General features: G+C 34.4%; 4 protein-coding genes across 6 annotated transcripts; 2 read left to right on the forward strand and 2 right to left on the reverse strand.

Moving 5' to 3' along the window:
* Positions 1 to 2,013: 2,013 nt before the first annotated feature.
* On the reverse strand, positions 2,014 to 3,725 carry LOC142639539 (uncharacterized). Its single transcript, XM_075813700.1, has 5 exons — positions 3,684 to 3,725; positions 3,349 to 3,573; positions 2,801 to 2,893; positions 2,599 to 2,700; positions 2,014 to 2,289 (listed from the first exon to the last, which is right to left on the reverse strand). Exons 1-5 carry the CDS (start codon positions 3,723 to 3,725, stop codon positions 2,014 to 2,016), a joined length of 738 nt encoding a protein of 245 aa, XP_075669815.1.
* A 953-nt stretch (positions 3,726 to 4,678) lies between these two features.
* Positions 4,679 to 8,055, reverse strand: LOC142639540 (uncharacterized). The gene is made up of 3 exons (XM_075813701.1): positions 6,086 to 8,055; positions 5,834 to 6,005; positions 4,679 to 5,431 (listed from the first exon to the last, which is right to left on the reverse strand). The coding sequence occupies exons 1-3, from the start codon at positions 8,053 to 8,055 to the stop codon at positions 4,679 to 4,681; spliced, it is 2,895 nt and encodes a 964-aa protein (XP_075669816.1).
* Positions 8,056 to 22,337: 14,282 nt separating this feature from the next.
* On the forward strand, positions 22,338 to 22,982 carry LOC142639542 (uncharacterized). Its single transcript, XM_075813702.1, has 2 exons — positions 22,338 to 22,469; positions 22,584 to 22,982. Exons 1-2 carry the CDS (start codon positions 22,338 to 22,340, stop codon positions 22,980 to 22,982), a joined length of 531 nt encoding a protein of 176 aa, XP_075669817.1.
* Positions 22,983 to 42,334: 19,352 nt separating this feature from the next.
* Positions 42,335 to 58,527, forward strand: LOC142638285 (double-strand break repair protein MRE11). 3 transcript variants are annotated; one of them, XM_075812310.1, is made up of 23 exons: positions 42,335 to 42,590; positions 42,961 to 43,038; positions 44,336 to 44,471; positions 44,984 to 45,141; positions 45,684 to 45,774; positions 46,986 to 47,105; positions 47,188 to 47,256; positions 47,346 to 47,437; positions 47,606 to 47,708; positions 47,813 to 47,920; positions 48,021 to 48,083; positions 48,151 to 48,222; positions 48,348 to 48,425; positions 49,535 to 49,597; positions 49,694 to 49,754; positions 53,122 to 53,204; positions 53,519 to 53,632; positions 54,086 to 54,163; positions 54,855 to 54,926; positions 55,083 to 55,327; positions 57,066 to 57,183; positions 57,335 to 57,529; positions 58,172 to 58,527. In XM_075812310.1, exons 2-23 carry the CDS (start codon positions 43,022 to 43,024, stop codon positions 58,202 to 58,204), a joined length of 2,169 nt encoding a protein of 722 aa, XP_075668425.1. In that variant the 5' UTR covers positions 42,335 to 42,590; positions 42,961 to 43,021; the 3' UTR covers positions 58,205 to 58,527. The 3 variants fall into 3 exon arrangements, with proteins under 3 accessions (XP_075668425.1, XP_075668426.1, XP_075668427.1); XM_075812311.1 differs by having other exon boundaries at positions 42,335 to 42,482; XM_075812312.1 differs by lacking the exons at positions 42,335 to 42,590; positions 42,961 to 43,038; positions 44,336 to 44,471 and having other exon boundaries at positions 45,121 to 45,141; positions 45,684 to 45,788.
* Positions 58,528 to 60,948: the final 2,421 nt, after the last annotated feature.

The raw sequence follows: 60,948 nt of genomic DNA on the forward strand, positions 1-60,948 counted from the left end.
TACTAAGAGGGATTACTTTTCCAAACAAAAAATAGGGTTCATAATAAGGTTGATATGGACTTGATAATGTGCTTGTGTTGGATTTCAAGCTCAAAAGCTTGATATTCACTACAAAAAAAACTGGCCTATTGTGGCGGGCCAAAACCGCTGCTAAAGCCCCAAAAACCGCCGTTATAGGTACATTTGACCTTTAGCGGTGGGGGATATTGCCGTGGTTCTACTCGCCAGCCTTGCGGCGCCACAATATCTCTATTGCGGCAATACAAAAAACCGTCGCTGTAGATATGCCTTTTAGCGGCAGTTTTGGTCTATTGCGATGGGCATAAAACCGCCGCCATATAACGTTCAAATTCGTGTCAAATGACTTTTAGCAGCGGGCCATTGTGTCCACCTTTAGCGGCGGGCACAAAGTGCCGCTATAAGCTGGCAAGTAAAACGGAGTAATTGCACTTTTACCGGCAAGTGGAATCGCTGCTATTTGATTGTACCTTTAGCGCCGGGCGAAAACGCCGCTATATGTTTGTACCTTTAGCGGCGTTTCTACCCATTGCTATAGGTTCAAACATATAGCGGTGGGCTATAGGGTTTCATTTAACACATTAAATGTGAACCTATTGCGGCGCTTTTTGACCGCCGCTATAGGTTCTTTTTTTCCAGTGGGCTTTGAAACCACTGTTTACATTGAATATATTGTTGTTCAACTTGTTACAAAGAACCTGTTTTGCATCAAATATATTGTTCAGACCTGTTACAAAGAACCTATAATAGTTTTAGCTCTATAACACAATACCACAAATGTAATTAATTAACAACACCACAAATGTCTCCAAACTAACGTAATATTAGCATAGAAATATATTATCAAATACATAACGTTGTCTATAACCACCATCATAAAATTAACAAAAAAAGATGTGGTCTTTTGAGTAAAACAACCGTTCAAATTAAGCTAATACTATAATCAAAGTTCTAAAGTATTTAAAAAATATCCTTCAACACTTGCAAAAAATGCGGTTGTTCTTCCATAGTTCTTTTTTCACAAAAAAGTCCTCGAATACCAAGCCAAAACTTATAAGTTGCTTGGTTGATAGGATGCGGCTGACGATTTTGGCAAAGCTGGAGAATGTTCGGCCGAAGGAACATCCTACATACAAAGTATGCTAACTCAATAAGTGCATATAAATGGAATAGAATGACAAGAAAATATTACCAAGGCAAAAAATGTCTCTATTACATCCTAAACTTATGTATATATATGATATGGCATTGAGAAAAAAAAAATGTTGTGACTATGTGTGGATCCATAAACCGTTTCTACCTGCAACCAACTCACAACAAGGTTCCGAGCAAATGTTTGGGCTCTCACTAAATTGTCCATGTAATAGTTTTAGAAATTGCTTCTATATATTTAGGCTCAGGGGAGGGTAAAGGGTAGATTTAACTAGTGACCTCTGCCATAAGGCATGATGTCCTCTGCATATATTTGTTGCCTAATTTGGATAAAATAATGTGTTTGGACCTACATTAAGCTAAGTTCAAAGTTTTAATATAATGGTTACACAGTACATGAGATGAATGAATACACAGACAATGATGGAGCCTGGAATTTATTTTTGGGACCAAATTAAAACTATGATGATTATCATTGTAGGAAATTTTGCCCTCCAAATTTCCTTCCAACCATAGTTGGTTTTCTCAAGAGAAAATATTTGTATTCTTCATACAAAGTATGGTTACTCAATAAGTGCGTATAAATGGAATAGAATGACAAGAAAATGTTATCCTGCCAGTCAATATTGCATTTTCAATAGGTGTTGCTTAATTTTTTTTTTTTATATTTATCTTGCAACTAAACTTTCAAGTTCAATTTTGTATTCTTTATAATAAAAAATGCATTTTTATTCTTTCTAAAATAAAAATGTCTTCAAAACATTAACTAAGTCTTTGTTAATATACCTGATTGCATTGAGGAGAAATTTGTTGCATTTGTTGAAGCATGCGAGCCATTCTTTTCTACATTTCTTCAAATTGACTAAGTCTTTGCTTCATTTCATCAAAACCCGCTAGTTTCTCCTCCATAGTAGCCAAGGAAGCCTTCAGTTGTGCAACTTCATTGTCCCTTGCTTGACTTGAGTGTATTTCAATGTTCGTGAGAGCACTCTTGCTACTTCGACCACTTAGGCTTGGACCAAATCCCACCCCACGAATACGACCTTTACGCTCCTTACCCATCACTTTGGCAAACACATCATCTATTGACCATGCAATACTACCACTCGTGTTAGATGACTACAATTGATTAGAAGACATCTCCAACAATTCCTTCATTTTGTCCTGATATGTGGGTTTGAACAAAACAAAAAAAAAAGTTAGAAATCATATTGTTAAAATGACCCCACAACATACATACATACATACATACATACATACATACATATATATATATATATATATATATATATATATATATATATATATATAGGATGGGACTTGGGATTTCAAAAAAGTTACACAAGTGGTAGTATTGTTTCTATATACAATATTGTTTCTTAAATTCCTATTTTGTTTACCCCCATCTACAATGGAGAAATTACTCACCATTTTTGCTTTCACTATAGGATTAATTGCAGTTCCATCTTTACGAGTATGTAGTATTTGATATAATATTGCACGCTCTACAGGTTGCCCATCCGTTTTTGCCTACATTATGAACAACATATATATGTAATGATGATACAAAGTTCTACATAAACTTTGGAAGAAGTCGAAATCATTTAAAAAGTGTTATAATACTTATTACCTTTTTTGCAGCATGCACAGCATAGCTACAAGAGCCAACAGTATGTAAGTCATCCTGTTTAGAACGACGGTCCTTATTCTTCTCTGACTCTATCTACATTCAACAAAATTACATGTTTATATACAGTATGCTTTGAGGATCTAAAGCCACCTTTAGCTAAAGCCAAACCTATGAAATATCATTTGGTATCTATTGGAAACCAAAGTAAAAGAATGGGAGGAACTACATGATGATAAAGAGTAACAATTTGATAATAAAAGCTTCACTTGCAGCAATATAGTGGACATCAAAACATTAAACACCACACACTTGCCTTTGTTTTTGAACATTGAGACAAACTAGCATTTACCACCTCCAAGACTTCTACCAAATTAAACAAATATGAAATATGAAACACAACTTCTCATATATATCAGTTTCACAAAAAGCCCACATAAAACTAACAAATCTTATCTGAAAGCAATCCAATATTTATTCTCTTAATTTCTCAATAATCATTCTCCTTTTGGTATGATCCATGATGGAAAAGAGAGAGAAAACAAACATACCATTGCATTATCAGTATACCAATGATCGACAAATATATCCCAATCTTGTGGTATGCATCCCTTGGGTGGGTTGTTCTTTACCCGTGTTTTGTTTCTTGAATGAGGTATATAATGTTGTTTCTTCATCCTAGACTTATGATCCCTCCAAGTCTTCCCAATTTTTTGCAAGGTAAATGTTTTCAGAGCCACATATGCAATAGGATTAATAGGGACACTGTATTTACGCTACAATCAAATAGTTGAGTTATCAAATTACAAATGTGTTCATGCTAAAATACTTATGTAAAACTTAGTACAAAATGTCATAATTGCAATTATTATAACTTCTTTAATACCTCTACAACACGCCAACACTCTTCTTTAAGTTCTTCAGGCATTTCCTTCCAATTAAGATATCTAATTGGGCACATGTGGAGTTTCTGCGCAACTGTACCCAAGAAACCAGTGAAATTCCTCGCCCCATCATCAACTGGCTGATGCAAACTATTTAGTGGCAACTCAATTTCTTCGTCATCAGGAAAATCCCAAACATCCAAGTACTTGCTTGGCCCGCGAGTGTCACGTACAGCTGGTTGCACATCTAAATTTTGAAGGAGACTATATGAACCAATGTTAAACAACAAAGCATGAAAAGCTAAGGATGAATCTAAATATTCTATTAAACAAGTGGTCATTACTTTGCTTATGACCAATTAAAAACTTTGGTTCAATTAAAAAATTGAACCATGCAAAAGCCCATTTGTTTCATAAAATTTAATATAAAGGTTCACAACTTACATGCCCATACCTTGCGTATGAATGGTAAACTATTGAGTAAAAGGTTCATATCTTTTATAGAAGCTTCGTGCGTTTCTTGGTCCCCCACTTCATCCACATCTTGTGAAGAAGCTCTTTCCAATGTTAAACTCTTAGAACGAGTGCGTAGATTTGCCTTTCGCCTTCCCATTTCAAGTGTCAAAGTCTGAAATAAACAAGTATATAAGCACAATGACAATTAATGGTACAAGTAAAACTTCTCATAGAGCAAATCTATATAAGACTACCCTTAAACAACACAAATACAATATTTTCAATGAGAGCCCCAAATATCACTATTATTTTAGCAGCATATAGTAGTATACATGTTAGAAGACATTAATAGGCATCCAATTGACCATAATATCTTGAACCTTTCAAATTGCTAACACAAGACCACAAATTTCAGCTTCTAACAATCAGATTAGAGAACATAAAAAGGAAACTAAAGCAAACAATTACACCATCAAAATACCCAAAATAAGATAAGGTTTCATAGACTTATACCCAATAGTATTAACTAGACTCATCACCACTACTCATCATCACTAGACCCATCATCATTGGACTCATCACCATTAGACTCATAAATATCATCACTAAGCTCTTCATCATCGATAAAGTCTTGTTCAGGAAATTCATCCTCACTAATCAACGATGTATCATAAATGGTTCCTTCTTCATCAACTCGAGCCCAAGCATGGTTGTCATTTGCATCATCACATGCATCATCAATAGTTACATTATAAAGGACATTCTCCATATATGTATCCACTTCTTCATCATCATCTATAGCTTTAATACCAATATCAAACACCTCCCTAGGTTTTGTTTGGACCACCACCACCCAATCTTTATGTCTCACATCCTCCACGTAAAACACTTGCGAAACTTGAGATGCTAATACATAAGGTTCGTCAATCAATCGATCGTCCTTGTGTATCAATCTTGAAAAATTGACAAGGAGAAAGCCAAAGTCATCTTTTTTGCATCCTCTCCCACGAATAACATTAGCCCATTGACATTTGAATAATATATATCGATACTTGTTAGAGTAGTTCAACTCAATAATATCGATTAGTACACTATAATAAGTAGCATCACCTTCCGTAACAACACAAACTCCACTATTTTGAGTTTTTCTAATTGTCTCAAAATCTTTAGTGCGAAACTTCAAACCATTTATGACATAACGTTTGAACCATTTTGCTTCATTATCTGGATATCGAGCAAACCATCTAACTTTATCAGAGAGTTCCTTTCTCTTAGAGACATCCATTGACATCACCTATTATAGAGGAAGACTTTTATTATAAGTATGATATCTAAAGTGTTACAACCGAAAATACAACAAAAAAAAAAATATATATATATATATATATATATATATATATATATATATATATATGCTTTACTTACATATTCCCTAAACCAAGGGCAGAATTTCTCTATGTGCTACTTTTGAATAACATCATCGGTCACATGAAAAGGAAAACCGGCCTTGATCTCCGCTATGTGTACATTGTGTAGACAAACGTGTTAGTGTTAATCTAGAGTATTGTATCGGAATGCCGTTAAAGAATACATAAGGACATATCACTTACTCGCGAAATGGAGTGATTTCTTCACAATTGAATAGCACATAATGATGTGCTTAGATCCATGAATTTGAATCTAGTGTAATGCTCACTACTGCACCCATGGATTCCTCAACATTCCTTACAGGCCGATTGAATGCAATTTCAATAGATTTAAAATAGCGTGAGCAAAATGTTAAGCATTTCTCTGCTATATACCCTTCTGCAATGGAGCCTTCTGGATAAGTTTTATTATGCACATAAGATTTAAGTCTTGACAAGTACCTATTGGAAAACCAAAGATCAACAGCGAAAAATTAGTAAGTTAAACAAAACCAAATAGACCAAGTTAATATATGTGTTACCTCTCTATGGGATACATCCAACGGTAATGAACTGGGCCAACAACTTTGGCTTCGCTAGCCAAATGCATGACTAGATGTACCATCACTGTAAAGAAAGAGGGAGGGAATGTCCTTTCCAACTCACACAATGTCACTGCAATTCTCTTTTCAAGAGCCTTAAGTTCCTCCACATTTAGTACTTTCAAACATATATCCCTAAAGAAACAAGATAATTCAATTAAACTCCTACTCACTTCAGGGGACAAAGATCCATGTATTGCTATTGGAAAAAGCTGCTGCATTAAGATGTAATTATCATGGCTCTTCATCCCACTAATCTTGCGTTCTTCGAGTTTAACACAACGTGAGATGTTTGAAGAATATCCATCTGGTACTCTTACATCTTTCAAAACTTGCAGAAAACCATCATTTTCACTAGCATTCATATGGTAGCAATCATGTGGCATACGTGTCTGATCATTCCCAACCTTTTCCAAGTGAAGTCTACTTCTTATACCCATATCCTTTAAGTCTTGGCATGCCTTTAAGTTATCCTTCGTCTTGCCATCCAAATTCAACAATGTGCCAAATATATTATCCACTACATTCTTTTCAATGTGCATCACGTTAAGATTGTAACGCAACACATGGTCCCCCCAATAAGGCAAGGTGAAAAATATATTTCTCTTCTTCCACACAGTTAAGGCATCCTCCCCTCTTTTTCTTTTATTGGTCAAATTAACTTTTTTCTTCCCAAACACATGTTCGGCTACAACATCCATTTGTAACATGATTTCCCCTCCAAGTATTGTAATAGGACCTGGTCTCATATCATCACGCCCATCAAATAATTTTTTTTGCTTACGGAATTTATGATCTCTATCCAAGAATCGCTTGTGTCCAATGTAACTAAATTTCCTTCCATATCTTAACCAACGAGATTGACTATCATAGTTACAAGAGGGACATGGAAGTCGCCCTTTGGTACTCCAACCTAAGATATCACCATATGCAGGAAAATCATTTATGGTCCACAATAATGCAACATGCATTTGGAATGATTTTTTGGGAGACACATCAAACGTTTCTACTCCAACATCCCATAACTCCTTCAGTTCCTCTACTAGAGGTTGTAAGTACACATCTATATCGTTCTCGGGTGAGGTTGGACCAGGAATCAATAAGGATAGCATGAAATAAGGCCTTTTCATGCACATCCATGGAGGGAGATTGTATGGGATCAAAATGACAGGCCATGTACTATGAGTAGTACTCATATTTCCATATGGATTGAATCCATCAGCTACTAATCCAAGCCTTACATTACAAGGCTCAGATGAGAACTCTATGTACTTAGAGTCAAATAATTTCCAAGCTTCAGAATCAGCAGGATGCCTCATTAACCCGTCATTCACACGACCATTGGCATGCCACTTCATATGATTGGCTGTTTCAGGAGACATAAATAGTCGCTTCAATCTTGGCTTTAAGGGGAACCACCGTAGGATCTTTGCAGCTTTCTTTTTTCTTCTCTTAGAGGAAGCATTAGTACTTTGTTGACCTTTAGACTCATTACTTTCCCATCCTAAAAGGTTATAGTTTGGACAAGCTTCAAGGTTCGAATTGTCCTTCCAATATAAAATACAATCTTTAGGACAAGCATGAATCTTCTCATAGCTCAAGCCCAGATCCTTAATAATTTTCTTAGCCTCATAACAATCTTTTGGCAACTTAGCATTTGAATGAAGAAAATCAAGCAAAAATTGCAACAACATGGTAAATGATTTGTTGGTCCAATCATTAAGACACTTCATGTGGTACAAATGCACAATGACTGACAATTTGCTAAAATGCTTACAACCTTCATAATAAGGTTGATTAGCATCTTCAAGCAATTTCATAAACTGAAGTGCATCTTCATTAGGACCTTCTCCAGGGCCTTCTATGGGTTGGTGCACACTAGGGACTTCTTCTGTTGGCCTAGATGCCATATCTTGTATGGGGAACATGTCATGCAACATGTCACGAAGATCAGCATACTCTATCGGGTTTTCTTGGGGATGACTATTAGGAGTTTCAGTAGAAGTCTTTGCAAACGATGATTCCCCATTAAAAATCCAGGGGCCATAACCCCTACAAATCCCTTTTGACACTAAGTGAGTCTTTACAACATCTATAGGCAACAAATTTGTATGCACGCATTATTTACACAGACATGAAATCATTCCATCCGAGTTTGCATGGTTAGATGCAAAATTCAGAAATTGTTAGACTCCATCTAAATATTCTCACGACCTTCTATTGGTAAGTTTCATCCAACTCTTATCCATTCCTATAACGTGATTTACAAGAAATACCTATAATGTGATTTCATGAAAACACAAACCAAGAATTAACACACATTCCATTTACACAATTTCACCTTAATTTAAGAAACAAATCATCTTTAATCATTCACTTTTAGCTATGTTCCTAATCAAACAATGAATTTAAATGCAAAGAGAAGTTATCAATACATTTGGTAATTATAACATCATTACTAGCAATATTCTTTAGGAATGGACATCTCTTTAAATATGCAATTCCATTTTAGCGTTCCATATGCGTGAAAAAGATAGAGAGAAACTCTTAAAATGAATTAATCAAATAAGAACAACTCAACAACAATCATCCAATATTACACAAAACAGTCAGCACTCCCAATATTAACTAAAACCACCTTATTACTCTATGCAAGCCACCTACTTGCCCCAATTCAACAACTCGCCACAAACAAAGATAGAGAGAGAGAGAGAGAGAGAGAGAGAGAGAAGGAAAAATTCTAGTTTTGTATCTCATACAAAATACATAGCGGAAGCAACAAATAAGGATCTATTTCATTCAAGATTGATAACATGCACTATGTAAATTTCAGAATTTAAGAACAAGATGGCATACCTTGGTGTGGAGAAATTCAAAACAAAGATTAGAAGTACTTGAGAACACTTTTAATCTTCACTTCAATTCCACTTTAAGCCCAAGATGTGTAGTTTCTCAATCAGATTTCAAGGGAGAATGAAGTGTGTCTCACACTCTCTCACACACCGTTTCTTTTTTTTCACTAATAAAAATTCTGTATGTTTCTCCCTTTATAACTAACTGATTATCTAATTGAGCTGGCCTATTGGGCCTATCCAATTGGGTTTTAGTGTGTGGCTTGGAGTAGGACCAAAAGGGACCAATAAGACACTAGCTCCAATGGGCCTTGGGCTTTTCCGTCAACTCTTAACAAGTCCAAAGTTACCATTAATTATATTTAATACCACTATATAAATATAATTGCATTCTAGGCCTTATTAATAAATTATATCCCAAGACTTTATTATACATGTAATCCCTTCATAAAATATTTATAGTAACACAGAGTCATAAATATAGACTGCCAGTTTGTAAATTACTACATCTTATCCTTGAGTACCCGGTTTAATCCTTTAAAGTTATTCATTATATTTATGAAATCCAATTTCATAAATATATACTTTAGTAATTTCTTACTAAAGTGGTTAGGCCTAACTCTCTAAATAACTGAACCCATTAAACTTATCTCAAGGGAATATTTTATATCTCCATCAAGAGACTATGAATTCCATCTTGAGAATATATGTTCCATCAACACTAAATGTGGCTGCCCAACATACTGAGGTTTCGACCGTCACTTTAGATCTCATTCCTAATATATTAAAGCACCCTACACCTCATGATCAGATCTATTATTCTCTCAATTTGCACCAAAATGATAAATAAAAAATAAAAAATAAGAACTTGGTATGAAATTACAGCATAATCTCATTGAATGAAATTACTAATAATCTCATTAATAGCATCCAAAAGATAATAAAAAAAAAATGCATATTAGGAATTTCACAAGATCCTTAGCAATATTAAAACATAAAAGTTTGGTTTATTCTTGACAATTTTGTTTACAGAAAATTAATTTGATACAATCTCATTTTAACATTTAAAATTAGTAATTTTACGTCAAACAATCATTTTGATGAAGTTTTGTTTGCTGATGGCACCAAAAATACATACCCATCTGCCAAATACACACCCCTACATTGAAAAGAGGGGAGAGAACACCATTTGGGCTTGGCTTAGAGAGAGAGTTTTAATTTTTCAGATAGAGAGGGGGAGATGTTTTAGAATAGGGTGGGTGCATGTGTGAGATTGGTTAGAGAAATAGGAGTATGGGTCAAGTTTGCTGGACCCAATGAGGAAACCCGGTTCTTTAGACCTTGAGGTCCAACTCAAAATCCCTTAGGCTTAATCCATTACACTAGGCACTAGCCCTCATTTAAATCCTAGTCCAAACACTCTTCACACCCCAAAAATTACTCAAAAGCCATTAGATTTTGTAGCCTAAGCCCAATCTGAATCAAAACCCTCAATCACATAAGCAACACAAGTGAGGCCCAATATAAATTTACTAACCAGTCACCTAAAAATCAGATTCAGACCTTCACTTCCACCGGCCCAATCTGAAATACAACCAGTTCAAGCCCATCTAATCTTAGACCAGAAACGCTCGGCCCATTATACCAAAACTCAACCCAAAGCAAACCCACTCAAGGAATAAAAGGGCCCAAATCCATTCAAATATAAACCCTCAAGTCCAATTAGTCCAACCAAGAATACACTTGAATCCACATTATTTAAAGTCTTGGCCTAACCAGAAACTCTCCCATATCTGCTCTGTTTATATTTAAACAAAAAATATATATATAGGAAGTGGGATCACACAGCCTTGGTGATTGTCAATTAGTCATACATGAGAAATTGATGATAATAATAAACAAATGGAAAGGAGGGTGGGAGATAGAGAAAATGAATTTTTTTTTATGAGAAAGTTCCAAATTTTGATAAAATGCATAATATCATTTAAAAATAAAAGCTACAAGGCACACAGTCACTTGTCAAACCTATGAAACAATTCATGCCACTTGTCTATTTTATTAAGGTTGGTGGATTCAACAAAAAAGCTTGTTGGAAGAGCCCAATGTGGAATGCTCTAATATAAACTCTTGCCCAAAAGCAAAAAAAAAAAACCAAAGCTTTGGGTTTTTATCTTTTTCGGTCATCGAAAAAGGCCTAGTTAGACTACAACAAAAACACTTGAGAGGGCGAAATTCCAGCCATTGGCATTTCTCGGAGTTCCAACATACTATAAAAAAGAAAAAAAGAATTATGGGTTTGAACATCCTGTTCATGAAGGGATTTCTAAGCTCTTTAACTATAAGTCATATCATGGTTTGGTCAGCTTCATATACACTCCACTCCATATATTTCAGACTCAAATTATTAGTAAAGAATAAAATAATTAAGAATTCAAACTTATTCAACATTTTTTTTTTAAAAACCTAAATAAAGAGGAATGAAATATATTAAAAACCTATAAATTATGCATACAACTAATAACAGTAGCATTTTCAATGTATTTCAAAAAAAAACTAAGACCTACGCTTATCCCAATTCCCAAACCCTCTCCAATAGAAAACTAGTTTAAAGCTCAACTACATCAACCTTTGTGATTAGGAAGCTAAAATTTGAAGCCTTTAGGGAAAAAATTCTACAATTCACTAATCATGCTTTATAAATCTACCACCTTAAAGCATTGTTTAATGCAATTTGTCAAACACTCAAAAGCCAAAAAAGCTAAAGAGCTTCTCAGTTAAAACTCTATATTACAAACTACTAAAACTCTATAATTAGAACTCTCTTCCTAAAGTAATGCCAAAAATGCATATAATTTTATCAATTTCATTTTATTGTCAAAACTGTTAGTAATTTCTCAGTGGAATAGCAAGTTGAAAGTTCAACATTGCAGACAGATCATATAAAAAGAAGTTAACTTTTTACAAAAACATTCCAAAAAAATCAGTGAACAGAAAAATCCAAAAAAATAAAACCACTGTGAATGATCCAAATGCAGTATACCAATAGCAGCAAAAAAAAAAAAAAAACAAAACAAAAAGTGAAAAGAGTAAGCTTTTAAACTAGTGAATCCTGGACAAACTTCCACATGTTAGATGCATTTCAACCTGATGGAACGTAAAATTTGCCAATCAAGGATCTTTAGCACCAACACATGTGCAACAGATGACGACCTCAACTTTGAGAAATCTCCCTTTCAGTTGCCCACTTCAGTGCTTTATATTTTTTCTCATCATTGCTAGACAATTCTCTTGTACACATTGAAGTGAGATATCATCAAATATATAGTCACAGCCAATCATTCAAAATAGAGAACCAAAAAAATAGAAAAGAAAAAAACTAGGAAACTTAAGTTATAAATTTATAAGATTTAATATAATTATTGCTATATAGAAAATAGGACTTTTTAAAAAAAATGGGGAGGGGGGCACGAGAAAGCATGCATATAAAATTTTAACTTTTTTTTCCAAGCCCAACTCTGATGCCATGTCAGTTTACTGGTTGCATGTCCAGTGGCCTCTATAACAACATTGTATAAAGATATTGGAATTGTAGGAAAGCAAAATTACATGATAAATACCAAAACCACAGCTAATTCCCTTTTTATCATCTACTCCTCTCTCTCTCTCTCTCTCCATCTCTCAACCTCATGTCGAAACCCATAAATCATAGCATTAGATAGAATGCATGCACAAACTTATGAGTAATATATAATTGAAGGGAAAATTTAATATGTATATACTGCATAGTAAGGAATCGGCTTGTTAAACCCGCCAAAAGAAAAACACCACTTAACAAAATAAAGCAATTCACTCATGTAAATATGCATAAAATTTTCTAGTCTATTTATAGGATGCATCACAGTAGCTTAGTACACATACCAACAATCATTTGAATCAGTTGATACCAACACTCATCACATTATACAACGTGGTTAATCATTATTTTGAAGAATACAATAAACAAACCTATTCTATAAAGGCCCAATCTACATAGCCAACTACTACAAGAGGATCATCTGATGTAGACAAGTTCCAATTATCTTGTAGTTCCAAAACTACCTGATCCAAAGAATAAATAAATAATCAGCTACTTACAATATATAACCATCTTTTTTACAAATAACTACAATAGACATTTTTTTATATATATAAATAAACATCTCTAGAGACATTTTACATATCAACAGGCTTAATGAAGACATGTAAAGATCTTTTTGACCTTGAAGTCTACATTTCTGTATGGCATTCTCTTCAACCTAATCCACAAGATCAAACTTTCAAAAGAACGTTGATGGTCATCACCTAGCATGATGCAAATTCCAATTTTGAGAACTGTTTATCAAAGTTCATTCACCAGACTGCTAATACAAATTAATCTCTTATCACAAAGCATTAACTTAAAGATGAATGATAAAAGAACTAACCCCAAGTCAACTTTATATATATATACACACACACACACACATATCACCAGCAAAAGGATGGTATCAATGATACCCATTTTAGCATGAAGCAACATAGTAGGGCAGAAGAAGGTATAAACTAAATGGTTGAGGTTAACATGTGGCTAAAATTTCAAACTCTTCCTGGGCATGGCAGCAAGCAGAAAATAAAAGTTAGAACTAACTATTAGCTAGCCCTATTATTTATTCATGAACCTTAGCTTCCATGCTTTTACCAAAATTAAAAACACAAACTTTACCATCACTATCAAATACAATTCCCCATGCCCAAGAAACAACTTCATAAATGGTACAAGATCTCTACAGAAAGCAAAATACCATAGCTTTCTGTCCTTAACACATTCCACTTCAACTTTCTCAATGAAAGACACCCAAAAAAAATTATCAGTGTATTCTTACTAGCTATTATTTTAATCATATTCACTTTTTACAATTCTACAATGCTCACATATGTGTGCCTCACTATCAAAATATCAATCCAGTGAGGTTATATTGCCCCACACACACAAAAACAAAGATACCCAACTGATAACAGACCCTATTACATGCAAAAACTAAAGAAACCCATTAATTAGCAATGCAAATAGAGACTAAAAATTACAAATTTCCATTGATGACATAAAACCCACATCAAAAAATAACTAAAATAAACAAAACAAAAAGAGTTTAGAGACTATTATAAGGGCAAAGTAAGATAAAGGATTGGAAAGAAAGGCATACCGTTGGTGTTAAGCTATGAAGTCTGAACTATGTAGTGGAGTGTGAAGGAGAAGTCTGAACTGTGCGCTTGCGGCTGATAATCAATAATCAATAAAAAGAGAATCTAAAATAGTACAAAATCAATCTAGGAAAGGAATAATTTTCTTTTACTTTAGATATCAATTAAAAGATAATATATAAAGAAGCCAATTTTTTTTTAAAAAAATACAACTATATTTTAAAATTTAAAAAACAGAAAACACAAAATAAAACTAACCTAAAACCGTAGAAAGCATATGAAGAAGCAATCTACCAGACTGTATGCTCGCCCATATCAAACACGCGATTCTCACAAGTATTTTGTCGAACAGGTGGAGGACTCTCTGGAATCTCGTTCCAATTCTTCCCTTGGACGCGCGATAGTATGTTCTCTCTATTTCTTCCTCTCTCCAACCCTCTTGCCCTTGCCCTCTCTTGCTCGTCCCTCTCTCTCTCTCTCTCACTGATTTCCCATGGGTGCGAGTCACAGTGCTTCGGCGGTCACTGTGGGTCACTTGGTCATGGTGGGTCTGGGTTATGGGTCACAGTTTGGTGGTCGATCGAATTTGGTGGTGGGTGAAATTTTGTGATGGTTGGATTATGTGTTTATGATGGTAGTTGTTTTGTGATTTGGGGATTTGGTGGCTGGGTTATTGTTTTGTGCTTGGTGATTTGTAAATTGTAATGGATGGGTTTTGGTAATTGTTTTTTAATTGGTGATTTGTGATGGTTGGGTTTTGTGATTTGGTGGTTGTTTTGTAGTGGTGGTGGCTAGTGGTGGGTTGATTTTGGGTTGGGGTTTACAGTGGTGGAAGGTGGGTGGGTGATGGTGGCTGGTGGTGATTTTGGGTTTGCTGTAGGTTGGGTTGGCTAGTGGTGACTGTGGGTTTACATTGGTTTGTTTTTGTTTGTGATTTGGTGGTTGGGGGTTGGGTGGTGGTGGTGGTGGCTGTGGGTTTGTGGTTAGTGGTAGAGATGAGACAGTGAAGAGATTTCTTCAAAGAGAGAGAGAGAGAGAGAGAGAGAGAGAGAGAGAGAGTGTGTGTGTATGTGTGTGTGTGTGTGTGTGTGTTTGTGTGTGTGAATGTGTGTGTGTGTAGGGGGGGGGAGACTAATGAAATGGCTAAAAACCATAAGGTGCTAAAAATGAAAAGGGAAAAGAAAAAAAAACCCGAGAGAAAATTTAGGGCTAGGTTGGGGCAATTTAAGGCCTATTGCGGCGGGTCATTGGCCCGCCGCTATATCTAAGCTAAAGGCCACTATAAGTCACCTATTACGGCAGGTCATTGGCCCGCCACTGTAGTATGCTGTAATATACCAGAACTATTGCGGTGGGCCAAAAACGCGCCGCAATAGGCGACTTATAGCTGCGTTTTTCATACCCGCCACAATAGGCCAGTTTTCTTGTAGTGATTGAGCTCGAGCTCAACTTGACTAACGTATTAAGTTAAGCCAAGTCAAGCTCAATCTTTTAAAATCTTTAACGAACTTGAGCTCAAACATAATTTATAGGCTTGGTTCGAGCTCGAGCCAAGCTCGAAACCTCACTACTTGATAAAACTCAGCTCGTTTATAGCTGTATCTACCACACTATCAGTTTATAGATTTTCAAGTATCTCACTAATAGAGAGTGGAACAGTCTAGAACCAAATACTAGGACATCACTTCATTATTAAATAATAATAAAATCAACAAATGGCTTGTATATAATATATACTAGGGTTTTGTTCTACTACATACTTTCCTATAAACCATTTACAAATATTAATATGACCTACTAAATTGAAGATGAAAAAGGAAAATTATTAGGCACTCTCAGAGTACAATAATGTGGTGCTCCCTTCTTTTACATTTATGGTGGACACTACCATGAATTTAATTAAAAAACCTACTATTAATGTGAGAGAAGGGAGTATCACGTCATCGTACTTCAAGAATATCTAATAATTACCACCGCGCACCCTTCGGGCGATGGTCACTCCACAAGTATAAATGCTTGTAGGGTGTGGGGAGCAAGGGTTGAAGTTCAAGTCTCCAAGAGGGAGTTTCACACACATATATACTTAGATTAGGTTAGAGTAGAAATTCTATCTTGTATTTTAAAAAAAAATATAATAATTACTCGATAATGACAACTCTCAAAAAGATCAAAGTAAAATGATTAAAAAATAAAAAGAAGGTAGCATTGACAATCTTTGGTCGGTTATATTGAAAGACTTTCATATTATTTTGAAGTAATAGGCATTTTAGTGCATAGAAGGTTAGTATTTTTTTATTAAAAAAAGTTACATAATTAGAAGGAAAAAAAAAATTAAAGTAATGATCAGCGAATCAGGTGGATATTAATTTGCTAATCGGCATCAACTTGATTTGTGAATAGGTCCATCAATGTTTATCGGCAAACACCTTAAGTCTTCTAAAATTGACGTCATAAGACTCATAACTGGTACAATGAGTTCCATTTAAAACTTAGAATATGGATCATGTATGTTGGGAAATTTAGTCTCCAGTTGATAAAATTAACAAGTTTTAAACCCAAGTTGTTAATTAGATTTTTTGTGTATAAAACTTGTTAAAACAAACAAACATCAATATCATGTTAATATCATACACAACGGAAAAAAAAAACCTAGGAGGAAACCTTCCCAAAAAGTAATTCACTATAGGAAAAGAAGTTTTAGATCTAGTACACAACATTTATCCCTAGACTCTACAATCCCCGTAGATGAACTTACAGCAGAAACCTTTTACCGCTTCAGAACCTCTGAACTCTTCAATACATAAACGCCACCCTTTTGCACAGATCCTGGTACATGACTAACCAATGATGCACGGCTTTCAGTACGTGACTAACTCACCAACTTGAAGTAGATGTTGGCTGCAAAGTTTTTCACTTCATCAACAATGAAGATCAAGAAGCACTTGGTTACAAAATCCTAAGGCGCAAAGACGCAGTAGCTTCTTTCAAAGAGACTAAAGCACTCGGTCACTTTTTTGCATAAGTTCTCCTTGTATTCTCTTATGTGACGGCCTTTAAAATAAGCCTTATATATTTCTAGGGTTGTGAGAAAAGAAACCCTACACATACATGTCAACATGGACCGAATATCAGATCTGAAAATCTGAATTTCGTAATTCTTGATAGATACAGCTGTCGAGTTATCTGTCAAGACCTCGATAGATATATCTGTCGAGCTATCTGTTGAAATTCATTAATCCTCGATAGATATTATCTGTCGGCAGCTATCGAGAATCTGTCCAGCTTTAATCAACAGCTTTTCCTCACTTGTTTCTTGGTCCAATCTTCATGGCTTTAATACTTGATTTGAACAACATGTTTCTTGAAATCTTAAACCATCCTAGATCTACCCAACTATAAATAAAGTGCGTTTTTGTCAAAGGATTAGCTAGTTCTAAATGACATATGTACATAACAATTTTCACATATATCCTAACAATGTACTAATATGAAATAAGATAATTAATTCGCATGTGGATCATGTACTAATATGATATGAAATGAGAGAGGGAAATCCTTCGTCTCATCCAAAATCATAACATCTCACTTCTCACCAACAGAAGCTCGATGCAAAGATCTACACTAGCGTCTCTTTTTCTAACAATACTACATTGGCTTTGGCTCAACAATATAGGCCCAAATACATTAGCCACGGATATGGAGAGAAGATATTACCAAGGCAATCATTTCGTCCCGAAGCCATTTCAATTTGGAAAGAAGAATAATATATTTCAATACCAGTTAATAATGGCGTATTGTTTTAAAGTTACAACACTTAAGAACTTTTTATGAGATTAATAGTTTAAAATTTTCACTATTGGATTACATGTTTTTTATGTTCTTAACATGCATGCCGAATTTCATATCAATAAAATGTTATTTACTATTCAATTCATTAACTTATCTTTTATACATAATTTTATAATATAAAAATTTGAAATTTAAACATTTTATAAAGGAGATGGTTATTGATATTTGATTATCTTGAAAATTTTCAAACATAGAGGGTGTATGTATAACCAAGGGAATCATTTCGTCCCAAAGCCATTTCGATTTGGCAATAAGAATAACATATATATTTCAATACCAGTGTACTATTTCAAAATTACACTAAAGTACTTTTTGTGAGATTAATATTTTGAAGATTTCACCATTGTATTACATGTTTTTCATATTCTTAACATGCGCACCAAACTTTATATCAATCAAATGTTATTTACTATTTAATCTGTAAACTCATCTTTTATGCATAATTTTATAATGCAAAAAATTAAAATTTAAACAATTTATAGATGAGATAGTTATTGATCTCTGATTATCTTGAAAATTTTCAAGCATAGAGGGTATAAGGAGAAAAAGTAATCCAACGGTGAATTTGTCGAAATTCACATCTAATAAAAAATATTAAGTAATGCAACATTATTTTGAGTTGCACAAGAGTCCAGGTGTAACTTGAGTCCATCATATATACATATATATAAATTTAAAATCCATATATTTTATATTTTATAATTATTTATTTTAATTTGTACGAACATCAATATTGGCTAAAACAGCCAAATAATTCTTGGTATAGTTGGGACAATTCCATATTTTATTTGGTACGTTTCATATGAGTACTAACAACGGTTTAATCGTTGATACAGTGTATATTTCTTGCTACAATATTGACTAACTTGAATATGACCCAATATATTCAAGAAGAATTTGGAGATGTTTGATGTCATGTGTAGGGACACTAAAAATAATCCCCAAGGAACTCACCCCGGAAATCTTACAAACACCCATTTAATAAAAATAAAGAAAAGAAAATGGGAAAATACACTCTACAATGGGAAACACGAACAATGAATTTCATTAACCATTATAATACTGCAAATACTATTACAATGTAAGTTTTACTAGTCACGGGAAGTTTTAACTTATGTTCCCGTGGTGTTATACATGTCATCACTCTTTTCTCTCATTCTAAGATAGGTTTCTTCTCCCTCTTTTTCTTTCTGCATCCCCATCTTTTTGCTTCTCCCTCTCCTTTTATAGCTTTATCCTCATTCTTACCCTTATAGCTGTCCCACTTTTGCCTAAGGAAGCAGGGATATTTCTTTTTACTTTATCGGTCTCTTCACCATCTTATCTTGTAACTCTGATGACCTGGGGGTGACATGTACTATTTAGGCTGTCTTTTGTGCCATTAATGCAGCAAAGGTTAGGTAAGAACCCCCTCATTAATGCGGAGGCAAAGATCTTCCTCCTTCTTGCACCTTCCAAGAGTTTCTCGTAGTCACTAATATCTTCCAGAAGTCATATGTTGACAATCCGCGCTCCATGTCTCAGGCAAGCTACTAATTTACCTTTTCTGGTAGAATAATGTACCCGTGGTGCTTAACCTCATCCTCCAGGCCTAGGACAAATCAACCTTAAGCCTATTGCATGAAGGCCTGACCCCATTACTTTGCCGCAGTCCAGCAACTTCTTGGGCTTTCAGTTTATGGAAGGACTGTTCTTCCTCCCACATCATGGTACTTGATTAGACTGCCAAAGCACCAACGGGATAAAATCATGTTATTGGGTGGATCTAGAATAAAAAGTGGAAGCTTCAAAACATTGCTCTATAGAAAACAGAGCTATGTGCTGTTATGGGGCATCTTTGTTTATGTTGTTCGGACTGGTAATATAACTTTAAGCAACGTTATATCACTCAATATTTTTTTAATCAGATGTGAATTTTGACAAATCTACCGTTGGATTACATTATTTTTGTATATTCTTCATACTGGCAAAATTTCAAGATGATCAAATATCAATATTCATGCCATCAATCAACTATGTAAGTTCAAGTTTTGTAGTTTAAAATAATTCATAAAATATGAATTGATTGATCAAATAGTAAATACCATCTAATTGGCATGAAAATTAGTGTGGATATTAAGAACATATAGAAAGCTTAATCAAATTGTGGAATTTTCAGAATACGAATTCAATAACAAATTATTGGGTGGTGTAATATTATTTAGAGCTACATGTACAATGTGTAACTTGAACCCAACTATATATATAATAGGATTTTAACCTATGACATCCACTCCATTTTTTTTTTTTATGCTGGTGAGGGAATTCCAAGCAGGCGAAGTGCACAAAGCTCTGAACCTTTAAAGGCTTCAGGCCCTGATGGTATGCCCCCTTTTTTCTTTCAAAAGCTTTGGTCTACGGTAGGTGGTTTAGTGACTAAGATAGTTTTGGATTTCTTGAATTTGGGTATTACCCCGCCAAAATTTAATGAAACCCATATTATGTTGATCCCTAAAACTAAGTCACCTAAAAGAGTGATTGAATTTAGACCAATAAGTTTATGTAATGTCATTTATAAACTGGCATCTAAAACTTTAGCCAACAGACTTAAAAAAATTCTCCCTGCTATTATCAATGATACTGAGAGTGCTTTTAGGAATGGTAGATTAATTACTGATAATGTTTTAGTGGCTTTTGAGACGATGCACCATATAAATTTGAAGAAAACAAGGGCTACCAGAGAAATGGCTCTTAAGCTTGATATGAGCAAGGCCTATGACAGGGTGAAGTGGGCTTGCCTAGATAAAATTATGGAGAAATTGGGGTTTCACTCAAGATGGAGAAGCTTAATGATGCAATGCATTTCTTCAGTCACTTATGATGTCTGTATTAATGGTAAACCTAGTGGTCATATCATTCCCACCAGAGGACTTCGTCAAGGTGATCCACTTTCCCCATATTTTTGCTTTGTGCTGAGGGTCTTTCAGCACTAATCAAAAAAGCCACAGCTGATGGTTTGTTGGAAGGCATATCTGTGTGTAGGTGAGGTCCTTGCCTTTCTCATCTCTTTTTTGCAGATGACAGTTTAATTTTCTGCATAGCCACCATTGATGAGTGTGAAGCTTTACAAAAGGTACTAAGCACGTATGAGCAAGCTTCTGGCCAATAGTTGAACTGTGCCAAAACTTCCCTGTAAGCCCTAATACATCAAAGGAGATCCAGGATGAGATAAAAGTTAGGTTTGGTGCTCAAGTGATTCGTTAGCATGAGAAGTACTTGGGTCTTCCATCTTTGGTGGGAAGAAATAAGAAGAATACTTTCCAGAAAGTCAAGGCAAAATTGGCTAAGAAGTTGGCAGGTTGGAAGGAAAAACTTTTGTCCAAAGCTGGTAAGGAAGTTCTGATAAAAGCAATGGCCCAAGCTATTCCAACGTACAAGAGTTGCTTCAAAATTCCTAACTCTCTTTGTGATGAGATGACAAGTTTGATAAGGAATTTTTGGTGGGGGGCAATGTAAGGAGGAACGGAAAATAGCATGGATTAGTTGGGAGAAACTTTGTGCTCCAAAGGCTTGTGGGGGTTTAGGCTTTAAGCAACTAAAACAATTTAACCTGGCTATGTTGGCAAAAGCAAGGTTGGAGGCTCCAGACTAGGACTGATTCTCTATTGTATAAAGTTTTTAAGGCCAAATATTTTCCAAATTGTGAGTTTGTTGATGCATGTCTTGGAAAAAATCCTTCCTTTGCTTGGAGGAGTATAATGGCAGCTCAAGCTTTAGTTAAAAAAGGCAGAAGGTGGCAAGTAGAAAATGGTCGTAGCATCATGATTTGGAAGGATAAATGGCTGCCTTCTCCCTCTACTTATGAAGTTGTCTCTCCTGTTTCAAACATGCCTGGGGATTCTCGGGTTGCAGCTCTTATAGATGAAGAGAAGGGTGCTTGGAAAAATGATTTGGTGTGTAACGTTTTCCTACCTCAGGAAGCTAATATAATCTGTGGTATTGCCTTAAGTGCCAATCTGCCAGCAGACAAGCAAGTTTGGGCTCCAACAACCAATGGTCTTTTTAGTGTCCGAAGTGCATATAAGCTTGCCATGGAGATGAGACCAACTGCATTGGTAGGGGAAGTGTCTGATGGGAGCCACTTTAGGAAGTTCTAGCGGTACCTATGGAGCTGCAATATTCCACATAAGATCCACCACTTTGCTTGGAGGGCTTGCAGAGATGTGCTGCCCACGAAGGAGAATCTGGTCAGGCGCAGAGTGATTTTAGATAGCTGCTGTGATGATTGTAAAATGGAGGAAGAATCATCAGGTTATCTCTTTTGGCGTTGTCAGAGAGATCGTGACATTTGGAGTATGTCTGCTCTGTTTCGGGAATCATTGGTCCAGCACTTTGGGTCATTCATGGATATGCTATGGTATGTGGTAATGGTAGCTTAGTGGGAGCACAGTGAAGTGGAGAAGCTGATAATGGTGGCTTGGGCAATTTGGTCGAACGAGAATGAGTGTAGAAATGGGGGTGTGAAGAAATCTTGTTAGGCTTTACTGCAAAGGGCGTTGGAATATTTAGGTGAGAACCAAGCTTGTTTGGAGGTCTCTGTGAGTCCGAAGCAGTCAGCTGTTAATGTGAAATGGACGCCTCCCTCTCCGACCCGTTACAAAATCAACGTGGATGGTGCAATGAGCAAGGAGCAACAAATAGCAGGTGTTGGGATTTTGATTCGGGACGATGAGGGTCATTTGATTGGTGCATGTAATAAGAAGATTGAAGCTCCCCTAGGTGCCATTGAAGCCGAAGCAAAGGCAGCTGAGTTGGGTCTTCAATTTGTCAAGGATATGTCTATTCAGGATTTCACACTAGAGAGTAATTCTTTGATGCTGGTCAATGCTTTAAAGGACTTGTCTCCTCCTCATTCATCAATTGCTGCTTTGGTCTAACTTTATAGCCGCTTCCCATTCTTTTCGTTGTGTAGACTTCTCCCATGTTGGTCGTAATGGCAATAGGCCAACCCATTTACTTGCAAGACATGTTGTAGGCATTGCAAATTTGTTTGTTTGGGTTGAAGAGACTCCTTATTTCCTTGAACAAGCTCTCAACTAAGATGTACTTAGTATTTCTTTTGATTAATAAAGTTTAGTAGTGTTTCCCATAAAAAAAAAATAGTTATTGTCTTATTGATGATGTTGATGGGGCAAAAGAATTGGTATTCAAGATTTTATCATTTAAGGGGATTCCTTGATAGTATACAATGCTCTCTGTGGTAACACCACACCTCCCTCTTCAGTGGCAGCACTTGTATTGGGTACTAATGTCTTGTGTGGATGTATGTACCATGTGGAATTTTCACATACTCGTAGACAAGGTAATAGGCCAGCGCATCTGTTAGCAAAACATATTATTGGTATTGTTAATTTTAATGCTTGGATGGAAGAGAACCCTTGCTTTATTGAGCAAGCTCTTCGCCACGATGTATCTTTCTTGAACTAATTGATTAATGAAGTTTTCGACTTTCCTATTAAAAAAAAAAACATTAACTACTCTTTATACTTTTTTATTTTTAGAAAGCACTCTTTATACTTTATAGTAGAAAAAATACTAATCTATATATTACTAAAAGCTGAAGCGTAGCGTTTAATGCTGCTGCGCTCACGTTGAGCCACATCAACGTCCACCTCATTATCTGTTTTCTTTCCATTTTCTTATAATTATTTTTAATATTTTTTTATTTCATATTTACACTTCTCCAACCTTTCTCCCTCCCTTACCTTTTCATCTCCCCACTACTTCTCCAACCTTTCTTCTTCCCTTACCTTCTCATCTCCCCACTACCCTCTACATTAATATCATTCTTCATCTTTCCCTTCATTTTCTTCTATTTTTGTCTCTTCTTATTCACACCCTCTTACTATAAATTTGTCACTATCTCTTTCATTCTATGCATAGTTTTCCCTTACAAAAAAAAAAAAGGCTCTCTCTCTCTCTCTCTCTCTCTCTCTCTCTCTCTCTCTCACACACACACACACATAATTTTTGGGTGGATTTTTATTTTTTATTTTTCTTGCATCTTCGCTTTAGGTTGATAATTTTTTATATTATTTAATCTACTTTAGGTTAATGCGATTCAGTTTTGTTTTTTTTTTTTAATTGTTGTGTTTTTTTTTTTCTTTGATTGTTAAATGTTATCCTATTGCGTTATAAATGATTAAATATAGCATATAAAAATATAATATTATTCTACTACATAGCATGATTTGAATAATTTAATTTGGTAGTTATGGTAATTTGGCATGATTTTTATAGTACTCAATTTAGATGTTAAACTATGAGACTTTAATCATTTTTGTTTATTTTTTAATCATTTGTGATGGAAAAAGTACTCTTAATAATTGTATTAGAAGTACTCTATAATGTCATTTATATAGAGAAAAGCAAAGGTTGGCTAAACAAAAATTATTGGATGAGAAACAAATTTTATCTTTCACAATTTTACTTTAATTATTATTATTATTGTTATTATTATTTTATAACAATGCATATATAGAAATTTAATTCTTAGATTTTACTAATAATTCTTTATTTGATAATCTATTTTGGGTGGACGAAATTACAATTTCTGCAAATAAAATAACCTTAATAGATTATAAACAACAAATTGTTTCCCTAATTGGTCCAATTAATCATAGTTAAGTTTTATTAATTTTTTTAGTTACTTTTTTCAGTGTTTTGGATTGTAGGCAGAAAAAATAAGTTTGAGAAAGTTTTTTTAAAACTAAAAAAATAATTTCCAAATTTTATATTCTTTTTTAATGATTCACAAAATGTTATAAATAACTTTTATTAAAAAATAAATATTTTTGTTAACTTGCCTTTTGAATTTCTGAGAAAAATTGTATTTTTTTCATTTTAGTACAACAAAAATTATTAAATTTATGATTTATGATTGTCCCTATATTACATTTATGATTATTCTTATAATAAATAAAAATATAATTACAAAATACATTACTTTTTATTAAATTAGTTTAAATTGTATAAAAAAATTTAATAAAACCATCATAAAAATAATTATCATGCGCAACGCACAGGTTCGCGGCTAGTATTATATAAAATCACCTTACCATGAGCTCTTCTTAGATTTAATCAAATGGTCTAGATGCATGCATGCGCCATATAAAAATAAAAAATAATAATAAATCTAACATCTACATGCTACCCTTAAAACAAATATATAAGTTTTCAAAAAAAAAAACAAATATATAACTTAAATATGTCACAAATATAATGGCCTAAAAGATTCAAACTGTTAGGTATAATACATAGAATAATTTACTTTTATGATGTTGTAAATAAAAAGAAGGCGCAAATGCACTTTTAGTCTTTACATTTTGACCCGATTTCTATTTTGGTTCCTATATTTTATTTTTACTACTGTTAGTCCCTAAACCAATTAGCGCAACTCATTTTAGTCCTTTCCGTTAATCAACCGACGGAAAAGGGTAACGTGGCTGACGGTGGAATAAAAAAATAATATAATTACATACAATAATTAATTAAATTAAAAACAAACATTAAAATATGTATATAAAAAATTCATTAGTTTTTGGGAAGAACATGACTGTTCATGTTCTTCATGTTCTTCCCTAAACATGTTTGATTGCCCAGAAATTTAAAATGTCACATTAGTATCTAATTTTTTTTTAAATTAATTTATCAATTTAAAAAAAAACAACAGCAGAATTGAAATTCAAAAAATTCATAAATTTAGATCTGAGTTCATCTTCAACAAAAACACAATGAACACAAACCCAGATTTAAATATAACAACACACACCCAAACATAACAGATCTAAGTTTCTTTTTCTTCTATATTTTTCTTCTTCCCCAGATCTTTCTCTCTGTTTCTCCACCTCCCTTTCTTTCTTTAGTCTTCTTTCTTTCTTCCTCTTTTTCTTCTCTCATCTCCGACAAAATCTACTCCCACAAGTTCTTGTTCGACTTCGGCTTGAACCCGCGTCTCAGCTCTCGTCTTGGACCCACATCTTGGCTCGTGTTGACTTCAACTTTGACTTCGACTTCATGGTCCTCGTCCCCATCTAGGTCCTGGTCTGTGCGTTTTGAGCCATCGTCTTTCTATCTATCCTCCCAATTTCAGAGCTCCTCCGATTCTCTCTTTCTCTTTCATTCAATTTCTCGCTGTGTTGCTCGCCTCCAGTAAGGCCTTCGATACCTATGAATTTCTCAAAGGTGAAGCTTTGAAAAAAAAAACAAATAAAAAGGATCTAAATCGCCACCAATGCAAGAGCCATGGTGACAAAGGTTTGGGAAGTTAAGCCTGGCAAAAAGCTGAGGGTATTTGAAGAACAAGAACCATGTTGTGGCTGTTGATTTTGTGGGTAAAAGTGTTGGTTTTGGAGGTGGATCTAGGTTTGGATCTGGTGGATCTGAGATGGGGTTAGTTGGTTTAGTCCAATTGAACCCAGTTGCTCGAAACCTGTAAGGTTTTGAGTCAAGAACTCGTCTGAAAACATGTGGGTCATCAAGGTGGAGCAACCATCTAAGCATGAAGAAGAGGGCTGGGTTTGGGTTGGGACTGAGGGAGAATTCGGTCTTGAATGGTTCATTATTGTTGTTGTTGTAGTTTTTTTTTTTTTTAATTTTTGGGATTGTGTTCTTTGATTTGGATTTGTGTTCTTGTTCAAGCAATCTGAGATCTCAATTATTGTGATTTTTTTAAAAAAAAATTTCATTTAGTTAAAATTAATAAATTAATTTTTTTAATTTAAATGCTGACGTAGCAATTTTTTAATGTTAAAATATATTTTTTAATTACTATTTTACTGTGTCGTTAGCCATGTCAGCATTTTCTATTAGTTGACCGACGAAAAGGACTAAAATGAGACGCGCTAATTGGTTTAGGGACTAAAAATTGTAAAAATAAAATGTAGGGACCAAAATAGAAATCGAGTCAAAAGGTAGAGACTAAAAGTGCATTTACGCCTAAAAAGAATAAATTGATAGTGAAAATACCATTTTGATCCTTATATTGTGGTCACTATTAGTTTGGTCCTTATATTTTGGTAGTAGTTAATTTAGGCCTTACTATTTTGAACTTGCAAGCTTCAAGTATGATAATAGAGACTACATTGACTAGTACCAAAATCTAGAGGCCAAATTAATAGTGAACCCAAAAGATAGGAACCAAAATAGTATTTTCACCTAAATTGATTTAATGTAAATAAATAAAACTAAAATTATAAAACTCATGGACGATGCAAATGTAGAATGATTAATGCAAATTTGATCAAGGCAAGTGTTTGACAATATATCCTTAAGACAGATTTTGCTCTTGATAGTGGTGTTTTGAGTGTCATGGATGTCTATCTATTAGAATACAATGATCAACAACACACAAAAGAAACGCATAAATATCGTGTACAGATAATAAAACCGTCTCTCCCACTCTAGAGACTCTTGAGCATGAAAATAAGAATGCAAAACTTGCTTAATGAAACGAGGGACTTCTTATTCATAAACAAAATTGCACCAATTTAAAACAAGTGCAACAGAGAATAGATACGTTGTTACCTTATGTTTTGGTTGCGCAAAGTAAACATACACAAAATTAAAAGATAATTAATACTAAACAGACGATGCCTACTCACAAGAACCCACACCCAAGCTCATGCCCAACCCAACCCGACTTGGATCAATATAATAAAAAATAAAAGTAACTATTCCTTAGTCCTTAGTACTTAGTAGAAAAAATTATAAAATCACCTTATGATTAACTCTCCCCAAATTTAATCATATAATCTATATATATGCATGCGCCTTATAAATAAATAAAGATTTTACATCTACATGCTGCCCTTTAAAATATCTGAGTTAAATTTGTTAGAAATATTATGGCCCAAAAAATTCAAGTTGTTAAATATAATATATAAAGTAATTTTACTTTTGTGATTTTTAAAACAAGAACAATAAATTTGATTTGATGTGAATAAATGAATCTAAATATATGGACCAAACGAATGTATAATTATAATTACAAATCTAGTAAAGTTAAGTGTTTGACAATATGTCCCTAAAATAAATTTCACCCTTGCCATGGTGCTTTCAATATCTTCGACTTCTATCTCTTAAGATACAATGATCAACAAAAACACACACAAAAAAAAAAACACATTATTTTCCGCTTATAGCGAATAAAACTCTCTCTCTCTCTCTCTCAATTGAGACTATTATACTTGAAAATGAGTGCAAAACTTGACTGCATGAAATGAGTGACTTCCAAATTATAGACAAATTTGCACTAATTCTAACAAGTATAAGGGCGAATAGACACACTGTTACATTATGTTCTAGATACACAAAGTAAGCAGAGACATAATACAAAATAGTAATTAATAATGGACAAACAAGACCCTGCTCACAGCTCATGCTCACGCTCACGCCCAACCCAACCCAACCCCCCACCTGGGCCAATACAATCACAAATAATATTAACTATTCATTATAGTAGAAAAAAATTACTAATACTATAAAATTATCTTACCATGAGCTCTCCCCAAATTCAATCTATGGTCGCATGCACCATATTAATAAAAATAATTTCTTAAAAAAATGATTACACCTACATGCTATGTTTTAAAAACCGAACTAAACCGGCTGGTCCGACTGGTTGAACTAAGAATCAGAGGCCAGTCTAGTCCAGGAAAAAGACCTAAAACCGGGATTAAACCGGTCAAAAAGCGAGAACCGGAGGCAAATCCAGTTTTGCCTCTGGTCTAGTTTTTAAAACCATGCCTACATGCTATCCTTAAAATTTAACACATAAAACTCACAAACAAAATGAATGTTGAATGATTAAACTATAATTAAGACTAATATTTGACACTATGTCCTTAAGAGTTAAGACATATTTTGCCCCTCATGCTAGAGCTTTGAGTTTCTTTGATGTCTATCTCCTAAGTACTAATTCACTCTCTAACATATTGGCATATAAAACCACAAATTCTCTCTTTCCTTTGCTACTTGGGATTCAAGTATTTACCATTTAAATCATGTTCAAATAGGCACTTTAGGAACCAAATTTTCATTTACTCCTTAACAATTTAGGGCAAGTGACCTCATGCGGTTAATCTCTTCATGGAGGAGTACACATTCCAACTTGAACCCACCTCAAAGGATGTCTGGATCTCACTTTTATTTTGTCTCAAACATAGCAACCCAAACACTTAGCCCAAAAAAAAAAAAAAAACCATATTTTACGACACAAACCTATTGTAGGCCCATTTAATATTAAAATAAACAAACTAAGCCTAAGCCTAGGTTAGTTTATAGTCAACCTAAAGTTCTCTATTGTATAAACTCTCAATATGCTTGTACTACACACTTTCACACACATATTTGTCATAGCTGTCCTATGTGACAAACTATGATTGGTTTTCTGTCATAATCATATGGACCCACCATTTTTTCTTCACCACTCACAATCTACAACATATGATAGTAGTGTTTGTAAAAATGTGTGGTAGCATTATTAATAAACTCTATAGTGGATTCATTGTAAAAAGTAAAAAGAGGTCAAATAGGAAAGATGTAGTCATCAAGAACTTTTCCTATGGACATAGACCATTTGGCCAAACTATGTATAAATATTTCTTTCTATCTTCTTTTCTCTCTCTTTCAAATCACTCAATAACTTTAATAAAATCTATTGCTTGTTGATCACTGGCAAGGGAAAGAGGGGGGGCTCAAGAGGGCAAATTGTTCTCAGACATCTAAATCCTATTACTCTTGCGGATGGCAGTCTTGTTTGAGTGGTGATCATAGAAGTTAAGCCTTGTGTCTATAGAGAGGTTTTATTGTGTTCAAATTTAAATTAGAGTTCCTGTATTTATAAGCCATTGTTCACACCCTTTTTTCCCCCACACCTAGTAATAGACTTATATGTTAATAAACAGATATATATACTATCCAAAAATCATAACTTTACCCAAAAACCAATTCTCTCTACCGAAACAACACATTGAAGCAACACAATTCACTAAGTGGGGCTATTGCGTATGTAAAGATGCAATAGATTATGACGTGATCACCTATCATAACCTTATATTAACAAGCCCTCTCCCCCTCTCTTCCTTCCCATTTTCTTTTTCCAATAACTCAGACAGAAGTTTCCCCCATTGATATCTTCCCTTCAATTGTTTTAACAAATTTAGTTTCTAGGAACAGGAAATAATGGACTCAGTCATAATTCATTTAACTAAAATAGAATCATCAATTAATGTTCAGAATATTTAGCAGTTGCTTGTATCCTTCCTCTTGCCACTCCACGACGCTACATGTCACAGTCTACGTTTTTTTTTTTTTTTTTTTTTAATGCAAATTGAAGATCCTATTTGTTATGTCGCATGCGTATAAACTAGACCTTGAAATTTGGGGAGAGCTTAGGGTAGGTGATTTTTTTTGTTTGACTGGACATGGTAGGTGATTTTAGAATATTAGTAATTTTTTTTCTAGAAGAGTTATATTAACTATAATTGCGATGGTCATATAATTTTTTTTTTTTTAAATTATAATTGCTGCGCTTATTTGTTCACGATTATTTTATGTAAAGAGTAAAGACTCAAAAGTTTATCAAGGCTGCTACTCAATCTAAAATAAAAAACAGATATATTTGTAGAAGCTAATCGGTAACCACGTAATGCACAAAAAAAAGTTTCTAAAAAATATGATTTCTTTTTGTTCTTCATTTTTTTTTAAATTACATTTTACCCCCTAAACTATACCCTTTTACTTTTACCCATAAATTATAAGAATGAACACTTTAGCCCCTTAAACTATACTCATTTTATACTTATCCTCCTAAACTATGAGAATACACATTTACTTCTCTAAACTATTACCCATGGGATAAGGCGGAAAGTGTTACATGAGTAATAATTTAAGGAGATAAGTGTGTATTCTCATAGTTTAAGGGAGTAAGTTTAAAAGGGGTATAGTTTAGGAGGTAAAATGTAATTTTTTTTCGTCCTAAATATGAAATTTATAGAGCTTTCTATTTTACCATTTAAAGAAATATCATGTAGTTGTTAAAGTTTAGCAAGTGTTTAAGTGGTTATTTTTAAGCCAAAATTATAGTCCACAAATCCTTTTAGGCAAGTTCAAAATCGAACGTGTTCTTTTTTGTGAGGATATTAACGTCTTGTGATCAATTGTCCCATAAAGGAGTGAATGAAAAATTGACTTATAAAATGGCCACTTGAACATGATTTAAAGTGACAAAATTCTTATGTCTCACGTGGGAAATAACTTTGGATGGATTTATAAGTTGGTTATTGGGCTGGGCCCCTAGGGACACTCTACTTTAGTGGAAGGAGAAGGACCTAGCCGATGGTTCTTCCACCACATGTGTGTGTGTGTTGCTCTTATTAAGTCAAGGCAAGCCAGGTTAGGCTGAGGTGCCAGTGCGTGTGTATGTGTGTGAGCTAGGTCCACTCCATCCAGTATTAACTTAAAAAATAAATAAATAAATTATGTATGCTTATTCTTGTTGTCTGAATGCAATGAAACAATATGTTTTTTCACTATTGCGCATTTTAGCATTGGTGCAAGTGTGTCTATAAAAAAATCCCTCATTTCATTTTAGTCAGATTTCTGCCTTCATGCATGGTCATTAGAGAAAGAGAGACACAATTTTTAGTGTTGTGCACGGAAATTGTAGTGTTTTTTCTGTGTGTTGTTGATCATTGCATCTTGGGAGGTAAACATTCATGAGTCTCAACACACCACTAAGGAAATAGTTTGGGACAAAAGTTGTCTTAAAGAGATGTTATCAAAAACTAACATGGATTAGTTTTCCATTAATCATTCTATAATCATTTGGTCTATAAATAGTATTTAATTATTCTTAACTATTTTATGCATTAAACATGTTTTTTTTTTATAGAATCATAAGAGTATTAGCATCCAGAATGCCAAAAAAGTTCTATTTTACAATTTCGAAACTTACTTTATCTATTATACCATCTCATTTTACAACTCACTCAGCATTCCAGTTTCTATTTTTATATACAACCCAATAAAATAATATAAACTACTTAATAAAATAATATATAAAAAAAACTCATTTCTCTCTCTTCTCTCATCTCTATCTTTCCTCTCTTCCTTTGTCTCAATCTCTACAGTATCTCTTCCTCTATCTCTATAGCAACCACCATATGAGAAAGCCGAGCTCAGCCACCCACCACCTCACAACCACACACACACACCCTAGCAACCAAAAAAAAAAAAAAACCCAGCAACCCCACGGTCCCCACCACTGCCGCACCATACACACACCACCACCACTTTCCACACACAATAACCCACAAATCAGTTGCCACTAAACCCATAAATTCACCATGAACCACCACTGCCAAGAGGTAGAAACAAACCACTCACCACCAAACCTGCCAATTCAAACCCAAAACCCAAACAACCTGCAACCCGAAACCCATTCAAACCCAAAACCCATACAACCTGCAACTCAAAACTCATTCAACTAAAACTCATTCAAACTCGCCGCTGATTCAAACCATTCAAACCCATCTGCCACTAATTCAAACCCATTTGCCGCCGCCCATTCTACTACAAGATGACCATCTTCGGTCTGGGGAGAGAGCAACAGGAAGAAGAGTGAAGAGAAAAAAAGGAAAGGGGTAGAGACTTGGCTTGGTTGAGAGAGGGAGAAGAGTGGTTGAGAGAGGGAAAATTGATCTGTAGCATGAATAAAGAGAGAGACATGAAATATTTTCATTAAATAATATTATTTCTTTTACATCCAAGTGAACAATTGGTTCTTGAAAGCTCAGATTTGTGTTAAAACACAAGAGCTTGTTTAGACCCCCAAATTAAAAAATTACGGCTCTATTGATTTTACTCTAACTTATCTAAGTGCGGAAACAAGAGTAAATGAAGCGCAAACAACCGATACTACTTTAGTGCATAAACATGAACAACAAACAATAAAAGTAAAGCACAAGAGTAAGGGAAGAGAGATGCAAACACAAGATAACACGGCGAAGTGTTATCGAAGAGGAAACTAAAGAACTCAGCGGAAAACCTCTCCGCCGCCCTCCAAGCGGTAAATAGATCCACTAGAGAATAAAGTTGGAGTACACGAATAACAAAAGACCCTCCAAGCCTAGTCTACCTAATGTACTTGAGCCCTCTAAGCTCCTGCTACCAACGGACTTCACGGAGTCATATCTTCTCTAGCTTTTGGAATCACATAATACACCCGATTGCATCCGCCAAGCCTCACCGGCTTCTTTTGGCAAATCCCCAAAGCTTCCCAAGCTCCAAAACACTCTCTACACTCTGAAAGAGTGTGGGTTGTGTTTGGGTACAAATCTCTTCTCAAGGTATGACAATGGGAGAGGGAATGAGAAGAGGCTAGGATGAATTCTCACTAAGGATTAGTAGCTCTCTTTCTAATAGATGGGTGTGTGTATTGTTGAAAACCTATCTAGGGTTTTTCTCTCTAAATGGCCTCCTTATACTTTTGTGGGTAATGAGAGTGTATATAGTATGGGTGAAGGGTAAGAAAGTCACACTTAAAAAAACCTCCAGGCAGAGAGTTTCGTGGGTATCTCGCGGGAAGGCCTTAACCGCGAGACACTTGCAAAATCCTCCAGGCTGGCATGACTCTTCAACTTCCAGCATGTGCTTCTCACGTGACTCTTTCACGGGTTAGCTACTAGCGAGATAGTAGCGAAAACTACTGATCTTCAATTAAGCTTGAGTTTTCACCAACTTAATACTAGACCTAATACAATAAAAATCCCACAAAATATAAATAACAAAATTAAAGTAATTACAACACTTTTTGTCATGAAATAAAGCCAACATAGAACACAGTTGTAAATCACAACTTTACAATTCTATATATAAGAACTAACTATTCACAGGTTGCAAAAATTTATAGAAACCCATACTAGGTTTGGAGCATGTTTTTTGAAATTTTGGTGGTAAAATAACAATTAAGGAGTGTTTACACCCCCCAATGCTAGTGCTAGTAAATTACTTTATACAATATTTTCCAACTATAGTAAGATTCTAGTGGGGCTCTAAATATAGGATAGAATTTCTCGGGGGCGAAAAAGTTTCCTTTCCGACAAATGAGATTTATGTTGGGTCGGGGGCCTAAACCGAAACTCGACGATGGGCTCAATGCACGGCCCAAAGGCTATAGGCGAAGATCCAAATAATTCACCGTATTTTTATGCCTTGGGCCTAGATTGAGACTTACAAGAACGACCTATAAACAATCCCTACAGCAAACACGTCAGTGTAGTTAAAAAGTCTACTGTAAGAAATAGCCCAGCAATAAAGTGTTTCTACAAAAAATAACCCAGCAATAAAGTGCTTCTGCAGAAAATAACCCAGTCGTAAAATGTTTCTGGAGAAAAGGGTAACCCAGCTGTAAAGTACTTCTGCAAAAAAGAGTAACCTAGCTATAAAGTACTTCTGCAAAAAATAGTAACCCAGCTGTAAAGTACTTCTATGGAAAAGAGTAACCCAGCTGTAAAGTACTTCTGTGGAAAAGAGTAACCTGTAAAGTATTTCTGCAGAAAAGAGTAACCCAGCCATAAAATATTTCTGCAGAAAAATAACCCAGCAGTAAAGTTTTTCACAGATTAAGGGAAACGTCCATATTTTCAAACTCATCATCCGTTAGCTCTGGTGAAGAGTCTTCTAATACAACAATATGAGGGAAAAATTCTATAGTAACGGTTACATCATAACCATGAATAGTAAATGAATAAGTAAATATCATAGGTTCCATAATTGTAAATAATGAGAAAAACTTAGTATGAGATGAAAGGAGAGAGAGAGAGAGATCCCAGCTAGTGTAGCAAGATCATTATGGTGCCAAAGCATGCTCATGGGTGTAATAGATGTAATGAGTAGAAAGAGTCCTTTGTGAGTAGTACGAGTAATGAGTATGGTGAGAATGTGTAGCAAGACTGTTGGGACTTTCTGCTGGGGGGAGTTGTGTGTTTAATAGTAGATGTATGAGAGATGTTTTTAAGCTATGAGTTGAAGAACTCAGTTTCTATGCTTGAAGCTGAGGGCTTAATGACTTAGAACTTTGCTAGAGTTTTGAAAAAGCTGTAACAGAGGAGTTGAGTAAGGATTTTTGGTGTGTTCTTCCTCTTGTTCTTGTTATTGAAGCATTAATGGAGAGTTCCATTTATAGTTGGGTTTTAGGTGGTAATTAGCAAATAACTTCTGCTAAATATTCTTCAATCTTCAGAAAATCCTTAGAGATTCATTCTTAGGATTTTAGCTAAGAGTGGAAAGCTTAACTTTCAGAAGATTTTTGCTATTTTGGGTAATAACAGCTGGGATTCTGACTTAGCATTAATGCTGATTGGCCTTGGCTGATGGGATTAGAGCATGCATTAAGCTAATGATCTTAGTTATGCTATTACTAGATTCAGAGCTCCCTAGGGCAGGTTGTATCACCCCAAGCCCTTGGAGCCCTTGCTAGGAACTTTACTGGGATCCCTTTGGTGCCCTCCAAACCACATTTCCCTAAGTTTTCCCATTAGGGATTCATGTACTTGGTCCATGAACCAAAGTATATACATTTTTAGCATGAAAAAGAGCTGGTTTCAAGTTGTTTTGGAAGCTTTAATGGCCTGGTCATGGTTGCCTTTGATGCTTGACAAAATGGATTGGAGGAGAAAGAAGAGATAGCTGGTTAAAGTCCTTCAGCTTTCTGTCAAGTCAGCTTCAGCTTTATGTCACATGAGAAATGATGATATTTCAGCTTGTGGAGGAAGGGTTCAACCTTTGATGGACACGTGTCCTGTTCTGACCCGATTGGACAAGTTGAAACCTGATGGCAGTGGGCTCCAGCTGTTGAGTTGTGTTGAGTTTTTGCTAATTAGCTCACGTGAGCTTCAGCTGCTGGGACTTGAGTATGGGCTTGGTTGGCCCAACTGAGCTTTATATTTGAGCTTCTTTGGGCTTGGTTATCCTTACAAAATGAAGAGTTTTGCTATGGATGTTATACATGGGCTTTTATAAATTTTGTAAGAGAAGTATTTCTTGAATGATGAGTATTTATATTTCCCATGAGTAAGGGATTTAGTATATGTGAAAAAAAAAAAGTGTTAAGATAATATTTGAGTTTTGTAAATATTTGCCAAAATAGCATTTGGGCTTTTAGAAATAGTTGCCAAAATAATATTGGGCTTTTGGAATTAGTTGTCAAAACAATATTTGGGCTTTATGAAATAGTGTTAAAATAATATTGGACTTTTAGAAACAGTTGCAAAAATAATATTGGACTTTTGGAAATGGTTGCCAAAATAATATTGGGCTTTTGGAAATAGTTGCCAAAACAATATTTGGGTTTTATGAAATAGTGCCAAAATAACATTGGGCTTTTAGAAATAGTTGTCAAAACAATATTTGGGTTTTATGAAATAGTGCCAAAATAATATTTGGGCTTTTAGAAATAGTTGCCAAAATAATATTGGGCTTTTGAAAATAGTTACCAAAATAATATTGGGCTTTCGGAAAATACTTCACCAAATTAGTATTTGAGCTTTTGTAAAATAGTGTCAAACTAATATTTGAGCTTTGCTAAATAGTGCCAAATTAGTATTTGGGCTTTGCTAAAATAGTGTCAAATTAGTATTTTGGGTTTTATGAAATAGTGCAAACTAATATTTGCTTTCTAAAATAGTGTCAAATTAGTATTTGGGCTTTTGTAAAGTAGTGCCAAATTAGTATTTGAGCTTTTGTAAAGTAGTGCCAAATTAGTGTTTGGGCTTTGTAAAAATAATGCTAAATTAGTATTTGGGCTTTTGTGAAATAGTTTGCCAAAATAGTATTTGGATTTTGTTAAAATAGTTTGAGATTTTTGTAAAAATATTGCCGTGTAGCAACGGGCTTATAAATGTGTCGTGTAGCAACAGGCTTAGCAGTGCCGTGTAGCACCGGACTTAGAGGTGCCGTGTAGCAACGGGCTTAGTAAGGTGCCGTGTAGCAACGGGTTTAGGGGTGCTGTGTAGCAACGGGCAACGGGCTTAGAAAAGGGTTGGGCTTTTTGAGTCTTGCAACAAGTTAAAATGATTTTGGGCTTTTTTGTGGAGGAATTATAATTTTGTGGCCCAATGTTGGTAGCAAGGTGATGGATATTTTTGTGAAAACTCAAGTTGGATAATATGTAGAATATAATGGGTAATATTTGTGAGAGGGACCAAGGTAATTCGTGGGGCTTATATATAGGGAATATTTGTGGGAGCCCAATAACATGGAGAATATTTAAGTAAAATGTGGGAAATATTTATGTGGGCTTTAAAATAATTCTTGGGCTTGTGTGGGTATTTTTTTGTGAGTGGGCTAAAGAAATTAGGGTCCGAAAATTTGTACCTCAACAAAATTTAAACTTAATTAAAAAATAAAGACGAACTTTTTAACTTTCTTTACCGGTGGTTTGAAAAACGTCACTTTATCTAAAGGTTAACTCTTTTATGTGGGCATTATACACCTCATTAGTCATTACTTTCATAGTTAAAAATACTAGAAAAACATAGAATTTAAGATCTAAAAAAGGTATTTATAAAAATTGTGAAAGTTAGTTAAAGGACCGTATGAAAATCGTCTCTCTTCTAGGATTTGCCATTCCTTAAATTGTTGATTACCATACAAACATCCGATTAAGAAAAAACAAATCCTATTGTATGTTTGTCCAATGTCCGTGTATGTTTAGGGGTGTAGGATCTTTTGTGTTGTTGATAAAAATAGGGGTGTGAGATTTTAATTACAAAGTGAAATAAAAAGTTTTTTTTTAATACGAGATAGGAATTCTATTCTAGTCTAATCCAAGTGTACAGCTGTATGAAGCTTCTTTCTGAACAGAGGCGTAGCTAGGAATTTTTACAAGGGAGGCCGATTCGAAATATTGATATAAAAAACATAAATCACAAGTCTATTGAATATGAAATTTCAATTTTAATATATCTTAAACATTAATGAACATACAAAAACTATCTAGTTGACTATAGACATATACAAAAATATCCACACAAAAAAAAACATTTCACATCAAAATCATGTCTGACGACGATTTTTCATGGAATAGAATTCATCCATAATCATTTCCATGGTGAAATTCTCAGCAACTTCCTTTTCTATATAAACTATCATATTATCTGCCTAAAGTTCATCCTCCATTCTATTGCGAAGTCTTGTTTTTAATAGTTTCATAGTTGAAAAAGTTCGTTCTATAGTTACTGTAGAAACTGGAAGAGTCAACACAAGACAAATTAGTCTATCAATTAAATGATAGAATTTAGACTTCCCTGAAATTTCTAATCCCCTACATAGCTCAGATATTGCACCCATATTCTGAAAATCTAGATGCTTTGTTACATCAAGCTCATAATGTTGCAATTAATGATTGAAAAGACAAATTTCATGCTCAGTGAAATCTTGAGGATAATAATTTTCAGCCAAATTGCAAATATCACTAATTTTGAATGATTTAGAAGCATCCTTAGGATTTAATGTTGAACTAAGAGTGAGAAAATCTGCTGTTAGCTCACAAAATCTACTATTCAATTCTTACAATTGAAAATCTATTGCAATTGTAAATATGTCAATTCTTAAATGATGTTCTATTGTTGTCAAAGCTTCATCTTGATGACGGTATCTACCTCGAGCTTTAGTGTAACGAGCATTTAAATCAGGAATATCAATTTCATGTTGTCCACAAAATAATGTAACACTAACAAGTAAAGGCTCCCATCTATCATCTCTCAACTTTTGAATAAGTGATTTTGTAGTTGAAACTAAATGCATGGCATTTAGAAGATCTTGAGAATGTTGTTGCAAAACTTGGCAAAGAACATTAGTAATTCCCATAATTTCTTTCATCACATGCAAAATTAAAACAAGTTCAAATAATGTTAATACCTGATAAACTCCCTCGGCATCACCACGTTGTTTATAATTAGCCCCTTCCTCAGAGATAGTATTGATAACTTTGCAAGTTGCATCAAACATTTTTATCAAACTACAAATAGATTGAAAATGAGATCCTCAACGTGTATCTCCAGCCCGTTGCAAAGTACCAATTTGGTTTGCTCCTCTTCCAGTCTCAATTTCATTAGAAGCAATCATATTCTCAATTTGTTCCCCTTGAGCATATTGAAATTCATCATTATGCTTGCTAGAACCAATGACAATATTAATAATATTAGTCAAATGATCAAAGAATTGATGAACAACTTTTACTTCTCTAGATGCTGTAACTAAAGTCAATTGCAACCGATGAGCCATGCAATGTACATAATAAGCATATGGACATTCTTTAAGAAATAGAGCTTGTAATCCATTCCATTCACCACGCATATTACTAGCTCCATCATACCCTTGACCTCGAATATTCTCAATGTGAAGGTCGTAACGAGAAAGGACAGCACATATCTCTCCTTCTTTAGGGTCAACGCAGTAGTATCTCTAACATGCACAACATGAAAAAAACGTTCTTTAATGAAACCATTTTTATCAACAAGCCTCAAAATAATGACCATTTGCTCTCTCTTCGACTCATCCCGGGCTTCATCAATGAGAATGCAAAATTTTGCATCCCCAATTTCTTCACGAATAGGCTTTCGCACAATACTAGTAAGAATATGCAAAATCTCCTTTTGAATTGTGGGTGATGTATATTTGGCATTTCATGGAGCATTTTCCAAGACAACACTAGCTACTTTGTCATTGAAAGTTAATGTGAATTTTATCAATTCAATAAAATTACCTCTATTTTTTGAATCAAGGCTTTCATCATGACCTCTAAAAGCACAAGCTTGGAATGCTAGCCATCGAGCACACTCTATTGAGGTTTTGAGCCGCAACCGATTTTTGATTAATTCTTTTGACGTTTGTTTCTCAATTAGCTTATCAATATGTCGTGAATAATTCTTTAAATCCTCGTAACATTTCACAACAATTTTATGTGGGGAGTTCGGATCTTTCCCTACATGACGAATTAAAGGACAATTCATTCCATCATTCACTTTTTTCCAATTATTAAAACCTGTTGAAATGAATGCATTTGACCCGGGACGATCTATTGGTTTCTTACCAAAAAAGTAGCAAGGTAGACAATATATCGCATCTATTGAAGGTGAGTATTCCAACCAATCTCTATGTGAATGTGATTCAAACCATGAAGGTTGAAATCGACGACAATGAGTATCATTGTTGTATGGATAGTCTATATTTGTAGGTTGATATGGACCTTCTTTAAGATAAGCTCGTCAGATTTCATCTTGTTTGTTGATAGGGAATTCACATATTTGTTTACGTGATCTTGGATCACGATCTATCTCTTCGGATTGAATTCTTGAACATTTGGAAGGGTGTTTATCAGGCATTGAAGTATCAACATTTGTTTCTACAGCCACAGGTGTCCTAATTTCTGAATTGTTAACATCTTTTTTCTTAAAAAATGCATCAATTGTTTTTTGTTTGCTCATAATTCTTTTAGCCTTAAGAATATGACTCAAAAATTAACCTGAAAATAACTTTGAAAAATAAAATTTTAATTAGAAATTTTTACTTAGTTATATGGATGTTATTCATACTTAAGAAAAAACAAAATTTCCACTATAATTTAAACAGTCAACCCATTTTTAATACAACTTTAATTAATAATAACCCCTCAAACAAAAACAAAAATTAAACACACAAGTATTAGTACACAACATAAACCAAACAATTTAACAACACCACAGTATCAATTAAAGAGAATAAAACTCACCACTAGTTACAGCTTATACTAATATAAACTGTAAACAGGCTTGCTTTCCTTCAATGAAGTCGAAATCACTGAATCAATCAACTCATGTGCATCTTTCAAATTATTTTCCACAGCCTACAACAACAAAATTAAGCAAAAAAATCACAACTTTAACCAAATTTCCATATGAAAATCACATTTTTTTCATAGTAAAAACTAAAAATCCCAACTGGGTCTCAATCATTTTTTTTTACCTGATGGCAAGTGACAGTTTGAAAATACAAACACCGATGACCGAACTCACCAAGCTAGGCAGTCATTGAACTCACCAGGATTTTTTTTTTTTTTGGACTGTGAGGACAGAGGAGTAGAGGACTGATGCTGAAAGGCTGAGAGCTGAGTTTTAACTGTATCAATCAACTTATGTAGTCATGTGCATCTTTCAAATTATTCACCACAATCTACAACAACAAAATTAAGCAAAAAAATCATAACTTTAACCAAATTTCCATATGAAAATCACATTTTTTTCAAAGTAAAAACTTAAAAACCCAACTGGGTCTCAATCATTTTTTTTTTACCTGATAGCAAGTGACAAGCTCACAGACTGAAAACACAAACATGAAACACCGAACTCACTAGGATTTTTTTTTTTTTTTTTCGGATTGTGAGGACAGAGGAGAGGACTGATGCAGGGAGCTGGGTTTAAGGGCTGGTAGGCAGTGGAGTGGGAGTGTGGGAGTAGGACTGAAAAGTGGAAGTCAAGAGGTGTGTCAAAGAAGACAAAAAAAAAAAAAAAGAATATATGTAAGGGGAAAAATGGGATTCCGTGGGTCAGGTGGGTGAGTTTTTTGAGATGGAGAGAAAGTGTAATTTTGTTGTTAGTGTTTGGACATTTAGTCTTGATGTACGTGGGCCAAATTTTTTTTTATATTTAGAGTAGGCCTAAAACTTCAACTGGGCTTGGGAGAATAGTGAATATATGGGCTATGGGGGGCAGATGTCCAAAATTGGGGGGGCCCAATTATTTGTTATATACACTTTAGTGGATTTTTTTTTTTTTTTTTTTTTTTGCAGGGGCTTAGGCCCCCCAAGCCACTACGTGGCTCCGCCCCTACTTATGAACACTTAAATCTTGACCTTTACCCTTTCCCACACCCCACTTGTAAAGTACCTATCACACCAAATGTGCATGTTAGTAAGTGTCCGTTTAAATAACTTATTTTTTGCCAGTTTATTTTTGTTACTATTCATGAGTTCATTACATTTTTTTGTGCTATTCATATGTCTTATGTTCTTATTGTATTATTTTAGTTAACTTTTCTTTTTATCTACAGTACTTTCAGTAAAAAATTTCTAATTTTAATAAAATAAGCGAATCCCAAATAAACGGTAAAATCGTTTATTTAAAAGTCACGATTTAAAATTGAAGAAATGTAAAGGTCGAGATTTTGCCAACTCACTTGAAACGGAGTGTCCAAGATCCCACAAACGACTGAAACGAGTGTGTTCCATTTCGGCATTTCGCTTGCATTTTCTTCTATAATCTGCTCTTTTAAAATTCCGCGCCAGCTTTCGGCTCTCCTGAACTCACTGAGTCAACTCGTTGCCTCTATCAATTAATGTACGTCCTTCGCCTCTAAAACCTTACTCCCCGTTTGGCTCCGAGAAAATACAGGAAAAAAGAAAAGAAAGAAAACTTGGTTTTCTGAGTTGTTTCAAATCTTCTTCTGTAAGATTCTAAGTTCTCATTTCCAATCCAATTTCTAAGCAACCTAAAAGCGGTGCCTACAATTGTCACTCTCACACTAACCCCTCACTTTTTTCTTTTTCTTTGTTTGGTAATTTCCATTTTATAATTCTTATGCCGATAAACCCTGTTCTAGGGTTTTACATTTTTTTTTCTTATTTTTATTCCATTTTTAAATTTAAATTTTAAATTTTTTACGCTGATCGGAATTTGACGTTTTATAAGTTCTTCAAGTGATTCCTGCGTTTTTGAGGGTTTCGATTTGGATTTTTTTATTGTTAAACTACTTCCAAATTTTGAGGCTACTTCATTATACTAATTCAAATTGCTTTCTCTCCCTCTTACTGTGTAGCTCTATCATTTTACATAGTGTTACTGAAATTTTGGGTTTGAAGCGGTGCTAATCATTCACCATGGGAGACTTGTCCAGGTAAAACTTGTTTTTTCTTGTACTTTGTTTTTTTTACTGTGAAATACTGTTAAAAAAAGAAGGGTTTTTAGCTATTTACAATTATTTTTATATGTAAATTGTTGTATATTTTGATGGGTCTTCCAATTTTTTTGAAAGACACATTAAATTAAGCCAAATTGTTGTCTGGTTTCCCAAATTATGTATAAAATAGAAAAAAGTCAAGTATTAGAGGAAAATTTGTCAATTTGTCTTATGAAACATTGTTTTTGCAACCAAACAGAGCATAATGTGGTGAATTTCTGATGGCCATTGTGACGAATGTGATGAATTTTTCTTTTGTAAAGGTATAAGGGTAAGACTGTTAGATATCTGTTCTGTTAATACTGTCAAAAATGATGAAGGGAGAATTTTAAAGCAAGTTTTTTCCTTGCATTTGGAGGTCTGCTCTGTTCCAATTTCTGCTATAATTTCTTTAGTGGTCCTAAAAATTTCTTAGTTTAAAAAGATAGTTTTTGATTTGTGCATATATATTATGCATTATCAACTTTGATGATTAAGTAACATTCTACCTGATCTTGTAAACGGAGTGTATGTTGAAAAATGGTTGAACAGCTGTGGAATGCCTATTTTCCAAAGCATCAAGTGGTTCTCATTTATTTGTATATTCAGACAACTTGATTTATGATGTTGCCGAAAGTATTTTCTCATCCAGAATTATGATTCTAGAATTCCATTTCAATTTACTACTATTGTATTTGGAATTTGGGTTTGTAGTTTGATACTTTACACTCTTTGATGTTCATTACTGTGACAATATTATCATGTTTTTAATACGTCAAGTACTCTCTTATAAAATATTGGGTCCCCTGGTCTTTCTTCTTCATTATATGTGGTGAAATGAAGTGTCCTTTTATTATGGGACATTCTTCGCATGTACCTGCAGTGCAGTAGCATTCAAGTAATGCCCTTTGATTTCACCTGTTTCAGCCTGAGTTAAGAATAACAAGTTCTTCATTACCTAGCATAGAATAGCCACTTAGAATTACCACAAGTGAGAACTTCATTCATTTTGAATTATTTGTCAAACTTACTTACATAGAAGTTCCCTTTGGAGCTTCTAGTGGAAGAAGTTCTTTTTGTTTTATTGGACGCACTTGGTGAGTAGGTCTGTAACAGTATGTCCCTTTGGCATACATTATATACCCATACATGTGTTGTCTTGTTCAATAATGAGAACCTTGCTAGCCTTGTAGTTATCATTTAACATAGCTGAAGTGAAAATCTTATTCAGTTGGACCCTTTTAATCTGATTCAGGGAGGATATAAGCAATACACTTCGGGTACTTGTTGCTACGGATTGTCATCTGGGATACATGGAGAAGGATGAAATACGGCGGCATGATTCTTTCCAGGCATTTGAGGAGATATGCTCAATAGCAGAGCAAAAGCAGGTAGCAGGTTATGGCCTATTATCACCTTTTTCTTGAAAAATAATGACTTATCAGTTATCAATCCTATAAGGAGGGAGCAGAGGATATTTCTAATATTCTTTCTTCATATGGAGAGAACCTCCTCTTTGTGTATTTTACGCAGACTAGTTTGTAAATTCTTTCAAAAGCTGGTACCTGTTATCTTTAGCAGAAGGGTCTGCTCTTACTTATATTTGTCTATGTTGCTCATTTTTCCAATGCCAACTTTATTATTTAGCCACTCTTCAATTTATTCCTGGAAATTTTGAAACATTGCTCTTTCAGTTTTGCTCTTGTACAAGTTTCTTCAAATTTTCTGGTAGATGATAAATTCCTGTCATTTTCAAGTCTAAATTTGAATAAAAGATCTGTATCAGAGAGCTTGGCTTGGTGGAAATCATTTCTCTTCCTGGGATATTGTCTTAGCCAAGTATATAACTTAGTATTTATCTATACATATCAAAGACTACTCACCGATGCCTATCTGCTATCAGGTTGATTTCTTACTCCTTGGAGGTGATCTTTTCCATGAGAATAAGCCCTCAAGGACAACATTAGTCAAGGCCATTGAGATTCTCCGACGTCATTGCCTCAATAATCAGCCAGTGCAGTTCCAAGTCGTTAGTGACCAGACTGTGAATTTCCCAAATACGTAATGACATAATGTGCACTTGCTTAACACTTAATAAAAATTGTTGGGTTTTTTTTTTGTTTTGGTTCTTGCTCTGTGTATTATGGTTGACTTATGGTTGCTAGCTTCATGTCTATGTTCACATTTAGCTTCTTAAATAGGTTCCTGCCATGTAAGTAACAAGCCTTACTGTACAGTTAAGTTTAGGAGTATAATCATGCTACCTGTGAAAATGTTGCAAGTCCAACCAACACCCCCCCCCCCACCCCAGGGGCATCGGATTCTCTTTGTATGATAATCTTCCTTTTTCTGCATTTTAATAAAGCTTTTCCTTATATAAAAAAACAAAAAATTGTTGTCCTTCAGAGTTGTGTTTGTTTAAAATCTCTAGCTAATCCTTTCCCATATGAAGTTAAGCTTAGTAAACTTATGTTCTGTATGCACACACAGGGAGGAATGTACACAATACAAATATTATGTATTTGTTGCATGTGTGTCTATGTCAGAAGCATTATTATTACTTTCTTATTCTTCACTTCCTAACAATGTGAAACTTTTAACAGATTTGGTCATGTAAATTACGAAGATCCCCACTTCAATGTTGGCCTGCCGGTATTCAGTATTCATGGAAATCATGATGACCCTGCTGGAGTGGTATGGATGTTATGGTAAAATGCTGTAGGTTATTTTCTTTTTTCTATGTTTTAAGCACAAATACTAATAAGGCAGTTTTCACCAGATTTTTTTATATGATTTTTAGCATCCCTTTTGTTTTAAGCACAACCTTAATCTGGTTCAAGTATAGGCTAGCTTTCTGGTAAAGTTCATTTATAGTAAGGGTAGAACCAAAGGCCAGGGTTCAAGTCCCCCGCAAATAAGTTTGTCCTTTGGCCATAGCTTAGGTGGTGAATGTATAGTAAGGGGTTAGGCTAGGTCTTAAGTTCAAATATTATCAGTACAGAACAAAATAACAAAGTATTTTGATTTGAACCACAACAGGAGGTGGCCTCCTTTTAAAGGTATGAAAAATAAAGAAAAGGAAGACACAGAGAGAGGTTTCAAATTTGTGAATGGTTTCCCATGAAAATTCCACCACTTGCATGCCAATATCTCCAAGGACTTGCATTTTTTTGTTTCATCCATAATGATTACCTTTGGTGGGAAGATTAGAGATCATGCAGAGAAATATCTACTGTTCTTGAAAATAGAGTGAGGAACCCTGATTTGGTGGGTTTTCCTAACCCCATATGTTATCTCTAGGACAAACATAATATGAGCTTGCCATCCTGATATGGGTTGACCGGATCAAGAAAGCAGTCAGACAGCTTCCTTCTGGATTCTTACTTCGGTTTGGATAACTTTTGGCTTAACTGATGATCTGACTCTTGCACACTGAGGTGTGCATATTCAAATGCCAAATAGTAGGGGCAGGGGCTTCTTAATACGTCAGTTAGGCCTTGGATTTGTTGTTTATCTGTTTTAACTTGAAATAATTAATTACAGCATGTTGGCAGTTTAAATGAATACTGATGGAGCTGCAGTTTCTATTGCTGGCAGTATTTTCTAAATACATTAAGAAAAAACTTATGTTTCTCACCTAGCCACAAAGAAATTTTCTTTCTGCCCTTCATTTTTTTTGATAAATATATACATGAATCAATCTTCCTAGACCGTGTTTGCTTCAGTTCTTCAGTATTTTCTAAATGCATCTAAGGAAGCTTATGTTTCGTACCTAGCTGCAAAGCAATGTGCTTTCTGCCCTTCAATTTGGTTGATAAATATATACGTGGATCAATCTTCCTAGACTGTGTTTTCTCCAGTTCTTCAAACCATGAAATTGTTTTCCTTATGTGTGACTGTGACAGGACAACCTTTCTGCGGTGGACATTCTCTCAGCCTGCAATCTTGTTAACTATTTTGGGAAAATGGTTCTTGGGGGTTCTGGTGTCGGTCAAATTGCTCTTCACCCTATTCTTATTAGAAAGGTTTGTCAGTGTATTTTATTAGCATCAGACTTGGTAGATAAGTCTCTTTGTTGTGCAAGTAATAACTCCTAACAAATTGTAGGGTTCAACAGCTGTAGCTCTCTATGGTCTTGGAAACATTAGAGATGAACGGCTAAATAGAATGTTTCAGGTACTTTATACAGCACATTTTCATTCCATCTTTTGGTTAGTGACTTCAAGTATGCTGAGATAATTGTTGCTTTACAATTTTTTGTGCAGACACCACATGCTGTACAATGGATGCGGCCTGAAGCTCAAGAAGGGTGTCAAGTGTCAGATTGGTTCAACATTCTAGTTCTTCATCAGAACAGGTTGTCTGTGTTTTTTTTTTTTTGGAGAGCATGTATTGTAAGAAATGGTTGCTTTATCTTATGTTCTCATTGAACTCTTCAGCCTTTGAACACTTACATGGTCTATATTATAATACTCTTGGTTTTCATTATATGTGAATATTGATCTTCTCCTAATGTGGTTTGCAGAGTAAAGACCAACCCTAAAAACGCAATAAATGAGCATTTTTTACCACGATTCCTTGACTTCATTGTGTGGGGACATGAACATGAATGTCTTGTGGACCCTCAGGTACTGCAGAATGGATAACCTTTTCCCTATACTCGCTCACTCTCTCTCTCTCTCTCTCTCTTATCGTGTCTGATTGAATTCAATGTGGATTTTGATTTCCACAGGAAGTTCCCGGGATGGGGTTTCACATTACACAACCAGGTTCTTCAGTTGCAACATCACTAATTGATGGAGAATCAAAGCCAAAGCATGTGCTTCTTTTAGAAATTAAGGTCGTCCTTGGACAAAACTTCAAATATATTTTTGACAGCAGTTTCTATCTCTTATTTTTATATCCCAGTGCCTTTTTGATGTTAAAGCATAATGATACAGGGGAACCAGTATCGTCCAACTAAGATACCTTTAACATCAGTGAGACCTTTTGAGTATACAGAGGTAAGTCAGTGTCATTTTCTTCATATATGTAGTAATTTTAGTAATTACCCAAATCTTTGTAATGCAGATCATATTAAAGGATGAACCTGACATCGACCCGAATGATCAAAACTCAATTCTCGAACACTTGGACAAAGTGGTATTTATTAGTTCCTCATATTAGCAATTGATTTGTACCTTTTCAATTTTCCTTTGTCCTTTTGTTTGGGTTGCAAGGTGCTATTTATTTATGAAGATTTTTTATTAGATTTTGAATTTATTCAGGTCAGGAATTTAATTGAGAAATCTAGTAAAAAGGCTATTAACAGATCAGAGCTCAAACTTCCATTGGTCCGAATAAAGGTATTTTCTGTGTATATTTTTAAATGATAGTACTGTAAAAGGTAATTGACACATCTGAACATCACTTGTTCCTCTTGCCAAAAAAAAATGCAAATCCTATTTTTCACCTATGGAACAGTTGCAACCTGCATGTGTCATTGTCCTGATTTGAAGTGTTGAAGTTTTTCTACTACCATGTTTAATAAAAGCCTTGACTCCCCCTTTATGTTAGGATTAATGAATCCTTGTTTTGCCATTGAGTTTATTTAGAGCCATACTTTCTTTTGACTACTTGGCTATGTGTCTTCTCTCATTGCCTCCACTTTTGGTTTTTGCGTCTTCTATCCTTTCATTTTCAAATCAAATCAAGCAGCACTTTTGTGCCTATGCTTATGTTACTCTTCAGCAGTTACTGGCCAACCATCTCCGGCAATGATTCTTAATCTTATTTTTTTTGGTTAGTCATCCATCTTCACATCCTTGATAGATTTACATCCACTTCCACTATGCTTTGGCTGTTTAGCTAGTCTCATAGCCATATATTAGTTGGGTTCAAGTTACAATTGGCGTAACTTTAAGCAATATTACACCACTCAATATTTTTTAGCGGATGCAAATTAGGACAAATCCACCATTGAATTACATTTTATTCTTATATCTTTCATGCTTGCAAAATTTCAAAATGACTGACAATCAATAACTATATTATCTATTAAATTTTTAATTTTCAAGTTTTTGTATTTTAAAATCATGCATAAAAGATGATTTCATGGATCGAATATTAAATAACATTTGATTGACACAAAATTTGACATGTGTATTATGAACATTCAACATAGAGAATATGTAATCTATTGGTGGGATTTTCAAATTATTAATCCAATAAAAAGTTACTATGTAATGTAATATTACTTAAAGTTACACTTGAAATTTAACTTGATCCTAACTCTACATGCATACACACACACATAATTTAACTAGCTTGTTTTTAATGGTTTTAAATCTTTTAATTATTTTCAGTGTCTAAATTCCATTGCAGTCCTTTGTGAATGATAATGGGTATTTTTTGCATAGCAAAATGTTTTATTAGCCTCATTGTGGCTTTATAATATTTGTGGTTGATTTGGCAGGTAGATTACTCTGGCTTTATGACAATAAATCCTCAAAGATTTGGGCAAAAGTATGTGGGGAAGGTACCTTCAATCACCAGTCATCCTAGATCAGTATACTAATGCTGATTTTTCTTGAGCAACATATTTGAGAGATTATTAATTCTTAAGTTTTGTTAGGTCGCAAATCCCCAAGACATTCTTATCTTCTCAAAGGCTTCAAGAAAGGGTCGCAGTGATGGTAATTTAAATCATCTATGTAAAATCTGTTATTTACCCACTCGACATTTTGGTTTTGTTAGAATAATGGATAAATGATTAAATTCATCATTTCTTAACAGTTTAAGCTTTTGGGACAAGTGGTACTTTATCAAGTTTCATGTAAATTCATCTATATTTTGTGCATTTCTAGGATATGGTTTGGTTTGTCTTGTTTTGGAGGTCTAAATATTATTTTGAATTTTAGTTGTAGGTACGGTACCACAATATGTTGTTATGGTGTGAGATCTACATAAAACATGCTGCAGGTACATATATCAATGCAATTTTAGGTGCTCTATCTTAGCCTAGGTAAAACCAGGGCCACCCATCACTTGAGCTCACTTCAAACACAATACTTTCCAGCATTACTTCCAGATCCAAAGAGATTGATGAGAACTAACCTACTACACTACAAATGTCCCCCCCAGAGCCTCAAATTGTTACCCTTCTAAAGTAACAACATGACTAACAAGAATCGATTGACATCCTCTATAAATCACAAAGTCCTAGTTCATCTTCAAACCTTTGACTTCATTGACTCATAAAGAAAATGGGTGATAGTGATGACAAGTGATATGATAAAAAATGGTGAGGATAATAGCCCGTTAGCAGCAGAACAAAGGATAATAACTGGTCTAAACATTTAATTTTTGTTCCAACTGGGGATAAAAAAATCACATGTTTCATGGACTCGGTTGAAGTTTTGGATTTGATTGTCTTCCAAATGGTTCCACCATTTTGATTGTCCAGCTACCCATAAACTTTCCCACTTCAGTTTGCAGCAACATGGCTGCGACAGTGTAAAGTGTGTCCAGGTTTTACTACATTTGATAAACTTTCATGAACTAATCCTATGCTAAGTGAGAATTTCAACAGTAGTTTTTTACCCAGATATGTTTTATTTTTTAAGATGTCAAAACCTTCACTTGATACCTCATGAATCAATTTCCCATTAAATTAATCTGTCAGAAAATTTTCTCACTTTGTGTAAAATGTTCAAACTGGTGAAGCATAGTTATTTATTTATGGTTTCTTAGAAGAAGGTTTTTTTTTGGGGGGAGGGGGGAGGATTTAACCATCTCTTGTGTAAATATCTGATAATTAGGAATTTCTCATAATTAGGAATTTCTCACAGTAATAGTGTTCCTGTATCCACAAAACTGTGCGACCTTAGTTCCTAATTTCAGTAGCATTGAGGCTGTCCGGATCTTTTTTTTTTTCATACCTAATTAGCCCTAAAACCCTTTACATCAAATCCAACCAACATCCCATAAGAGACCTAATTGTAGTGCTAAATTCCTAAAGATCCTGGCATCTTGCATTAGATTTGGTATCAGAGCCTACTAGTCCAGTCCTATGAAACTGTATGTGTGTGAGCACACATGCATGCGTGTGTTAAAATTATAGTTGGGGAAAAAGTACCTTCCCCCTCTATATTTTTATAGGCAATACAAATTTTATTAAAAAATTTAAAAAGTACACTGGCAGTATACTATCAATTCAACAAGCTAAGATCTAAAGTTTCAAAAATCAATAAACTCGGATAAACTAGAAAAGGAAAACATCCCAGAGGCTGTTATCCATTTAAGGAGGGGCTTCATAAAAAGTCCTTTTAGCTTTAACATGTTCCACTCACTCCCTTCAAAGCTTCTTGCATTTCTTTCATTCCAAATACACCACATTAAGCAAGGTGGGATAGCCTTCCATATTTCAACACTCCAATGCCACCCAAAGTGGCCTTGCCAACAATGAAGTAAATCAACAACCCTTCTTGGCATCACCCATTGGATTCCAAAAATGGTGAAAACCATATCCCACAATTCTCTAGCGATAGAGAAATGCAACAACAAATGCTCCACTATCTCTTCATCCCTCTATGTTTGGGATAGGTCACAATTCACCCCCTCTGAAATCAACCAGTATGTTTGGGAAATGAGCAAATACCCTCCAATCCGTTACTCTTTTAGTTAAATCCAACAGAATCACAATGATTACAAATGCAACCCAAGAAAAAAAAAACGATAATATCCTCAACTTTTTCTCTTCCTTGTGGTGTACGACTAAAAATTTCTTCAAAAGATTCCGTTGAATTTAACTACGGAAGTAACAAATTGGGGATATTTGCTCAATTTCCAAATATGGAAGGGGAAATTGGTTGGTTTCAAAGCTGAGGGGAATTGTGAACAACCCCAAACGTAAAGGAGAGAAACAGTTTGTCTTGTGTTCACCATCATGAACGCCTTGTATTTGCATCAGGAAAGCACCGACGCGACTCCGAGGGTGCTGCACCGGCGTCTAACGTGGGGTGCGGTGGGCGACACCGTTGCCCGCACATCGGTGCTTTTTTTTTTTTTTTCGTTTCCGGATTCGTGCCGACTCGGAGCTGATTCGCGCCAAATCGGGCCGAATCAGTTCATATCGGCCAACTGATTCAGACCGATACTAGCTTTGGATAAAGCCGAAATTCAAGTAAGAATTATTATTAAAAAAAAAAGGGTGCAAAAACATCTTTAAAAAAAAAAAAAAAAAAAAACCCCTAAAACCATCACTGCCTCTGTCTCTCTGCACTCTGCCTCCCTCCCTATATTCTAATTTCAATGTTTTAGCTTCAAACTTGTGGATTGTATTTAATTTATGAACATTATGTTTAAGTTATCATCTCTTATTGCTTTTAAATTTGGTATATGTTTATATAATGTGAAAAAGTATGTTTAGAAATATATAGAAAATATAAATAAAAATATTTTTAATCGCCACACTCGCACCTACTTTTTCAAAAATTGCTGAGTCCTACATCTGTGCCCACACCTGCACCGGAATCCGGAAACACACCCGTGCTTCATAGATTTGCGTTCTACTCTTTTTCATCATGATTAATTCTAATCTTATTACCCATCAAAAAAAGAAATAAAGGAGGGAAACAGCCTTTTTCCCAAAATATTTTTAATATAATGAGTAACTGTGCACATTCACAAATTTGAAGGGAGATTGGTAATGCAAATTGGTCAATTTGTATGGGATTCTATCAGTGCTTCCTGCTGCTGGCTTCCTTTTGAATGTAAGAAGTTTTGATTCGAATGAGATTATGGTTCCTTTCCAATGTAGTCCTTAAACTACTTCAGGCTACATAGTTGATTTATACACTTTTTTTTTAACTTTACTTGGTGACTAGGGTTCTGATTCTGATGGCATTATCTTAATACAAAATCTTTTGAAGCTTGAAGTTATGTTAAATTTCTGTCTCAAATATTTTGTACTTGCTTTAGATTTCCTTTTTTACATTTATGTAATTGTCCAAAGTTATTATCTTTTGGAAATGGTATAATTTTAGTTCTTTTTTGATGTAGCTAAAATTGATGATTCTGAACGGCTTCGCCCAGAAGAATTAAATCAGCAGAATATAGAGGCTTTAGTTGCTGAAAATAATCTGGTATCTGAACCATCAAATTTTATTTTCCTTTTTCATTGCCTATGGTTTGCATACATACATATTATGTTAAATTTCTTGAAATCTCAACTGAATTTTACCGAAGCATAGGCATGGATTCCAATTATATGCTATAACCATGGGTTACATCTTCAACAGACAAAAGCTCTATTAAAATATCTAATCTTCTCTTTGGGCCAGTAGACTAAATGGAACTTGCATAACAAAACTGGAATTGACAATAGAAATATATGTGTTGCATGGTAGGTTTTATTTTGTTACAAGTCTAAGCCTCATGGTAATTTATGATTGTGCAGAAAATGGAAATCCTTCCGGTAAATGATTTGGACGTTGCATTACACAATTTTGTTAACAAGGATGACAAAATGGCTTTCTATTCTTGTTTGCGCTACAACCTTGAAGAAACACGTGTAAGTACTGTATATTATATCTTTTTTCCTACATTTAGTGAGCAGCCTTTGGTTAACTTAAGATGTGATGGCTGGTGTATTTCAAAATCTTGTGTTGATATCATAAACGCTTTTAAGAATATCAAATATAATCTTGAGTTTTTATATCATATATGTTAAGTGATTAAAATTCATCATTTGTTATTAGCTTAAGTTTTTGGGACAAGTGTTCTTTATCATAATATCATAGTAGGCAGTCTTAAGTTTGAACCTTTGTCTTTGCTTTCCTCCATTTAAATGTCAAAATGCCACATTGTGGGCCCCCTTATTGAGAAGTCTGGGCCTACATGTAAGGGAGTCTTTTAGAAATAAGGTTAATTTTAGATTTATCAGTTTATCAAGGTACAAATGATAGCTTTTATTGTTTTTTGTTTTTCATTTTTACTAATTTTCCAATTACTTTCTACTCCACAGAACAAAATTGCCAAGGATGCAGATGCTCTAAAGTTTGAAGAGGAAGACTTAATTCTTAAAGTTGGAGAGTGCTTGGAGGCAAGAATATTAAGTTTATTATGTTTAAAATTCATCATTACATTAAAGGTCAAGTAATATATATATTAGTCAAAATATCACCTGCATGATTCCATCAATTTTTTTGGAGAGCAATTCTGTCTTTGGGGCCTAATGGAGTGGCTATTGTTAAAGCCTTAGCAGCCACATTAGGCCTTATTAGAATAATGGTGAAATGATTAAATCCTCCATATTTTAATAGTTTAAGCTTTTGGGATAATTAGTAATTTATCATGTATCAAAGCAAGTGATCTTGAGTTCAAATCAGTCTCTAGTCTAGCTCCCATTTAAAAAAATTAAAAATCCCACGTGTTGGATCTCATTTATTAAGGGGGAGTATGGACCCTCACATGAGGGAAGTGTTAGAATAATAGATTAAATGACTGAATTCACAATTTCCTAATAGTTTAAGCCTTTGGAACAATTGATAATTTATCAAGCCCCATGGAACCTTTTGGCAATAAGTCAACTGTTGCTGAAGCTACAGTTGGTACATATGGGTCCGAAGAAAAATGCATTCATTCTATGTATATTGTAGAAACAATATTTTTCTTCTTTCAGATAGTTGCTATTCAGGAATCACAAGGGCATGTAAGGAGGGTCACTTTCTAAATAGCTTGACTATCATGCAAAATTTCATATTTCTTATAACCAAATTTATCTTCTTCTGTAGGAACGCGTCAAGGAAAGGTCTGCACGCCCTAAAGATACTGCACAATTCACGTCCACTTCTCAGCCTCTTGGGGTAACTCTTATTACAGTCCACTTTGTTGACTATGTTAATTCCATGCTGGAAGCTCTTTAGGCCGTTCTTCTTTCTTTCTCTTTTCTGGGTGGGTGTGTGGTTGTGCATTTGCATCCATTCTCTCCATTCTAAGCTTGTGTTTTCAATTTCATGTAGGATTCCAGAAGCAGAAGTACTGCCGGACTTGAAAGTGCAGTTTCTTTTAGTGATGATGAAGACACAACACAGTTATCTGGCTCAAAGTCTAGTACAAGAGGTCGGAGGGATTCATCTAGGTCATCTCGTGATGCTACTGTTGGTAAAAGTAAAACTTCAACAAGAGGAAGGGGTAGGGGAAGAGGTGCCAGTAACTTGAAGCAGACAACTCTTGATGCATCTTTAGGGTTCCGCCGTTCTGAAAGGTTACTAGTGGACCTAAATTTTGATAATATGAATGCTAATTTATTAGAAGTTAAGGAATATTTTCATGCCAACAAAGTAACTCAAAATTCAAAAAACCCTTGTACACTAAGCTGCAGAGGTTGGGTTTTGGTGTGATGGCAAGTGCCTTCCCACCAAAAGCAATAGGTCGCAAGTTAGAGTCCAGGAGTCAGCCTCCCCAAAAACAATTTGGGGGTAAGATGCCTACCAAGACCTCTCCCAAACCCCACAAAAAGTGGGAGTTTTGTGCACTAAGTACAACCTCATACACCTAGTTGCAAAATATTTTTCTAATTACACTTGGGCCTTGTTTGGGAGGAGGGAATGGAAATGAATTAAAAGAATAATTTTAGAATATTATTCCCTTTCCTTTTTTAAGAGTTTTAATGGAGGGAATGGAAAGTTCATTCTCTTGTTTGGGAGTTTAAGTGAGAAGGAATGGAATGGGTAGGAGGGAACACTCATTCATTTCTGTTCCCTTAAAACCTCAAATTTTCATTCCCCCCGAAATTGGAAGAAATGAGAGGGAATAAAATTAAATTTAATGATTTTTTTACTAAAACTCCCAAAATATCCCTATATATTCTTATTTTAAAATAGGGGTCTAATAGTAATATTATTATAAAATGATTTCATTCTATTCCCTCAATGTTAATTCCAAATAAAATTACTTACATTCCATTCATATTCATTCCTTAATTTAAACATCCAATCAAGGTTACTAAATTCAATTCCATTCCATTATTTTCTATTACTTTCCCTTACTTAAATACATTCCATTACTTTCCATTCCCTTATGATCATTCCATTCTATTCCATTCCATTTCTTTATGAACTCCCAAACAAAGCCTAAGGATAGGTGAATATGCAAGTAATATGTTCTAACTTCTAAGTATTAATGGCATGTGTTATTGCTATAGACTCTTTCCTACTGTGGCTGTTCAAATGCAAGATGCCTGGCTTTTGTTTGGTAATTGAAATTTTGGCCCCCTCCTCCCTTTGGGGCCAAAACTTATAAAAAAATGTTGGCGTCAGATATTTTATTTAAAAGAAGCGAAGCTTGGGGGATGTCCATCACTGTAAGAGATGAAAAAAATTGGTCTAGGATCTAACGTGGTGGTGAATTGGCAACTCATGCCTTCTCCACAACCCAACCTTTAATTTCTCCCCTTAATATTAGCTATGCTTCTCTCTCTCTCTCTCTCTCTCTCTCTCATGAAGGTGTTGTGTCACCCACAAATATTGTCAATAAGTTAGATGGGGAAAGCAAGAAAGGAAACAAAGATGGAAATTCCTTTATATTCAAGTGTTAAAATTGCAAGCAGTTGATCCTGTCTAATTTATCTGACTTGCTTTTCTTTGTGTCACTTCCACATTCTCTTCATTAGAGTTGATGAGCATGAGGTGAATCCTAAGCCTGGACAATGGGAAATGACTAGCATAAAGGAGAATCATCCAAAAGCACCTCATAGTTGAGATTTTGAAAACAACTCTTTCAAAGATTTGAATTAGAGAACAGAGGCTTAGAATAATGTCAAAAAGAGGCAGTTTCTTACCTAGCCACTTTTATTAGAAAGGAATGTATGAAGTGTATCAAAAAGAGTGAATTATTGAATGTATGCAACTAGACATCTGCTGCACCTTCTGATATATATTTCATTAAAAACATTAGACTTTCATGTTGCTAGTGTAGCATCTTAAGTAAGATTACAATTGCAGATCTGCATCAGTTGCTGCAACAGCTGCTGTCCAAAGTATTGCTGATGATGAGGATAATGTGGATTCTGCTTCAAGTGAAGAAGCTGGGAAATTTGGAATTGAAGAAGTTGATGACAGTGTATGGATTCTTTATTTGTTGACTTGATACGTTTATGTCAGCAGTACATTTATCTTTTCATAATTTGACATATTGTATATACATTTTAGAATTTAGACACACTTTCTCAACAAACAAATTGTTCAGATTTAAACTGTCATTATTTTCCCAGGAAAATGATGCTGCAAGTATACAAGGCAAAGGTCGTAAAAGGGCTGCACCCAGAGGAAGAGGTAGAGGTTCTGCACAATCCTCTAAGCGGGGAAGGAAATCAGATAATACTACGATTCAAAGAATGTTCATGAGCAAAGATGATGATGATGACGATGATGATGCGGTGAAGAGATTAAATAAGTCTCAACCTCGGGTTGGTTTTACTCTTTCTTTTTGGTTCTCTTTTATTTGCAAGGTTTTTAACTGAATATATATCCATCAGTGTGCAATTTGAATGCTGCTTTGCTTTTGAGGTTGAAAATCTTCTAGCTTTAGTAAAATAAAATAAAATAATTATGAATTCTCCCTTGAAATTAGATGATAGGAATATGTTGCACTTGATTAATATTTTGGTCAGAAATCCAGATCCCATGCAATATCTAGGATATTGCGCGGGATGCAATAGCCATTAAATGGTTGAGATGAGCCATCCTATCAGAGAAGGTAAAAAGTTATATTATCTGATTGGAGGGCTGAACTTTTCATCTTGGCCATCCATAACCCCGTGCCATTCCCTAGGTATAGGGTATTGCAAGGGATCTGGATCCACCTTATTATATCATTTCAATAGCCCACTGTCACTCGGCGACATATGTTATAGGAGAATTTTTAAACCTGCAAATAAAAAGTCGAATGACACATTGCTCAGCTCTCATTTACCGAGACTTTTCAGAAATGTCAATTAGTGCACTGGTTATTTTACCACATTCTTACTCATCCATCTTATAGTCATGTGGCTTTTCTCCATCCTTGAAATTACGTAGTTATATCTGATTGCTCCTTTCCTTGTTTGTAGGTGACAAGAAATTATGGTGCTTTAAGAAGGTAACAATTAACAAGGTTTTGTATCACTTCATGAGATACTGGTTATCAGAATGTTTGGTATTGTTCACACTTATATGTGGAAGTCTTCTTCTGATTAATCTTATGAGGACTTGTAGGATGAGCTAAACATTATAGAGCAGTGGGAGCAGTTAGTTCATTGTCTTCAATTGAAGTGTTTATTCGTCTTCCTATTGTGAACCGCAATGATATGCTGGTACACATGATCTGGTTTCTAGCTTACGCTTATTATGCCCGCTAGCTTTGGTTGGTCACTGTACAATTTTGAGCTTGTATAGTATATGATGCTAACGGATATTTTTTGTAACATGAGACAGCAATGAATCTGGTTTTTTTTTTTGGGGGGGGGGGGCGTGGGGTGGGGTGCATAATTGAAGTAGAGTGCAGGGTTTTTTTTATTGAGAGCATGGTTGTCAAAATCACGATCTGGATCGTAGAATCGCACGATTTTACGATCTCACCTTACCAAAATGTTTAGAATCGTAGTAGAATCGTAAAAATGGTAAAATCGTAAGATCGCATGGAATCTTACCGATCCTACCAAAACATTTGTTTTCGGTTTGAGCTTTTTTTTTTTTTTTAAGAAACCCAAATATTTAGAAACATCAATCCCAAAGTTGTGCCTCCTCTCAAGAACCCCAAAACCCATCACCTCTAGGCACTCTAGGCACTCTAAATGACGTTGCCTTTTGGATTTCATATTTATAATTAACTAGTTTACCTTAGAATGGGAATTTTATTTTGGATTTCATATTGTAATTAGCTAATTTTCATTTGTTAACTAGCCTAACTTATTTTGGATTTGGAACTTAGAAATTGGAAAATATTTTCAATATGTGTCGATAATATCTTGATATTTAGTTGCTAATTAAACATGTATTAAACTTTTTAGATACATTGTGTTAAAATTTAAATATATTTGTTTCGTTAGTATAGACTTAACAATGTAGGGCATGTAAATTACATTATATGATGCAAATTTTTGTTTTTTAATGGATGAATTCATATTTTACGTGATTAATCAACATATAAAGTCACTATTCATGTGTTTTTTGCTTAAGATTTGAAAAAAGGTGGATTTTATGATCTACGAACCAATTTTATGATCTACGATCCTACCTACTTTCCGCGATCTTACGTAGAATTCCGATTTTGACAACCTTGATTGAGAGCAAAGCAAAATATGTTGTTAGAGCAAGGTTACTTATCAAATGATTTGGAGACAGCATGAGAACTTTTTAATTGGGAATCTGGTCTGAGTAAGTTATGGATCAAATTACATTTTGAAAATCCTATAATTCACAAGATTCAGCTTGGCTAATCTGCATAATTTTCTGAATTACTTGCTTGTATTTTACAAGTAATTCAAATAGCCAGATTTCTGTATTAGGGGTTAATACTAATTTATTCACATGAAAAAACGAAATAACATGCTAACTCATATCTTCATTTTTGCAATCCTCCAAAAATCTCAATTTCTAGCAGCATGCCTATTACGTTAATAAAAGTTATGCAATGAAGAATCAGACTTCCAAAGGCCTCTTTACACTCTGTTTTCTGAGTCACGTGAGTTAACTGGTATTCATTGTGAAGTTAGAAGGTAACATTGTGCCATTCAGACGCACTAATGCAAAGCTGCTTCAGTCTCTCGTACTCCTACTATGATCTATGATCTAGAGTAATAATTTCTCTTTTAACTTTTGTGAATGCCTATATTTTTTAAAAGTCCACACAAAGAAAGCCCAGTTCTCTTGGGCCTATTATTTATGTTGTATTTTATTTAAAATTTTAAAATTTAAACAGAATTTGGAAATGTGAAGGATTTACTATAAAGTAAATTACTACTTCATACCCTACATGATAATTAATTTAATTTCACAAGTATAAATGTTTGTGAGGTATGAGGAGTAAAAGTTGGAGTTCAAGTTTTCAGGAGAAAATTTTAGAATAAACTTGATTTCAAAAACAAAATATTATAATAGATATAAAATAATTAAAAATAAATAGTGAAGCATCTTTTAAAATTTTCAAACAATCGAGTTTTAATTAGAGTAGCATTTCAATTTCTTAAAAGTTTTGGTAATAAAGCTTCGCTTAAAGTAAATTATTTTAGTAATTTTAATTACAACATCAAAACAAAGAGTTTGGGGGTAAAGAAAAATCCACCGTATATAAAATACTATTAGTTTATTTACTTAGAAAGATATAGGCCAGCAGAATATTTTTAGATTAATCTTTAAACATTCATCTTCCTACTAAGCAATCTTAATATCTGTTTTTGTTTCTATAAAAAAAATAATAAAAACTGTGAATTAAAAAATAATAATGATAAAATACTTTTAAAAAATTGTTAAGAGAAAATAGAATTTGATAATTCATCATGCAAATGAAAAGTTAAAAACTGAACGAACTGTTGTCGGAGAGAAAAAATGAGTATAGTCGTAGAAGGATAAAAATCTACTATACCTTTAGCTCGAATTAAAACAGAACACTACCTATGTTAATCTTGATTGAAAAATTTAAAGATAATTTGGAAATGTGAGAGATTTAATAAAAAATAAATAGTAAAAATAAAATATCAAAATTTAATTTAAATTTGCGTTGTTTTCAAAAACCAAATATTATAATACATTTTAAAAATAAATAGTAAAGCATTTTTTTTTTTAAGTTGGACAAAATTTAATTACAAAATTTGTTGTAGCCTAAGATTATAACTGTGAGGACCAAAGA

Source organism: Castanea sativa, chromosome 6 (genome assembly GCF_040712315.1).
Source record: "Castanea sativa cultivar Marrone di Chiusa Pesio chromosome 6, ASM4071231v1".
NCBI classification, from domain to species: Eukaryota; Viridiplantae; Streptophyta; class Magnoliopsida; order Fagales; family Fagaceae; genus Castanea; species Castanea sativa.

Bases quoted from the DNA above. Each gene is read 5' to 3' on its own strand.
- LOC142639539 (XM_075813700.1), bottom strand. From the start codon at position 3,725: ATGCCTGAAGAACTTAAAGAAGAGTGTTGGCGTGTTGTAGAG. The intron at 2,894-3,348 runs GTATGTTTGTTT...TGTTGAATGTAG, and splicing joins GGTATACTGATAATGCAATG to ATAGAGTCAGAGAAGAATAA. The intron at 2,290-2,598 runs GTGAGTAATTTC...AATCAATTGTAG, and splicing joins CTATAGTGAAAGCAAAAATG to TCATCTAACACGAGTGGTAG.
- LOC142639540 (XM_075813701.1), bottom strand. From the start codon at position 8,055: ATGGCATCTAGGCCAACAGAAGAAGTCCCTAGTGTGCACCAACCCATA. The intron at 6,006-6,085 runs GTAACACATATA...GTTTTCCAATAG, and splicing joins TGGATGTATCCCATAGAGAG to GTACTTGTCAAGACTTAAAT. The intron at 5,432-5,833 runs GTGAGCATTACA...CCTCTATAATAG, and splicing joins AGGAATCCATGGGTGCAGTA to GTGATGTCAATGGATGTCTC.
- LOC142639542 (XM_075813702.1), top strand. From the start codon at position 22,338: ATGGAGGAAGAATCATCAGGTTATCTCTTTTGGCGTTGTCAGAGAGAT. The intron at 22,470-22,583 runs GTAATGGTAGCT...AAATCTTGTTAG, and splicing joins TGGATATGCTATGGTATGTG to GCTTTACTGCAAAGGGCGTT.
- LOC142638285 (XM_075812310.1), top strand. The intron at 47,257-47,345 runs GTACTTTATACA...TTTTTTGTGCAG, and splicing joins GGCTAAATAGAATGTTTCAG to ACACCACATGCTGTACAATG. The intron at 48,223-48,347 runs GTATTTATTAGT...GAATTTATTCAG, and splicing joins TCGAACACTTGGACAAAGTG to GTCAGGAATTTAATTGAGAA.